This window comes from Canis lupus, chromosome 16 (genome assembly GCF_011100685.1).
Source record: "Canis lupus familiaris isolate Mischka breed German Shepherd chromosome 16, alternate assembly UU_Cfam_GSD_1.0, whole genome shotgun sequence".
Taxonomy (NCBI): Eukaryota; Metazoa; Chordata; class Mammalia; order Carnivora; family Canidae; genus Canis; species Canis lupus.
In genome coordinates, this window is record NC_049237.1 from 5982916 (window position 1) to 6052048 (window position 69133).

General features: G+C 50.8%; 3 protein-coding genes and 1 long non-coding RNA gene across 7 annotated transcripts; 1 reads left to right on the top strand and 3 right to left on the bottom strand.

Annotated features, from left to right (window-relative positions):
• Positions 1-686: 686 nt before the first annotated feature.
• On the bottom strand, positions 687-3160 carry TAS2R60 (taste 2 receptor member 60). The gene is given in 9 exon segments (XM_038560563.1): positions 687-750; positions 752-815; positions 818-854; positions 856-929; positions 932-1076; positions 1325-1405; positions 1407-1613; positions 1615-1679; positions 3085-3160. Coding segments are annotated over 9 exon segments (813 nt in total).
• A 24078-nt stretch (positions 3161-27238) lies between these two features.
• Positions 27239-32406, bottom strand: LOC102155484. Its single transcript, XR_005371043.1, has 4 exons — positions 31335-32406; positions 27929-28059; positions 27383-27571; positions 27239-27296 (listed from the first exon to the last, which is right to left on the bottom strand). It is a non-coding gene; the product is annotated as an uncharacterized LOC102155484 (long non-coding RNA).
• Positions 32407-32862: 456 nt separating this feature from the next.
• EPHA1 (EPH receptor A1) lies at positions 32863-49100 on the top strand. The gene is given in 19 exon segments (XM_038559291.1): positions 32863-32996; positions 33970-34037; positions 38935-39216; positions 40658-41060; positions 41305-41460; positions 41921-42265; positions 42407-42534; positions 42773-42923; positions 43351-43447; positions 43670-43728; positions 44542-44667; positions 45513-45698; positions 45861-45922; positions 46042-46248; positions 46452-46601; positions 46890-47083; positions 48477-48552; positions 48554-48633; positions 48736-49100. Coding segments are annotated over 19 exon segments (2931 nt in total). The 5' UTR covers positions 32863-32914; the 3' UTR covers positions 48815-49100.
• A 79-nt stretch (positions 49101-49179) lies between these two features.
• On the bottom strand, positions 49180-58293 carry ZYX (zyxin). 4 transcript variants are annotated; one of them, XM_038559292.1, is made up of 10 exons: positions 58205-58293; positions 57720-57939; positions 57032-57237; positions 56782-56874; positions 56179-56688; positions 51916-52036; positions 51632-51801; positions 51352-51530; positions 50347-50467; positions 49180-49763 (listed from the first exon to the last, which is right to left on the bottom strand). In XM_038559292.1, the coding sequence occupies exons 2-10, from the start codon at positions 57925-57927 to the stop codon at positions 49659-49661; spliced, it is 1713 nt and encodes a 570-aa protein (XP_038415220.1). In that variant the 5' UTR covers positions 57928-57939; positions 58205-58293; the 3' UTR covers positions 49180-49658. The 4 variants fall into 4 exon arrangements, with proteins under 4 accessions (XP_038415220.1, XP_038415221.1, XP_038415222.1 ...); XM_038559293.1 differs by having other exon boundaries at positions 58210-58257; XM_038559294.1 differs by lacking the exon at positions 56782-56874.
• Between the last annotated feature and the right edge of the window lie 10840 nt (positions 58294-69133).

Genomic DNA, 69133 nt, shown 5'->3' on the forward strand with positions numbered 1-69133 from the left:
GCTACTGCAGAGACATAAGCAATATATAAATCATAAACCGTAGGTTTCACAAGGATCTCCAAAGGTCATCTGCAAATACACAAACCCCAGATAACACACACTGCCATGCACATGTACAAATGGACCATGCTCTGTGAAGAGAGTTCAGACACCAGGAACTCTTGCACAGAAGACAGAAAGCTTCCCTGCAACAGATGGCTGGAAAACAGTGAAGTGATTAAAAAAAGAAAGAAAGGAAAGGAAAAATAAAAGTGGTTTACAGCATGAAACCAGAGGAGAATTGAGGTTCCAAATATCTTCTCCAGTCTGACTCAACAGATAAAAATTGAATGATGTGTCAGGATCCTTGCATCCAGTTTCCAGAAGGATAATTTTAAACTCCAAGAGATTGATCACAGGGAAAATAAAAGTTTCCGGATTCTTTGGCCACATGAAGTCCCACAGGGAACAAGCTGCATTAGCTACACGCTTGCTGAGTGTAAATCAGTGATGCTAGCCCATTATCTCCGGGTCTTCTATCTCCCCTTGAAATGCTATTTCATTGAAGTTATTCTCCTCATCATTAAATGTAGTGGAGAGGAAAAGAGCATTAAAAGTGGAGAAGAGATTTAAAGAAGCCATGTCCCATTGCACCATGTCCTCTGCAGTAGTCTCTGCAGTTTTTCATTAATTGCAACTCAAGATACTCAGCACCCTGCATAGCGGCCCCCCTCCAGCACACCTCGCAGCCTGGGGTTGCTCAAGAGCAGTGATGGGGTGGGCCGCTGTGCACAGATAAATCACTGCCTGCCACACCCAGCGCCTACATTCCAAGATGGAAAAACACCTGCAGTGCTAAGCACCAATGACAGAAGAATAGGAGGTGAGAAGGATACCAAAGGAGATGAGAGCCAGGAGAACCTGGGTGTGTGCCCAGGCACTGGGGTCACAAAGGCCACAATGGAGAGCAGGGCCTTCTTAGTGTGTCTTTCCAGAGACATGAGCAAAGCCATACCAACAAGAAAGACAACAGCAAAGACTATCCAGGTAACAAGTTTTAAAGAGAAGAAATAGGCTTCCAAGATTGCAACCCTCTCCTTAAAAAGTAGGGATATGGGGCATCCTGGGTGGCTCGGTGATTGAGCATCTGCCTTTGGCTCGGGTCATGATCCTGGAATCCTGGGATCGAGTCCCACATCCAGCTCCCCATCGGGAGCTTGCTCCTTCTGCCTGTGTCTCTGCCTCTCTCTCTGTCTCTCATGAATAAATAAATAAAATCTTTTTAAAAAATAGGGCTGTAAGCTCCGATTGCCTATGAAAATAGGTGCTCAAGCTGGAGCCCCACAGAACTGAGCAGCACCCATGGAACCAACCCAGACACCTTCTGTTTTAGCCAGAAAAGATGGGGAGGATGAATGATGGTTGCGGGTTTTCACGCAACAGAAGGCACCCAGCTAGGTGAAGAACCATAAGGTGGCAGTGTTCAACAAGTCCCACTGGGAGGCCAGGAACTGCAGTACAGGATTGTATGGGAAGGCCCCTGGATACAGGAAAATATAAATGCTCTTCCCTCTCACCACCCACTGCAGACAGAGGCAAGAGGCCCCCAGGCTGACTAATAATTTATCACAAGGCTAACAGTGTTCTCCGTAGCAGCCACACCATGCCCAGGGCTATAGTGATGAAGCTATTGGTCACTGCTGCCACCAGGAACAAAAAATAAGACAAAATGATAGCCAGGGTGATGGGTCTCTAAACAGTCACTGGAGATTCTGGAATCGTGTCATCTCCATTCATCAATCCCATGGATGAAGATGGGTCTCAAGACTTCAAGGTCTATTCCTGTTGGGTGGCTCTGGAAGGTCCTGCATAACGTTTGCCCCTCCAGTTGCCTCCAAGTGTAGAGGACAAAGTAGAGGACATGGGCTGTCTCCTGAGGGTACGAAGCTTCTCCTTCTTAGAACAGATGCAAATATTGGTAAAGCTCGGTTTCAAAAGGCTCCCTGCCTGCCCCTGAATTTGCCTGCCCTTCCTCTGCCTACTTTCTGCCCATGTCAACATCGGTGTAAATAATTTATCAGGCAGGCACTGGCACGTGGCGATCCCCTACACTGGAGGGTCTAATTCTCTAAGCTACATGGCTGCACACCTGCTGGCAGCTCTGTGACGCAACCTTCACCAACAGTCAGAGCTCACATCCATTGGTTGGCTGTCATTCCAGACATTGTTCTAAGTGTTTTCCATTGTGTTGTTCCCACCATGACCCTATGAAGTAGATGCTTTTGGAATACTCCCCTGATAGAAAAATGAGCTAAACCTCTCCTACAAGAGGTTAGTTCAAGTCCTATAACTTGCTGTGACAATCAGCACCAAAAAGAACACAGGAAACAATTATATATTATCAGGCAGGTGACTTTTTTATAATCAATCAATCTTTATTTATTTTTTATTTATTCAGAGAGAGAGAGAGAGAGAGAGGCAGAGGGAGAAGCAGTCTCCATGCGGGGAGCCCGACATGGGACTCGATCCTGGATCTCCAGGATCACACCCCGGGATACAGGCAGCACTAAACCCCTGTGCCACCGGGGCTGCCCGGCAGGTGCCTTTTTTGTTACAACATTTGATAATTTGTGACCTTAAAAGTAGGATTTCCTGGAGGAATCGCTACCAGGGGCAAGAAGCCCCCAGGCTGGCTAATAATTTATCAATGGGATGTGGCAAAAAAGAACCCCGGACAAGAAGTCATTGTGAGTTACTGGGTGCATTGTTTAGCCCCTCTGTGCCTCAATTTCTCCATCTGTAAGATGCAAAAAGTGTCATCTGTTCTTTTTTTTTTTTTTTTTTTTTTTAAGTTTTAAGCCTATGCCCAGCAGAGGGCTCGAACTCACAACCCCCAGATCGAGAATTGCATGCTCTTCCAACTGTGCCAGCCAGGTACCCCAAGTACTAACTGTTCTAATTCAAGATTGAACTAGAATCTGAGACTAGAATCTCAGTTTTTAGGGTGAAAGAAAGTGTTAAAATAATTTTATAGAATAAAGAAACGAGGCCTCAAATTATAGATTAAAAGTCCTAGCTAAGGTCATAGCTACAAGGAGGAAAAACCAAGACGCAAACTGATTCCAGGACCAGAGATCTCTGCCATAGTTCGCAACACATCCTTTACTCTGATCTCCTTCATCTCCAGCTGAAGTCAGAGGCCAGATTTTGAGTCTTTTCACAATCACTATCTACAGATCTTCAGGCTAGTCACTTAAACTTTCACCTATAAGACATATGAATCACAAATACATGTGGGTATATATCTATACTATTCGTACAGCATAAGAAAGAATTATGGTGACGATGACAACCGTTATTATAATAACTACCTGTCATTCCATCCATCCTGTGGAGGGACAAGTAGTCCTAGGAGAATTTAGGAGAGCATCAGAGATGCAGTAGAGGTCAGAACACCAAATCTTGAACCATCCACTTTAACCAGAGGATGGCAGAGTAAGCAAAGGTTTTGTTTTTTCATAGGCATGATGTTCAAGGAGTCCAAAAAAATCAGCAATTAGGTGAATACTTACTTACCTAGGTGAGTGATAAGCAGATTAATGTGTCTACAGGCAGACAGGCAAACAGAAATGTTGGGGGGTCATATATGGCAATATTGAAGGCTCAAGATCAAGTTAACATGAGAATGAGGGAGCATTTTATAGTACATTCCTGTTCTGGCCAGCACCATATCCTACCAGTTTCATGCATACAACCCCATGAAGAGAGAACAGAGTCCATAAAACATAGCATCTCTTTCCAGTTCCCAGTCCACCTGGGACAAAAATCCAGGTGGAATTATTCTTCTAACACAGAGCCCTTGCTATGGTGACTACCGTGTTCCTGGAGAAAGGAGAGATGGCGAACTAAGGTATTTTTTCATCTTGCCTTTCTGTGAGGATGCAAATCTTCAGGATATAGAGTTCCCAACTGCTCTCTTCCTTGGCATTGTTCCTCTGGCTGACATTTGGCCATTTCCTACTGGACCTTGGAACAATGGGGCAAACTTTGAGCTCCTAGCTCTGGAGTTTGGCCAGCCATAAACCTCTCGGTATGGAAGCTCATCCTTCCCAACCACCTTCTACATCTTTGATGGCTTGTACATTGGCAAGATGTGTGCTAGCCTTCAATTCATTCAACAGCAATTTATGAGGCATCCCCTATGTCATAAGAGCCCTGTGAAAAGCACCAGGGCTGTAACAGGGAACTAGGCAACTACCCTCAAAGTGTTTTCACACACCAATCATAAAGCAGAACATCAACTGGCCACAAACTATGTGCAGCTTAAGCTACTCCAAAAAGGTAATTAACCATTTGTATTTAAATATGCAATGTGTTTTATAGTGATTCTTTTGTTTGTGCTTTTTATGTGTTTGCTCCATTTTACTTCCTCTTTTTCAGATTTATCTCCTCAGGCAGAAGACAAATCTGAGAATTTTGAGTTTTCACAGCTGGTCTTGATATGTGTAACAGTGGGGATGGTACAGGTAGGAATCTAGAGTAGATTCTCTATGCGGGAAACATGTACCTCAAGAACTCTCTCTGAGAGGGATAAAGTGGGAGGACTTCCTACCTGCAGTTGGAAAGGTTATGTGGCATCCTATTCACACCTCCAAGAATTCTGAGAAGAGCTCAGTTGGAGTAGCAGTAGAAGAGCCCTCATTGTGGGATGAACAAAGATGCTGTCTTGTATGTGGCAAGGAAGGAGCCATGGGTCAGTAAAGGAGCTGCAACTGCCATTATGTCTAGGGAACAATCAGACAAGTTGGGCTACAGCAGAGGGAATGGTGACATATCCGGCTGAATAGGCAGGCTGGGAAGAGTTCACAGAAAGCCTTGAAAGTCAAGATGAGATACTGGGTTATGTTTCTGGTCGAGATGGAGCCACCAAGTGTTTGGGGCTAAAACCTAGGAAAAGGTTAAGAACATCAACCAATCAAGAAGTCCTAAGATAAGTCCATTAGACCTGGCATAACTCAAAGGGCTGTGAACATGTTGCAGGATATGAGCCACATCAGGGGCAGCCCGGGTGGCTCAACGGTTTAGTGCCACCTTCGGCCCAGGGCCTAATCCTGGAGACCCGAGATCAAGTCCCACGTCAGGGACCTTGCATGGAGCTTGCTTCTCCCTCTGCCTCTCTCTCTCTCTCTCTGTGTCTCTCATGAATAAATAAAATCTTTTTAAAAAATTTAAAAAAGAGTTACATCACCATCCTCTCCCCACCCAAGGCATTCAGTATAATTCTGAAACTCTATTGTACCAAGAAAGAGTAGGCAAGGAAATGCAATCTTCCAGGTGCTTCTAGATGAGTTGTCCATGGAGAGAGATACCCCTTATGCTCTTGCCTTCACTGCTCCCACCCAACTCTTTTCTAGTCTTTTGGTCTACATATGTTTTTAAAATGAATTCCATCATAAAAAAAAAAAAAGTATGAGCATGCATCCAACCATATGCATATTTATTTAACTACATATATGTATACTTCACAGGCTTTGTAAAGTATGTAATGTAATACACTCTGTAGATCATAAAATAGATACACAAAAAAGGAACTAAAAGGAAGAGATCAAAATAAATGGAAATTGGAGTTTCCACACTTTTCTTTCCACACTCAGTGGATCATTGTGCATACAACTCTGGGATGCAAACACCCCAAACTACTATCCTAGGCACTGACATTCAGGATCCACCTCCTGGGTGAGCATACAGGTATGATAGGATCATCCAAATTAAGAACAACAGCAAATTTGTTTTGTTTTTTCTTCTCTATCTTCTGTTGACCAAAACCTAAAAGCATTTCCACATCAGACAATTCCTTTTAAGTCAACATATAGGAAACATACAAAATCTTAGGCAGGGCCTAGACTGGCAGGAAACTCATATATACACCCTCGGCCTCCCATGGGATAAAACTGAGAAGACTCCATGGGTGGAATCAGTCAAAAGCTGGGTACAAGAAAAGGGAATGGACGAGAATGGCAGACAAAGGAAAGAAGGAATTTCCAGATGGGCCAAATGACCACAGGCTACAGTGAAGAAGATGTGAGGATGTGGGGAGATGGAAAGAACCTACTGGGTTGGAGTGGAGAGCCTAAGCTGACAGCAGAGCAGTAAAGAGGAGGGCATTGTGTGTGGGATGATGTGGGACAATTTGTACCACCATTAAAAAAATACTTCAAGTTGACCACAGAGACAACTGACAACCATTACAGGTCTCCATAAAGCAGTCAGGACCAAAGGATGCTTGGAGAACTTTATAATAGTTGCTCATATACAGGGTGTGAAAGGTCTGTGAGGCAATGAAGCCATCATCATGGCCCAGGATTGTTTGGAACCCACCCTGAGGACTAGAAACAGTAGAGGGGATGTCAGGAACAGAGAGGGCTGCAAAAAGAATTAATAGGGCATAGAAGGAGTAGGAAAGAAAGAGGGAAATGTAAAGAGAGAAGTGATTATAGATACTGATAACTTGAGACAAATCAGCCTTTGTCCAGAGCTTTCCAAAGCCTGGTCATCAGGACCTTTCTCAGTTTGGGGCTGCTTAGCACCAGCATGCTGAAGTGCAGACAGATGCTCGCATAGGTTACCACTTCCCAGGCCCAGTACCAGTGACTCTGGAAGTTTGTTATTTCTATAGCAACAACAACCAGAGACAGGAAATATGGTGTGTAGAAGACAAGGAAGAAGACAAGTGACTTCAGGGCCATCGTGTGAACCCGGGTGCTAGGATCACATGGGTCCTGTCTATAGTTCCTCATCAACCCCAAATGCCGGCACAGTGAGAACACAAGCAAGAGCATGGACACCAAGAACAGGAGGAATGGAACTGACCACATAAGCATTACATCAAATAGATGAAAAGACCTATAGAAGGCCTGTACTCTCTCAGCCCAGGTGCTGTTTCCTTGGGAACTCTTGGAGGCAATCATCTGTTTCAGAATTCCAGTCACAATGGCTGATGAGATGACTGTCAGGCCAACTAAGACCAGGGAGCCCAGCAGCAGCCTGGGCACTAACCGAGAAATCCTCCATTTCAGCCAGAAGAAGACCGGGTGAGAGAAGACGGCGACCTTCACACAGTAGAAGACAGCAAGCCAGGCAGTGAGCCAGAGAGTGAGAGTGTTGACAAAGTGCCAGAGGGTGTTGTAATAATCCCTTACGAAGTGAAAACCAAAGAAGATCAAGAGGTTGTTCAGGATGGCCACCCCATGCAGGCAGAACCAGGAGGCAGCCAGGGAGGCCACAATCATGTCACCTGCAGGCAGCGTCCGGCGTCGCACCCACTCCCTGCCCAACACAGTAACCATGAAGCCATTCTGCAGCATTGCAGCCAACGACTCCAGGAAGAAGATGACCATGAAGATCAATGTAGGTGAGGAGGACATCCTCTCCAGGAGGCTCTGCTCACATGGGGACACATCCGCAAGGTAAACTGGACTCTCTGGCCAAGCCACTGTGTTGAGACCAGAGACCTAAAATCTCTCCCCTTGGATTCACACAAAAGCCAGCAAACACCTCCAGTCCCCCAGGATTTGAGAAGAGGATCCCTGTGATCTCTCTTGGCATGCAAATCACTCCCAGCTCAATGACTTGATGTCTGTATTTGCCTAACCTGTATTTGCCTGTTCCTTACCAGAGCCAGAAGCAGGGAAATATTAACAGAAGAGAGGCTCCAGGGGTGATTGAAAATGCTCATGTTTTATACTTTATTATTTTTTCCCTAACTTTTCCTTGAAAGATGTCCTTATCCTTGTTGGCTCCCCTAACCACAAACCTTTTCTGACCCTTCATGTCCCAATTTAATATTTGTTTTTAAAGATCTTATTTATTTATTTATTCATGAGAGATACACAGAGAGAGGCAGAGGGAGAAGCAGGCTCCACCCAGGCATCCCCCAGTTTATTCAGTGGTCTGTTAACATCATATTAAGGCCTATCTCTTGTATGAGTGGAATAAGAAGTCATCCATATGCACAGGCACCAGGAAAAGGCTCATTTCTCCTCCACTGACTGCTCATGCTGCCTGAAATTTCACTGGCAGCCTCCATATTGAAGTTTGAGGAGTCTCCAGTTAAAATGTGTAATTTCTTGATGTGTCAACATCAAATCTGTTAGCCATTAATGCCTTAGCTTCAATGTGCTTAGCAAACCAAAATTACTCATTTCCTAAGAACGCTCTGAGGAAATGAGAGATAAGTAAGTCATGAGAAGAAGGGAAACTGAGGAGGCCAGATCCAGAACGGACACACCACAGGAGCCAAGGAAGCAAGAGTTGGGACAACAAGAGGAGTTCAGAACAAGCCCATGGGGTGAGGGGGGTGGGGGTGAGGGTGAGAGTGGGGGGGACAGTAAGAGAGTAACAACCAACCTGTTGGAACACTTTGCCATTCATAAGGTGATTACACACGTTACATGTTGCCTCTGCTGCCAATCACACAGGGACACTGGTCCAGATCAGGGGGCAATGAAGAAGAATCCAACTCAGGTGAGCTTTAAAGGGGCAAGAATGCTTATGAACATGAAAAAGAAAAAAAGGAAAGGGGAAAGAGGAAAGAAATAGGAGGGTAGAAGGAAGTAGAGGTGCAGGAGAAGCAGAGAAGGGAGTCTGCTCTTCCAATATCAAAGATCCTGGAGTCATGGTCCTCTCCAAGGCCACTCACAAATAAAGGCCTTCTCTCCTACTTGATATGGTCTCACTCAAGACTCCACAGTGAGAGGTCTACTGTGAAAGATGAAAGAGAATAAAAACAAGAATAGGGATCCCTGGGTGGCGCAGCGGTTTGGCGCCTGCCTTTGGCCCAGGGCGTGATCCTGGAGACCCGGGATCGAATCCCATGTCTGGCTCCCGGTGCATGGAGCCTGCTTCTCCCTGTGCCTATGTCTCTGCCTCTCTCTCTCTCTCCTCTCTCTGTGACTATAATAAATTAAAAAAAAAAAAACAAGAATAAACATTTATAGAGACTCAAGAAAAAGTGCACTTGCTTGAAGAGCTGCTTCACTTTTCTCAAAAGATTGCCAAAGATCAGACAATCCACTCTCCTCAATGGTTTTGTAACTCACCTGCAGTGACTTGATTTAGTTTTTTGTGTTTCCCCTGAGTTCTTCTTGAAGACAACAGCAATGAGTGGCTCCTGCGAGTTTCACAATATTTTGGCTCTTGGAATCCTTTGGGGAAAGGCCAGCTTCATGATGTCAAGAAGCAAGTCGAGGCCATGGCACACACACCCTGTTGCGATCACATGTAACCAAGTATCCCCTGTGTGCTCACAGGCAACTTAGTGACTTGCACAGTCATCAAAATATATACTTTTCCAGAAATGGTTTTTCCAGGACTCTTCTGTTTCTACAGTTGACAGCTCTACAAGTGATGTTTTTCTCCTTTCCATATTCCTCTGTAAGCAGCTTGAAAGAGTACCCTTTGTCAGGCACCTGGTCATCCATCTCACAGTGCTCCACTAGATGTGTCATAGAGAGGTCATATCCCATGCATAGTCTGCCTCCAAAAGAGGCCACAAGCAGGACAACTCTTTTAATTGCTCTTGAGAGTCCCTCCGATATTCAACACCAATCAAAATACTCGGTGTTTCTCACCACAGTTTGGGGCATGTTCCTGTTTTCTAAAGGTATCTCATGCCTGAAGATAAAACTCATGAATCCTTTTGTAGTACAATTGTCAAAAAAAATTTTAACATGATACCTGAGTCCCCTGTGAAACTTTGCTGGTGTCAACACATAATAGCAGAAGGTCATGATTCTGAAGAGACCTACCTGCACTTCCTTCATTTTGACTCTCGACATTGGTAAAGGATTTTTTATGGCTTCTGTTTATTAGGGAGGTATTTTTTGTCTTATTTTCTTATTACATTAAAAAATGCACTGGGTCACCTTAGTGACATGTGAAAATACATATTTCATTTAACAGCATTTGTAAATCCTGGTGTCCATTCCCCACTGGACCTTTGAATGACCTGTAGTGTGTAAACACTTCCACATTCTTCCATGATTTCATCAGGTAATTGATGGTCTGTGCCAGGGAAAGGTGGAGGAGGAAGGAAATAACAATGTTTTTATTAAGGCTAGACTATGCATAAACACGAAGCTAAATTATGCATTAATTTAATAATGATTTCCCTGCAGAATAAGCTCAAAATATTCTTCTGGCCCTGTAGACCTCCTCTCACATGTATATTCAGGTAAATAATTTTGAACATTGAATCTAATAGCAATCCAGCATAAAATAGAATTGTAACTTTCCAAAAATAAATCAGAATATACAACATCCTCAATTATCAAATGTATAAACATTGTTAAATATTGCTTAATATTCAGGAAAATTTATGCACTTTCAACTAAAATAAATATATATAATATATATACATATATATAATTTTAAAGCTATTTTTTGCAACATAAAGTTTGGCTGCAAGGACGTCCAGAGTCCAATTTTATTCTAATTCAAAAAATTTGAGAAAAAAAAAATTTTAAACTTTCTGACTTGCACCATTTGAGCAACGGAGAGCGATAAAATTAATCTCTAATGGAATAAGTTAATGCTCCTTCCATAATGCCATGTTTCACCCAAATGTCTAATACCTGGCAGAAGGATAAATCATATTCAACTCCTAAATCAGCAGTTTACAAACCATGCCTTGAAGGGAGTTCTCATGGTAGAGAAGGGACAAGATAAGAACTGAGGAAGTGCAACCACAGGTTCTCACCTCCTCTTCAAACAGAGTAGCTTTGAGGCATGTGTGGGGCTTAGTCAGTTAAGCCTCTAACTCTTGATTTCGGCTTGGGTCATGATCTCAGGTTGGTGGATGGAGTCTGCTTGTCCCTCCCCCAGCTCGTGCATGTGCGTTTGCTCTCACTCTCAAATAAATACATAAATCTTACAAAACAAAACAGAGTAGCTTTGCTTATATCTAGTGTATGTATGTATAGGGTATGTGTGTGTGTGTGTGTGTGTATGTGTGTATGTGTGTATGTGTGTATATATATACACATTCTGCGGGAGACCTCAGTTAAAGACAGAACTCCACCACAAAACAAATTTGGAGCTGATGTCCTAGATTGAAAGTCATAAAGAGGGAAAGAGATTGAATCCCTGCATCTTCCTTCACTTTCTCCCTAAAACTCTTCTAAATTGACTATACAGAGATTTTTAGAAATTCTTTTTCAAGCCTTCAATCTACAATAACAGAATGAGAGAAGGAGAAGTCCTGGGTGGCTCAGTCGGCTAGGCAACTGCCTTTGGCTCAGGTCATGATCCCAGGATCCTGGGATTGAGCCCCACATCAGGCTCCCTGCTCAGTGGGGAGCCTATTTCTCCCTCTCCTCCCCACTTGTGCTCTCTGTCACTATCTCTGTCTTTCTCTCAAATAAGTAAATAAAATCTTAATAAAAGAGAGAGAGAATGAGGGAAGGAAAAAAAAAAAAAAAACACTTGGGAAGCTAGAAAGTAGATGGACAAGTAGCCAAAAACAGCAGATCTGAGAAAACGAAATCCTATGCAAGCAGAAGGAAATGTCAAGAGTTAACTGACTTTTACTTAGGATTTTCTTTTTTTTTTTTTTTTTTTTTTAAAGATTTTATTTATTTATTTATTCATGAAAGACTGAGAGACAGAGAGAGCCAGAAACAAAGGCAGAGGGAGAAGCAGGCTCCATGCACCGGGAGCCCGATGTGGGATTCGATCCCGGGTCTCCAGGATCGCGCCCTGGGCCAAAGGCAGGCGCTAAACCGCTGCGCCACCCAGGGATCCCTACTTAGGATTTTCAATACCAGGTACCTCTGGAGAAAAACTGTTAAAAATTGGTTGTAAGTCAGTTTAAGATTCAGATGCCCAGATCACATCCTCCCTTTTGCATAACTAGGCAACCACTCCTCCTTAGCCCTAGGGAAAGACTAGAGGATATTCTCTGGAGACGATAAAACAGGATCTCTGAGCTGGGTGAACACTGAACACATCTGAGGTAAGGATACATTGAAAACAGAGGAATTAGGTAAACAAACAACTTCCCCTCACTAGGGTTCCAGAACACTGGCACTCAGGTCTTCAGCTTCCAGGCATGAATCCAAGCATTCCAACAGGAAGATCTAAAGACACTATCAGAGATTCCTCAAATAATTAGCCCTGCTAACACTCTACAGTGAAGCCTGAGGTCAACAAGTCCCATTCACAAGTTCACAGTTTCCAGTTAGCCCTCCATTCCCTACTCAACACCAGCAGAAAACAAGGAGTCTGGAGTATGTGAGAAAAAATGGCGGATAAAATGAAAACAAAGCAACAAAAGAGCTACTTTTAGGAAATTCATCAATGCAAGGAGAAGAAAAAAAAAATTTCCTCCCCAAAATCAATATTCTCAGGGATCAGAGTCTCCAACAAGATACTGTTGGATAACAGTACAGTTGGATAACAAATAAGATGTTGTTAAGAGGAGACATTCAAAAATTTTTTTTTAATTTCACTCAAAAACATGATTCTCTGAAATTAAATATTCAATATAAGGGAAAAAAGACTAATATATGAAATTCACAGAAAACAGGATCAGAAAGAATACAAAACTGTAGGTAGAAAACAACAGAATGCCAATCCAGGATATCAAATATCCAACTAACAGAGATTCAAAGGAGAGAAATAATAAATGGAGGGGGGAAAATCCAACTAACAAAATAACTGAAGAAAAATTCCCAGAACTAAAGGACGGAAGTTTTCCTATTAAAACGATCCTCCAGGGGCACCTGGGTGGCTCAGTGTTGAGCTTCCGCCTTTGGCTCAGGTCATGATCCCAGTGTCCTGGGATCAAGTCCCGCATCAGGCCCCCTAAAGGGAGCCTGCTTCTCCCTCTGCCTGTGACTCTGCCTCTCTCTCTCTGCGTCTCTCATGAATAAATAAATAAAAACTTTTTTTTTTTAAGGGCACCTGGGTGGCTCAATCTGTTAAGTGACTGCCTTCGGCTCAGGTCATGATCCTAGGATCTTGGGATGGAGCCCTGCATCAAGCTCCTTGTTCAGCAGGGAGCCTACTTCTCCCTTTCCCTCTGTCTCTCTCCCTTGCTCCTATGCTCTCTCTATCTCTCAAATAAATAAGTAAAACCTTAAAAAAGGCAGGGGAAGGGGGGTTCCAAGTATCTGGGCCATAATAAAGTTTCAGAATATTGAGCATAACGTGTAAACCCTATGAGCTTCTCAAGAGGGCAAGACATGAAGAGGATACTACATTCAAAATATTAGCAATTTGAGTATTTTTTAGACTTTTCAAAGGTAATTTTGGAAGATACTGCAACAATCATCTCTGACCTAGAATTTCTTATCTGGATGCTCAAGTACATGGGCAAAATAAAGACTTTTCAGACAACCCAAATCTCAAAAACAGTTTACTTTCTGTGTATTCTTTTTCTGGGAACCACTCCACCAAAGCTAGGGCATAGGTGATAAAGGAAGACATGAAGTGCAGACAATACGAGGTCCAGGATGAGAGAAAGGCAAAGAGGATGACCAGGATGATTGTAAAGGCAGATCTCAGGACCAAAGGGAACAGTTCCAGACTGGAACAAAACAAGAGGCCTGAGGAGAGACTTTCTCAGGTAAATAAAATCTTAGACTACTAAATGTTTCTGAAGTTATTGAGGATTTCACTGATGCAGAGTTTGAAAGCAAATAAAAACAAGGCGATTTTTCACAGAAAACAAAAGTGTGTACAGGAAAGAAAAATCCTGTAATACATAGTTCCATCATGAATAACATTTTTTTTCTTTAATAGCACTTACATTGTCATTAAAAGAAAACGTGTTTCTCTACTCACACCACCAGACATCAAATTGGGGAAGCGGGGTTTCTCACACCAACCAATTCTCCAACTCTCCAGACATCAACTAGGTGCCCTACAATTCAATTCAATCCCGAAACTAATTACTCGAAGTGAGTACAGACCTGTAGGTTAAGGGCTCGGTTCCACAAGGCTGCATCCCACTTCAGATGCCAGTCTCAGGCCTCAGGTTGTCACTTGTACTTCCAACCAACCATCTATAAATTGGAGGTTCCCACACTTCCTCCTCAGGTTCAGTAATTTGCCGTAGCATCTCACAAAACTCAGGGAGACACTTTGCTCACATTTACTGGTTTATTACAAACAATTTAGATGAAAAGCCAGATGAAGAGGTATATAGGGTGAGACTCAGAAGAGTTCCAAATGCCAGAACTTCTGTCTCCATGGAATTGGGGTTCCCCACCCTCCTGGTATTTGAATGTATTCACCAACCAACCAGGAAGCTCTCTGAACTTCCTCATTTCGGGTTTTTATGGTGGTTTCATTATGTAGGTATAATTGATTAAGTCATTATCCGCCAGTGATTGACTCAATGTCCAGAGGCTAGAGGTGCGGCTCAAAGTTCCCATCTTCTAGCTGTGGCTGGGTCTTTCTAGCACCAACCCCATTCTGATGCTAGAGGCCACCCAACACCAGTCAGGTTATTAGCATCAAAAAGATCTTCCTATCACTCCAGAGATTTGAAGGGTCTTAGAAGCTCTGGCTCAGGAACTGGGGTCAAAGACTATATATATTGGAACAAAGCTGCTCCTAGGGCAGCCTGGGTGGCTCAGCAGTTTAGCGCCGCCTTTGGCGATCCTGGAGACCCGGGATTGAGTCCTGTGTCAGGCTCCCTGCATGAAGCCTGCTTTCTCCCTCTGCCTGTGTCTCTGCCTCTTTCTCTCTCTGTGTCTCTCATGAATAAATAAAATATTAAAAAAAAAAAAAAAAAAAAAGAAAAAAGAAAGAAAGATGCTCCTAGCACTCCCATCACTCAGGAAATTACAAGGGTTCTACTAGGTCTGCATCAGGAACCAGAAGCAGGGACCAAATATATATTTCTTATTATGTGAGTCCTAACATTTCAAATGCTGAATATTGGTTTAGCCAACATTACAATGAAATGACATTGAAAAGTGAGACGGAAAGGGTCTGCCATGGAAATGGGCTGAGGAAGAACTAAGTTTTCATATTCCATAGTGGAAAGTATGCCAGAGACCAAGAAGTCAAAGGTGGCAGTACAAACATATAATTTAGAGACAAAAGACATACACACACACGCACAGCTAACAGCAGTGAAAGCAGTTGCTTTGGGAAAGAAGGTTTTGGAAGAGAATGGGAGCAAGAACCACTGTTTTTTCAAAACAAACTGGTAGAAATATCTACCTTGATGTATATATTACTTTGATGAACTAGATGTTTAAACTAGACGTATATATTACTTTGATAAAATCTTAAGAAAAAAAAATGAGAAAAAACAGCAAGGAGAGGGCTAGAAGCAAACATAGCCAAATTATTCCTCCTTGTTTTTTGTAAAATAGCAGTGCTTCCTAGAAGCACAGATTCATTTTCCTCTTGCAATTAAGTATTGGACTGCTGTCCTCCATAAACAGGAATTACAATGATCTAATATTACTCATAATCTTATTAAAATCCTCCAAGTATGTGTTTTTCATAATCATTTGGAGGAAGAAAGGGCAGAAGTCAACATATGAGTCATGTTTCTAAAATGGCTTAATCATTCTGCTAAAAAAAAAATCATAATCTAAGATTTTCCATTGTTCAAATGTTGATTATACTCCTTTTTTTCTCTTCACACCCCTTCCATCTGGCCCTTCATGGGATCCTCAAACAGCCCACACCCACCATTCATCACACACCTTCCTGGAGGCGTAGGGGGTAAGGGAGGCATTGGGGTTGAGGAGAGTATTGGTGGTGGCCTATGTTGAAACTCTTCCTACAATGAGGCCAAATGAGCTGACCTTATACCACAATTAGTGGTGTGACAGTCCTGGGAATTGGGGGATAAAATAAAGAGGCAAAGGGAGAACATAGCATCCACTGTGTTCCCACCATGATGCGGGAGCTCGTGCGTTTCCTCTTAAACTCAACAAAGGAGTCTAAAAACACATTCCCAACCATCCAGGGACTCTGACAATCCCTTCAGAGAGCTCCCATCATTTTGTCTGCATGTGCAGAAGCCAAGGAAAGAGAAGGATTTCAGTCGGCTGCAATGGTCCAGTTTCTGACTGGGTAACCCTAGGGAGAGATTGCAGGATGGCTGCAGGAACACTGGGTGAGGGACAGCAGACCTAGTAGGGACTGGGGAGGGGCTCCCAGGTAAGTAGGTTGGTAACCTGGTTCATTTTTCTCCATTAGATCATGGCAATAGAAGTCAGAGGAGAAAAAGGAAAAAGTCAGAGGAGAGTTTTGTTTTGTTTTGTTTTTTAAATCACAAGGTATTAAATAGAGAGCTCTAGGAAACAAATACAATCTCAAATTGAACCAACATTCATTGCAAACCTAATTGTGGCTGGCATTATGCTGAACACATTTGCATACATCATTTTCTCATTTAATCTTATTCAAGGATGCCATATGTGCTCCAGATTTTGCTTTTTATTATTAGATACACTGTCTATACCTCTGTGTTTTTCCTTCAGGAAAATACAGTGAAGCTGTTGCCACTCTGCCTTTGCCCTGAATGGGAGACCAGGAGGCCACATCATTGCACATTGTGTCCCATCGCCTGGTGGGACCAAAAGGAACCAGCTTTATCTCCCTGTTGTTGTGGGTTTTTTCTTTGATTTTTTTTTTTTTCCCCAGTGGCTGAGTCTCAAATTTCTGAGCCAACATTGCTGTTCAGAGTAATGAACAAGCATCTTCTCATCTTCCTGTTTCTCCTCTTCCCCATAATATTTCTTATTTACCACCAGGGTACAATGAGTAAATACAGCCAGGTAGGCAAACATTAGAGAATCTGAGAAAATACCATAACATTCCAAAGAAAGCTATAAAAACACAATGTTCATTGTAACATTCTACGAGTTCAAATTCATTTAGAGCTGGTTTGTCGTAAAGGGCATATGATGAAGATTTGCAAGCCCTGGGCATGGGTTTTATTCCTGTCACTTTCTCAACCTGTAACCTACAGTTGTCTCCTCCTCTTCTTCCACCTGGATATGTACGCCTATAGTCATATATACTTGCGACCCTGTGAACATTAGATGAGGCAATATATATAAAAACATTTCTGTTCATTGCTGAGCCCTAGATATTAGCGACTGAGTAAAGGAGACGCAACCCAGGAAAGATAATCAAGACAATGCAAAAAAGAAAAAAAAAACCACACACACACACAATTCAAACTCCTTGTCATCAGTCTACTGGTTTCCTTTCCTTTGAAGGGAAAGTTATTCCCATGACATTCCTGCTCCAAAGTCTTTCCTCATTTACAAAAAAATTACCTTTTCTGGTCCTTACTTATGAATAAATCTCGACTCCTTTCATGGCTTCTTTGTAACATTCTGGAATCTTCCTTCTTTCTCTTAGAACATGCAACAGTACTTGCTGCATCTGAGGCTTTTGAAAGGGGTCTCACTCATGGAAAGGGCATCAAAAATTGGACTAAATGTCCTCCAAGTTCCCCGCCAGCCCGAAAGTCCACATCTCTGACCCTTGTCTCCCATTCTCAGTCACTGTCTGGGAACTTCTTCCTCTTTCATCATCAATGTCTCTGGGAACAAGTCCAAGTTCACCAGCTCTCCAAGAAACACCTTCAAGCTACTCATAATTTTCAATATGCACAATTAAGATACCTCATTAAAAAAAATCAACCTAATTATGGTTCCTGGTATTTCACTCCTATTCTGTACTTTTGGCAAGTAGTGGGAGCAGGTTGTCCCACCAGAGATCACCTGTCACAGCAGAAACTGTGGGTCACATTATGGCTGAGGAGTCGCAACTCAGAAGACAGCCTCTTTGGAAAAGGCAGCGGGGCTCTGAAATCATGAATGTGCCACCTACCTTAGATGGACAGGTAAGAACAACCTGCACCAGAGGAGCGCTGTATTCCCAGAGGTGGAAAGGAGGCCATGGCTCTGGGTTTTCCATGAACTGGAACCCACTCTAACCCAGGTCTGGGGACCATCTGGAAAAGAGAAAAGAAGTGGAACAGAAATGGGCATCCTGTAGAGAGGTCCTGCTTCGTGTCCCTGCTTACGTGTGAGGGCACCTTGGTCGAAATGACTTGGGATTGATCTTTTCCTGAAGAATTGTTCTGACATGCACATAAAAAGGCATAAATAAGGATATTCTTCACTGTTTTGTTTATAGCAGCAAAAATCTGGAGGGGAAAAAAGCATAAATGTCTTCATCAGATCAGCAGTTCTTAATGAGGACAGTGTAACACTCTCCAAAAGGTACTTAGGAAATTTATAGGGGTGTTTAGCACCATCTTTGGGGTACTACTACATTTAGTGATTGGAGGCCACAATGTATTGCACACGCTGGAGAATTTTCCCAGCCAGCAAGAAGTTTGGGTAACCTGCCAGAAACTCCTGTGGGGGGGAAAAAAAAAATCTGAGCCAAGAATTTAACTCAGTTGTATATAAACACAAAGTAGTTTTTGCACAATTTTAATGTACGAGGAGTTTTCTAAGAACGGGACCATCAGAGAAACTGACACATTGGAACTTTGTTCAGTTTGAATCTTGACCACAAGTTGTTCATCTCAGAAAAATCCTGAAATCAATAGCAATATCACCCCAAGTATTTAAATCAGCAACAAACACACCTAAATCTGTTTTCAGTTGGGGCTGTAGCCCTCATTTCAGTCCAACACTTGGTGCAAGCACCTATCGACTTTACAATGTCCTCTGTGGCAGTGTGCATGAGCCATGTATACCTCAAAATAACATATTAGTTTATTATAAACTGCTCTTCTTTATATCATTATGGTACAGTTAGAACACTGTATAGATTTTAAGTCAAATTTTAAGTAAGTCATATTTAGAAATTTCATTTCAAGATAATACAGAAGGTATTTCCCAATATTTCATAAAAAGGGAGCATTGATCCAGACAAAATACATTTAATTAAATAAAGTGATACATTGTACTGTGGAATACTCTGCAGTAGTTTAAAAGTATTAGCTAAATCCATATAAACTGGGGCAGCCCGGGTGGCTCAGTGGTTTAGCACCGCCTTCAGCCCAGGGTGTGATCCTAGAGACCCGGGATCGAGTCCCATGTCAGGCTCCCTGCATGGAGCCTGCTTCTCCCTCTGCCTGTGTCTCTGCCTCTGTGTGTGTGTGTGTGTGTGTGTGTGTGTGTGTGTGATGAGTGAATAAATAAAATCTTTTTTTAAAAATTAAAAAAAATAAAAAATAAATCAATATAAACTGATGAGGAAAAATCTCTAAGACAGATAGTTGAGTGAATAAAGCTATTTCAGGGAAATGTACACGGCATAAACAGCTAGTACCAATTTATATAAAGATATAGACACAAAAATCACAGAACTATGTATGATGATATACACATAAAGAGAGACAAATGCATGGAGGAAGTGTCTGAAAGTTTACTAAATGAGCCCATAACAAGGGTATAGAATCAGGAAAGAAAGTCAAGGAGGGGGTTTCTGTTTTATTCACGATGCTTGAATGTGTCCACAGAGAATGAATGAAGAGATCTGTTACATAATTAAAAATTGCTCAGATACGATTTTGAAAAGAATTGCCAGGGGGTCAAAAAGCTATGGCCAAGGTCTCACAGTTGTCACTCCTGTGTCCCTGGCCTGAGCTTCAGGCCAGCCTTATGCAGGAGCAGCCTCGCTGCTGGAGGGACTTCACAGGGCTCTGTGAGCCCATCCTGCAGCGCCCTGAGCCCCTCAGCACTGCTTGGCCACACCTGGGTCACTGCATCCTTCTGCACAAGAGGTAGGAATACGGAGCTTTGACTCAGGTCCAGCCTTCCAATCAAAGGTTTGCCGCTCCAGGGGACAGCACTGCAGTATCAACATTAGCCATAAAAGGGTCCGAAACCTTCACCCAGTATAGAAAGGCCAGTTTTATGCAGCTATTGAGGTAGGACTGAGCCAAACTGGGCTCCTTCCTTCTGCTCCAGATCAAGACTAGATTAAGCATTAGGACACCCCAGACACACAAGAAGGGACGGAAGCATCAGAGGAGGGTTGGGAAGAGCTCCTGGGTAGGGTAGGGTAGGGTAGGGTAGGGTAGGGTAGGGTAGGGTAGTGTAGGATAGGGTAGGGTAGAGGGCTTGATGCACTCAGAAGCAGCAGGCACCTGTCCCATTATCCCATGTGACTCGATCAGAGGAATCTCGGGGTTGAGGGAGTTACGGTCAGCAGAAACTGCCCCCCTCCAAGGTTCACTGGGCCTATTGTCAATAGGTACAACAAAAAATTTGGAACTCACCCTTTGATAAGGCACCTACAGCAATGGAATAGGACATTGACATAGCCCAGTTTGGAAAATGTTAGCAGAAAAAAACCACATCTGTCTGTCCTACTAACAGCTATTTCCCCGGGTCACAAGTGCCTGGGGGGCAAATGACGCATCGCCATGGCACTAGGCTCTGTGTGCCCTGCCAGTCTGGGCTGTGCATCTCCGCCCCCCACCCCCATGGGCCTCCTCGCCCCCACACAGCTGTGCAGGGTTCAGCTCCCGCAGCTGTCAGGCTCCCTGCTGCTGCTGTCATTCCAGGCACTGCTCCGCTCGCCCGTGGCCTCACATCACCACCACCTGTGCCCTGTGGCCCCCAGACTTGGAGAAGCGGTCCCACCTCTGGGGATCATGTTCTTTCCCTCACCCTTAAAAAGTCAAGCCTTTACATTATCTCACAGAACGTCTTTCCCCTCGGGAGACGTGTTCTTGACAGGTAGCTCGGGGCCAGGATGGCTGCAGAAGCTTCCTTGATGACAAGACCAGGGTGCCATGATAGCTTGCTCAAGACCTGGACAGGCGTGCAGAAGGAGCCTTTACTACAACCTTCCTACGTTAAAGACCTGCATTCTGACTTATATATCATTTCTGTAGTATCCCCTTATCTCCAAACTCTTCCATGAAGAGTGGGAATTCTGAAATTACGCTGGATTGATTCTGACCTTGTTTCTGGGACCTAATTAAAAGTATCCACAGAACTGAAGATCTTTTTTTTTTTAATAGATTTTATTTATTCATGAGAGAAACAGAGAGAGAGAGAGGCAGAGACACAGGCAGAGGGAGAAGCAGACCCCATGCAGGGAGCCTGACATGGGACTCGATCCCGGGTCTCCAGGATCACACCCTGGGCCAAAGGCGATGCTAAACCGCTGAGCCCCCCGGGCTGCCCCAGGACTGAAGATCTTGATACAGGAGGGGACTTTAGGAGATCAGGTGATCCTGCCCATTCAGGGAAGATCTCATTACCCCTCCTCGAAGCCGAGGGAGCTCAAAAGACTTGCGGAGGGTCTACTAGCTGGTAGAGGATGGAGGATCGAAGGCAGAAGGAAGTTAGGATTACCCAATTAAGTCAGGACATTTTTCACATCCATGATATGTGAAAAAAATGGTTCTTGGTGTCAAACTCCCAACTCCCTAAGGACCAAGAGTTTCTGGACAATAATTATGCTTGCTCACTGCCGTTCCCACACACCAGTCACAATTGGATGCTTCCTCGAGACTTACTGATAAACGTGACAATAATCCCAGCAACGACATGATTAATGCCATTTTTCCATTAATCTGTTGGTTTTCGCTCTGGTTCTGAGAATTGCAAAATGACGGCAAGAGACGTTATTTCAAGCTGGAAAAGTGATAAAGGAAGAGGCAACCACAACAAATCCTCACCAGGAAACAAAAGACAAGTGAAGAACTGAGTACCCTGGGCACCTCTTCCGGACAAGCAGGGCCTCCAGGCAGGAGGCCAGACCCACAGGGAGGACTTTGAAGTTCCGGGCTCGCAGGGAGATAGAGAGAGCAAAGGAGCAATAGACAGTGACCTTTATTTTCAATCCAGCTAGACTGTGGGGAGACATAAAGCAAAACCTACGTCACAGAGCAGGCGCACGGAGCAAAACAGGGGGCTAAGAAGAGCAGAGAGCAGGAATAGAACACATTAAATAGAGAAAAAGAAAAATACCAGCATCGTTGAAATTTTCAACCGTTTCATTCTCTTACTAAGCAGCAGAGCAAGCAAAAAGATTGACCTGATCCTGGGGAACTGTCCTTGGCAACCTACACTTCCAAGAAAACGAAGAATCAGAATCCCCAAACCCCATACAATGACTTGGTTTCTATGGGGAACAGAGCAGAAGGCTACATCCCATGTCATACTTCACCCCTAATCTTCACAAATGTCCCCTTTGAGTATCTGGGCCATTTTTCATCAATGTTCTACTCTGGAAGGCACCCACCGCATCTCAACTTCCCTTGTCCTCTCAAACTCGCCTCTGCCTGGCCTCCCTGGACCCTGCCTCTCACCTGCCACCGACAACTACCCCCCCCAATCTTCCCGGCCACACACCCCACTCCCCCATAATAAATCTTTAACTATTCCAATTCAAACTACAATTCTGCACCCGACTCTGAAGCATGGGCTCTTTCCCCCCACACCGCCGAGCAAGCGTGCAACACCAGTTGGGTATCTTTCCATTCAATTCTGATACTGTCTACCCAGAAATAGTGTCAGATCCCACAGGTAATTGACCCAGACTGCCTTTCGCATCAGATGCCAAAGCAAGTCTTGGCTGTCACCTGTGCCCCTAACAGTCTGGCTGTAAAGGAGAAGCTCCTCCTCAGGGGGCACCTCACAGTGTACCTCCTAGATCGTCAGTTCATTATAAAAGGACAGAACTCAGGGACAGCCAGGTGGAAGAGATGCCTAAGGCAAGGTGCGTGCGAAGGGACCCAGAGCTTCTACGCTGACTCGGACTCTGGACGGTCCACATTCTTCCGGCATCTCCACGCACTCACTAACCTGGAAGCTCTCAAAGGCCTTCATTTTAGGTTTTTATGGGGGCTTTACTCTATAGTCATGTATAGTCATGATGGATTAGCTCATGGGCCATTGGTGACTGATTCAGCCTCCAGCCTCACTTTCCTTCCTTGAGGTGAGGGTGAAAGTTCAAACCCTCTGATCCTCCCATTGGTTCCCCTGGCAACAAGCCCTTCCTTTGGGAAACCGAGAGCTTTCCAAAAGTCACTCATTAACATGACAAAAGACACCTGCACCACTCCCAGCACAGGAAATTGCAATGTTTTTAGGAGTTCTGTGCCAGAGAAGGGACTAAGACCAAGTATGTATTTATCCTAGACCACAATATCGTACTCATTCATCATCATCTCTAACGCGTTTTCCAGAAGGCAGAAATTCCTCCCAGCACACCTACTTCCATAGAGATACGGTTTTCTAAAATTAAAAAAAAAAAACTCTTACCCATAGGAGTCAATACGAACTGGTGAGCTTACTTCACCTCCCTGTCTGAAGGGCGACACACCCTGTTATTCCAGGAGTAAAATGTCACCCCTATATCCTCTCCACTCCCTGTCCAAGCTCAAGCTCTTACTATGTCTTCCCCACAGAGGCCACTTTTAGGCCACAGATGTGAGCCCTGGAAACTTGATCAAGGCCAAAGGGCCCTCAGGGCCCCCCAGCTGAGAGCAAATAGGCTCATTAAGTGACCCACCTGGAAATAGCCACCCTCACTGACCAATTACAACCGGGCACAGTTCCTAGGATTACCAAACAGGGAAAGTGGTGTGCATTCCCACGTCCCTATAGCCACGGCCCCTCACCACCGCCTGCAGACAGCCTCTCCATCCCCACCACTTGCATGAGGTGCGTTTAGTGCTGGCCCCTTGTTCTGCCTTGGGTGAATTCTTTCACCACCTGCACCACTGGCTTCCCCGCAGTCGGTCACCCCACATTTGGGGGGCTCCTCCTCCGGTAGATACACCACCTTACCTGGATTATCTGATGTTCTCCTCCCCTGACTTGTAACCTTTCCTCCGGTGTCCACCAGAGCTCAAACCCTCATCTGATCACATGGCTCCCATGCTCAAAACTTCCCCCCTCTCCCCTGCACCGTCCAGGAGCACTCTGCTTCATGCCCTCCCATCTCTCCCCTGGGCCAAAACTGAGACTCCTAACTTGTCCCTGCTCTGCCCCCACCCCATCCCCATCTGTTCTCAGCACACTAACCAGAGTAGCCCCTTAAAAAGCTCAGTCAAAGCGTGTGTCTGCTTTTTTTTTTCTTTTTAAGATTTTATCCATTTATTCATGAGAGACACACAGAGAAGCAGAGACAAAGGCAGAGGAGAAACAGGCTCCCTGTGGGGAACCCCATGTGGGTCTCAGTTCCTGGATCAGGACCTGAGCCAAAGGCAGACCCTCAACCACTGAGCCAGCCAGGCGACCAGCATGCATCTTCTTTGACTGGCCCCTCCCTCAAGGGTCCCCAGCTCTCTCAAAGGAAAAGCCCAAAAGTCTTTCAAATGGCTTGGATGCCCCCTGAGTGCTGACCCCTCCCAGTGCCTCTCTAATCCCACTCCCCTCTCTGCTTGCTGTGATCTGAAACACTGGTCTCCTGGTCCTTCACCGAACCTCCGCACACCCCTGCCCTGGGCTCCAGAGCTGCGTTTTCTGCCCCGGGTTGTTCTTCCCTCCGATCCGAATCTGCCTGGCATGTTTCCTCCTCTCCTTAAATTCTCTGCCCCAAACTCACCTTATCTATATAAAATAGAGGCCGCCTCGCATAAATGCTCCCCTGTTTTTTCTCCCGACATTTCTCACCCTCTGAAAAAACATATTTATGTGTACTGTCTGGCTCCTCTCCCTAAAATGGAAACTCAATGAGGACGGGTCTTTTTTTTGTTTTCCTTGTCTACAGGTGTATCTCATCACCTGAACGGTGCCTAGCTCATAGTAGAGGCTGAATAAATTCTTGTTAGATAAATGAATAAATTGCCCGATTCAAGTCATTCTACTTCATGCTACTTGTGACCCAACACAAAGGCCACCTTTTCCTTTGGTGGGGTATTGTTTGCTCCTGTCCAAACCAGCCTCTTGTATTCACATGGCTGTCTGTCTCTGCCTCTGCCCCCACTGGAGGGCTTATGGGGAGCTGAATTCCGCTTGGGTTCAGCACACACACACACACACACACACACACACACACACACACACACACACGGAGGTGCTCCAGAAGGTAAATGAACCTCATGCATGTGAGGGAGCCTCTCTCTGAGAGGGAAGAAAAATGCGCATAGTCTTGCACCTCGAAGGCAGAAACCCAGAATTCTACTCCAAGTCTATTTGACTCCAAAGGTTCCCAAATCTCCTTTCCACTAACCCTCACTGCCTTTCAAATACAAATAGGAATGTTCTCACTGCCCAACCAGAAGAATTTTTGGGGCAGATAATTAACCGGGATCAAATTGAGGCTTTAGTAATAGAGAAACCGACACCACCTCCATATCATCTTCAATTAAGTCTGGGCATCCTTAGGCTTTTGGACTTTTTTTTTTTTTTTTTGAGACTCTTGAGCATTTCAAAGTAAAAATAAATTCCAGCTTCACATACACACACACACACACACACACACACACACACACTTTCTACTTTCTAAATAATGAAACACCCAATACAATGAGTACAGTTTTTAATTTTGGTATAATAATGCTTCTGGAGAATTATTTTAAAAGACAAGAAGAAAGAAGAGAGGGACAGAGGGGAGGGAGGGGCAGAGAGGGAAAGAGAGAAGAAAAAAGAGAAATTGTTGTCACTCTTCCTTCATAAGTGCTCCCCCCAAATGGCGGCAGGTTCAGGGTGAGATACAAGGTAAGAGGGCTGAATGGGAGTAGAGAAGCATCTCTCTCCACCTAGCATCTGACAGGACCGACGCATTGCAAATAATGATCCACCTCCCTCCCACCAGCACTTCCTAGGCCACTGGGTTTCTGCTTTTATTCGCGTGTCCAGAACTGAAGTAAAAAAGTAGGCCAACCCCTCCTTACCTCCCTTCCCACCTGGACCTTCCCTTCCTCCTATCAGAGGCTGTCACTGCCCGGATGACCGGGCAAGCTAGGAAAGCTACTTCCTAGTCTAAAGCCTACCCATTTTCATAATAATGAAGATCACTGTCCCTTTCATACCATGTGCATAATTATTCCCATGGTAGTCTAATAAGAGTTTATAAGGGGTTAATTAGCTGTTGGTAGCGTACTTGAAGATACAGAGGCAGATACCTACATCTCCTCAGCAGGTGGCGCTCAGATTTTATGACCCATAGCCTGGGTACCTTCCACACTAGGGGAAATAGAGAAGTGTACATTAATTTCTTAACAACAACAACAAAATAATAATAATAATAATAATAATAATAATAATAATAATAATTTCTTAACAGAGGTGGTTGTACCTGTATGTTCAAACATGCATGTTTGCATTCATAATAGTACTACCTAGAATTTCGAGAGAAGTATGGATTAGAATCCTTTTTATTAAAAACCCCTTCAAAGCCAAATTTAAAAGGAATCACATTTATGCCCAATTAATAAGATCCGTACTTATCAAATACTTCTTTTATAAGACAACAAGGTAATATTACCTCTGGACCCCAGGGCTAGTAGCTCAAAACTGTAAGTGTGGTTGTGCCAATCTACATCCCCGCCCTCTCTAGAACTTAATTTCCCAGAACTCCCAGGCTCGACCAGCAATAAAATTGTTAAGTTTTGCAAAAAAATTATGTTAGCCCAATCCGGAAGACAAAGCTGATGGTTTATTTAGCCCTTTCCTCTCTCATGCTGGCTAAACAAAAAGTTGACTTGACAACATAGTCAGTCTACCACTCCCTCTTCTCTTCCTGTGGTCTAACCAGTAAACATTTTGACAAGGACCAAGCTCTCACTCTTCTCCCGGGGGATTCTGGTATTTAACACTTGTCTCCACTTGTCCTTATTAAATTTCTGACGTGTCCCAGTTCACTGAGACACATTTGTTCTCTCCCTCCCTTCTACCTGCCTAAGCATTAATAGAGCGTATTAACTTCTCAGGTTAGCAATATTATCTTCCGAGGCAGTCAAGCAAACAGGTTAAGGTAGAAGCACGGCGATTTCTCATGAGACACACACACATATTAGTGTAAGGGATTCTGAGTCACAGCCCCTTCACGACTGACCACGCTGCGATTTCATGTCACCACTCTGGAAACCAATGAAAGGACAGGACGATTGCAAATTGGTTTTATTTTTACTCTGGAGTGAGATCAGTTAAGAATGAGGGGTGATGAGGGGTGATGGGGGGCACCTGGGTGGCTCAGTCGGTTAAGCATCTGCCTATGGCTCAGATCATGATCCCAGGGTCCCGGGATCGAGCCTCACATCCGGCTTCCTGCTCAGCAGAAGAGTCTGCTTCTCCTTCTCCCTCTGCTGCTCCCCTTGCTTGTGCTCTCACTCTGTCTCTCTTAAAAATCTTAAAATATTAAAATAAAATTAAATAAATTAAAATTAAAAAAAATTTAATGGGGGGGGGGGTAAGTATTGAGGTAAATCTTGTACCTAAATATGGACTTGGATGGAATGCAAGTGAATTCCCACTCTCCTGGCCTTGTCTCTCCCGTCAGTGCCAGAAACAGCTCTATCTCCTCGTGGCCGCTAACACTCATTTTCCATCTTGCATTTCCTCTTCTCTGGGGCCCATGCTAGAAGGCAACGCAAGCTCACTGCTTTTTCACCATCTTCTTGCCTCTAAAACAAATGAAACGCTTGGGAGGTTTTTAATACTGCAAAAGGAAACTGAATCTTAAGAAAAACAAGAGCAGGCAGGGGGCTACAATATGTCCTGAAAGTGTTAGGGTCATATTTAGTCCCATAATGCCTCGTAATCTAAATAGATCAGGAGTGATTTCTCTTAGCTCTTGCTTTATTCTTCTCTTGTCTCTTCTTGGGATCTGAGCTGCAACCAAACATCCCTTTTAATTCAGGGGCTGATACTACTTGGTCTCTCCTCCTTCCGTCAGCAGATTTACTCCTTGATTCTCTAAATCTATCTTGCAAATAACCCTGTACAGGAGAGACACAAAAAGGAAAAAGATATAGCCTTACATTGCATAGTGGAAGCAGGAGCATCGGCTTGCATCCTTCATCATTTTTGTACCCGCCTCGTACACTATGATGTTGTAGGTGCTGAGGACCAACATCCTATCACCATTTCCCCCATTCTGCTGTTGAGGAAGCTGAGATTCAAGAGAATCAGATGATTCGCCCAAGGTCACATGGCTATTCAGTGATAAGTGTAGGACTTTCTTTCTTTTGTTTTTTTTTTTTTTTTTTAAGATTTTATTTATTTGTTAATGAGAGGCACAGAGAGAGAGAGGCAGAGACACAGGCAGAGGGAGAAGTAGGCTCCATGCAGGGAGCCTGACTGGGACTCCATCTCGGGTCTCTAGGATCACGCCCTGGGCCGAAGGCAGCGCTAAACTGCTGAGCCACCCAAGCTGCCCAGAGTAGGACTTTCTAATAGAAAGTTCCCGACATCTCAGAGAAAACTTACGACTGCCTCGGTCCCAGAACAGTCCTACTTCTGCTATGAAGAATTGCAACTACTTAAACAAATCAAGTGCTTTCTTCTTGACAAAGTGACATGGAAGGAGGGAGGGACAAAGGACAAGGGGAGGTGGAGTGGGATAGTGGGACTGAGGCATTGCTCACAGGCTGCCTCTGTGTAGATTTAATCCCTTTAGGAGCCACGGGGCTAGCAAGAAGTCTCCTTTAAAAACAGAATTACCTTCGGGGAAGATCAAGCCTCTTTCAGAGATACCCGGACAAGCCAGATAAACTATGGGAGTCACCCGGTGTGGCAATTCAAGTGTAGAATGTTTAACCACAAGTCAAGAAGTCTTTAAAAATAAGGTGTTCATGGGGTACCTGGGTGGCTCAGTTGGTTAAGCGCCTGCCTCTGGCTCAGGTCATGATCCCAGGGTCCTGGGATCCAGCTCCACCTCGGAGCCCTGCTCAGCAGGGAGTCTACTTCTCCTTCTACTCCCCCGCCTCACCCCGCTCATGGTCTCCCTCACGTACATGCTTGCTCTCTCTCAAATAAATAAAATAAATCTTTTTTTTTTTAAAAAAAAGGTGTTTTTTATACAAGTGCATATCGTACATCAGTGGAAATGAATTAGCACACAACTACATAAATAAATTGCGCAAACAAAAGAGCAAATGAAAGAACTCAGGAAGGAATGCATATCACATGATTCCATTTTCTAAAGCTCAAAAACAGGCACATCTAATCCGTGCTGTTTTAAGCCAGTGGAGACAGAGGTAAGGAGGTAGGAAAGCAAAATTAGGTGTCGCCTACTTCTTTTGCTTCCGGAACCTCAAGTAGGGGCCCTAGGCCCCAGAGTCCGACAGACCTGGGTTCAAATCCTGATTCTGCAACTGAGTGACTTTGAACAAGTAACTTAAATTCCCTGTGCCTCAGGTTTTTCCATCTATAAAATAGAACTAATAATACCTTCTTCAAAGGGTTGGTGTGAGAAGTAAATGAAATGATGTATGTGAAGTGCCCTGGCAGCATGCGTAGGTGCAGTAATAAATGGTAACTATGATCATCCCCACCCCTGTTGCCTGATGGTAAACCAGGATCAGAGAACAGATAGGTAAGAGCCCAGCGGAGAAGGAAAGGGAAGGACCAAATTAGCCTTGTGATCAAAGATGTACGGAATCCACCCGAATGCATTCAGAGAGAGCTGTTCTTTCGCTTCCCACTGCCCACGCAGTCTCCTGGCTTGTGCTGCCTACAAGTGCAGGCCAGCCCAAAGCAGCCAAAACAAAGCTGTTCGGTCCCATCCACACAGGCCCTTGCTAAGGACCTGATACTCATCTGATAAACCAATTTGCACTGACGCTCTCACAGGGTTGCTGGCAGCTTACTGGGTTACCCTGCTGATTGGGCTGTGTTTCAATCAGAACCTTATGGACATTACAAGGCCTTGATCTAGGCTGGGTGAAATTTTACCCAGTCCCAGATCAGCAAATAGCCAGGTGGGGCTCTTTGGGGGAGGGGGAATCGGGACAGGCAGGGGATGGGACAACACAAGCAGAATGGTGTTAAGGTCCAGACTGCAGGATCCAGCCAGAACCCAGGAAGTCTGAAGTTGTAGGGATGCACAGGCTTTCCTTGCTTCTTGACTACAGAATGAGAACTGGTCCAGACAACTTGGGTTCATTCTCTCCACCTAAGAGGGAAAACAGGTATCCCCCTGGGAAGCCTCGTCAGCTAAGGGGCCTCTAGTGCTGGGGAAACAGAGTAGAGGAAGACTTTCAGGTTTGATTTTTGTGTTGTTAAATGAGGCCTTAGGGCATCCACACAGGGAATACCGGTCAACAAACACAAGGAGCAAACTGCTGACGCCCAGAACATGCGTGGACCTCAGGGGCGTCATACTGAAAGGATAAAGTGAGATTCAAGACTACAGGAAGTTCTGGCCCCAGGAGGAACACTTATCGATGCTGAAGGAAGCCTGGGGCCGAGGTGGGCTTGACTGCAAAGGGCATGAGGGACCGTTTCTGGATGATGAAAGCCTTCTGGATCTTGACTGAGGCAGCGGCTCTGAGGGTGTACGCCTTTTTCAGAATCCATTGAACTGTACACTTAGAAGGAGTGCAATTCACTTTATGCAAATTATCCCTCAATAAAGTTGCTTTTAAAAGAAAAAAAAAAAAAAGTTGATGCCTTAGTCACTGAGATTGTTCCACTCCAGATGTGCCCTGAGAGGCCTGCAGGAGAACCTCGGCAAGCCACACCTCCAACAATCTCCTAGCACAAGAGCGGAACACTTTCTCCTCTTTTGAGCATCACATCTACCTCCTGAGGTGGGTTGGAGGAATCCCCGGGTTATAGCTAAGGAAGCAGAGATACAGAATTAGAGCTGGCCTGTGTCTTCTGACTCCAAATCCTGCCATCTTTCCTGGAACCAGCCTCCCGAGATCACCCGAATCTAAGGAAGCTAAGGTCCAGAGAGTGTAAGTAGCTTGGCAAAAGCAGCACTGCTAGGCAAGGGCAGAGGCCAAAATCAAAGTCGTGCCTTATCCCCCACAAATGGAATGAGGAATTGTCAAACGGGGACCATCCTGAATGGAGGTAGAAGGTGGGCTTTCGTTCCCCTTCTGCATCACTTCCAGACCCTGGACAGAGAAGCAAGCAATCTTAAAACAAAAGCCAGGCTCCTTTCCAGCCGTCTCCACACCACCTCTCACTGCATGGAGCAGCCCCCACCCCACCCCCTTCAGTCCCAAGGGTCTTGTAACTTTAACAAACTACAGCAAGGAACACATGCATTACCTCACCACAGTCTGGCTTATTTCCTAGCAGCAATTGTCCAAAGCTTGCTCCATTTCCCCCCTTCTGTTGGCTGTGCACCCTTCGCCCATTCCTCCCTGCTGAAATCACAAAGCTCTGACCCCAGTGGGCCTGCAGGAGCCTCCGCCTCCTTCCCAAAGTACTTACCATTAGAAAGAAGGCCCCTGGTGCAGAACACAGCGCATCCGATGGCCCCTCTGTATACATTCTCACATCAGGCTCCTGTGTGTGCTTAGGGAAAAAAACTCTGGGAGAACCTCAAGACACAATTGGTGGCAGTTAACTCTGGGGAGAGGACCTGGAGGGTGGAAGGAGGGAGGAGTCTACTTTCCATTTGGTTTCTTTTCTGTTCAATGTGAATTTTCCCACCAACGGACATGGATTACATTTAGTGATGCCAACGAGGGTAGTCTGGGCCGGGAAATGATAAGCCATTTCCTCCTTTCACATATCTGTATAGAAAAGCAGAAAGCCTGAGAAGTATTAATTTTCGAAAATATAGTAAGCACCTGTAATGCGCCACCTGCCTTTCTCCGCGGTCACTGAACCACAGTTTCAATGATACAAAGACTATGAATCATTCACCCCAATGAGAGGGAGCCAGGAAGGGGTATAGGAAGGAGAGGCCCCGGGAGGGCAGCCTCCACCTTCCTCACCGGATGCATCACTCCCCTTTGAGCCACTGTCACCCCCACACACACACACCTGACACCTCAGCTGGGGTCTCCACCTGTCCTCATTCTTAGCCACGTGCATTTGCTTTCCGCCCTAGTCCTCGGCACTGCTGCGACCCACAGCTTGTATAGGGCAGGGACTGTCTTACTCTTGGTCCATGCTCTCAGAGCTTGATGCGTGCAGAGTAGAAAGTGAATGAACAGTTGTTAAAATATCACGTAAGGCAGAGCATGGGAGGGGCGTGGGTTGTCTCCAACTGGACAGAGCTGGAGCAGGCTGGACCTGCGCCCTCCTCACACTTGCGCTCAGAACCCTGGCGGGGTCCTCTCTCTTGCTCTGTCAAGTGCACGGTAATGTGTTTACCAAGACCTTGTCCGCTCTGGCCACGCCCGCCTGTCTGCCCTGCTCCTAAGGCAAATCCTGGGCCCCAGCAGTCAAACTGGTCCATTCACCTGTCCCAGAGCGCACCTGGAGGCTCCCCGCCTCAGGCCCTCGCCTTTCCCAATCTCGGCCACCACCGATAACCCAGCCACAGGGTCGCCCCCTGATGTGCCCCGCGGGCTGGGCTGGCTCCCCCCCCCCCCGCCCCCGCCCGTCCGTCCGTCCGTCCGCCCGGGAGCCCCCCTCCGAGCCTCCCCTTCTGCAGCTCGCAGCCCTGCCTTCCCGGGGGTCTGTCCCCCCTCGCGAAGACCTTTAAGGGGCGGGGAGATGCAGTTCAGGTCGGAGGTCGAATTAGGTTAAAGGCTGCATCAAGACTGGGTTGGGTTCGGGATTAGAATTCGAAGCGGTGAGTCAGTTCCTCATCCCACTCACTAGGCGGCGCCCGCAGTCCCGTTCCGGTCCCCAGGCCTCCGGCGTTTGAAGTTTACTATTACCTGTCTGGCGAGTTTCCTTCCTGCCCCACTGTCCCTTTAAGAAGGTGAGCCAGGTGAGGCGGGCCCCGCCCCCGGCGCTGGCCCCGCCCCCGGCGCTGGCCCCGCCCCCGCCCCGCTCGCGCAGCCCTCGCGACCTGACCCAGCCGGGGGCCGAGGTCCCAGGTCCCGGCCGGCGCCATGGAGCGGCGCTGGCCCCTGGGGCTCGGGCTGCTGCTGCTGCTCCGCGCCCCGCTGCCCCCGGGGGCGCGCGCCGAGGAAGGTACCGACCCCCGCCCCCGCCCCCGCCCCCGGCCCCGGCCCCGGCCCCGGGCCTCCCCGCGCCCTCGCCAGCGCCCCGGTGCGCCCCGCCGCCCGGCGACCGCCTGGCCCGGCCAGCCTCTGGTCTTCGACCCCCAGACCCTGCTCTCCCGGCTCAGGCGCCCCGTAACAGTTTGCACCTGGGGGGGGGGAGGGAGCCCCTGACCGCTGCGAGGAGGCAGCGCCCAGACCCCCACCCCAGCATCGTGGGGATCCCTCATTCCCAGCCAGGCTCGGCCTCCCGGGCCCAACCCAGAGGGCAGCGGTGCGAAGAGGCCTTAAGCCATCCTGGGCCCGAGGACAGAGGGACCTGCCGCTGGGGGATGGATCAGAACTCGGGTGCAGGAGCTCCCAGATGTACAGGTCAAGCCTTGCCTGTGAAGGCTTGCACACCCTTCCGGGGCCCTACTTCCCAAGACCCAGAGCTGTGCCTTGTACCCTCACTGCACACCCCCAGCCACAGGCTGAGCAGGCCCTTTGGCAGTAGAAGGGAACCTCCGCACCCACCCGTCTAGGGTCCCCTGCCCACACCCTACCCGCTTATGACCCCCAGGGGCTGAGGTCCTCTCTTGCCCATTCACCCTTCGCATTTGGCCGGTGCCTGGATGCCCCAGGCTGACCAGCCCCTGCCGAGTGAGAGGGTGCGAGTCCTGTGTGGGGCTGCTCTGCCCAACACTTCCTGCCTTGACTTTGGTCAAAGATCCAGCCCTCCAACCCTTGCCCGGCGCTGCCGTCCTCCTTTCACACTCTGGAGGAAGACAGACTAATCCCCAGAGCTCTTCACTCCTCCTTCCTGGGCTAAAGCTCGGGAAGTCACAGCTGTTAGGAACAGGATGTGGGAGGCTTGGGGCTGGGGGCCCACGGGGAGGAATGTGGGTCACACGTGTGGGGCCTCTTCCCCCAGAGGTGACAGGCCCCTCTTCTCCCTCGTGCAGTCACTCTGATGGACACGAGCACAGCACAGGGCGAGCTGGGCTGGCTGCTGGATCCCCCGGAGGATGGGGTAAGTGTCAGGGGAGGGAAGGCTCAAAGCTGCAGGCCAGTGGGAAATGGGCGGAGAGGTGGGTGGAGGAACCGAGAAAAGAGCTGGAAAAACTGGAAGTGTCTCCTCCTCGGGGAGGGGGAGGGGAGGTGAGTCAGAGCCTCCAGAATGGGACAATGTGGGGGGGTCAGGCTTCACCCCATGAAGAACGCCTCAATGCCTGGCTCCTTCCCTCCCTGCCCCTGTGAAAGAGGGCTGAATACTTAGGAGGACTTGGGGGGAGATGAACCCACATCCTCCAGGGAGAGGATGAACCATCCTTGGGGTGGTTGAGGGCTGAGAACCAAAACACCAGATGTGTCCTCACACTGAGGTCCCTCTGTCCCAATAGAGTTGCACAGATAGGCTTCAGAGGGTCAGGGAGCCCCATAAAAGTGTAATGTAAGTTGTGTATACGCACATGGAGACGAGAGCCAACGTTTTCATCAAACCCTTCGAAGGGTGTTTGCCTCCCCAACTAGAGGTCCCTGAGCCCCTGGCACCTTCTCCATCCTCCCCAGCCCAGGCACACGGTACGGTCCAGCTGTCTGAACCTGCTCCGAGTCCCTTCCCACCCTGGGTGTTCTTAAGACCTAGTGAGCAGAGGTAGGCGCCTGTGAGTCCCGGAGAGCACCTTTCCGCCACTCAGCAGAGCCGGCCACAGAACCGTGAGAGGCTGGCCTCAGGCCCTCCTTTCCCCCCTGGTCCTGGACCCCTTTCCCCTTCCTAGTCCAGTGGGAATTGCAATCTCTATTTCTGGGATCGGGGTCACTTGCTTTCTTTCCCTCTGGGTCCTAGGGTCCTGGCTCTAAGTTCTCCCACAGAGTGGCCTATAATTAGAATTAATAGACTAAACCATACTGTATCCTACAGGAGGGGCTGCTTGGAAAATCCTGGGTTAGGCCAGCCGTAATAGGCACCCCGTCTCGTAAAGCAGCTAATCACTCCACAGCGAGGGCCGCAGGTCCATTCGCTGGCTCCCACAGGCCTCCACCCCCGGTGTGCCCCAGCCACCCCGACCCAAATAACTTCCCTAATTGGGCCCGAGTGGAAGCAAGGCCCCTTTCGCAGCTTTGCAGCTGGAGGCAAGAAGACAGCAGCAGTTACATGCTCCCCATGTCTATCTTGTCCCCTCCTTATCTTTTCAACACACACAAACACACTCAGATTCAGACTCCCCAGAATGCACCCATGTAGCAGCCAGCAGCCGGAGTGGTAAGTGAAAGGATTCTTGCTGCTGATCCTGGGCAGCTGGTTCTCCCATCTGTCACTGCGGGAACTGGGAGAGGCAAGTTACAGCTGGGAACATCTGCTCCTGGCTCCAGCTGCAGCCACAGCAATCTAGCTAATGAGCTGCACATTATCCACCTACTACCTTTCCACCTGACCTCCACCCCATGCCTTCCACTTGGCTTCCCCATCATAGCTTCCTCTTAAGAACAGGCCCTGGGTGCCTTCATGGCCTGGACAACCCTTGCCCAATCTTTGAACTCCCTAACATAAAGCGAAAATATGTACCTCAGGTGTTATTGCCCCATGCCACCCAATCCTTAGTTTTTGTTTTTTTAGATTTTATTTATTTATTCATGAGACACAGAGAGAGAGAGAGAGAGGCAGAGGGAGAAGCAGGCTCCATTCAGGGAGCCTGATGTGGGACTCAATCCGGGGACTCCAGGATTATGCCCTGGGCTGACTGCTGAGCCACCCAGGGATCCCCACCCCAATTCTTAGTTAATCGTTCTTTCTCTTGCCTTTTCCCAGATCTGAGAGTAGCAATGAAAGCCCTTGGAAAAGGAAACATTCTAAAGACCTCAGACTTCTCTATAAGCTAAGGGAGTTGCAACCAAAATATCAAGGGGGTATTTTATAGAATTTGAGAGCTCCTTTCTTATATTTATCTGGCAGAAAGAATATGTAAGAATGTCTGAGAAGTTTTTTTTTTTTTTTTTTTTTTTTTTTTTGAGAAAGAATGAAATGGAACACTTGCCCTACCAGATTATCAGAACGGACAATATCTGTACTCAACTGTAATTAAAACCTGGCATTGCACAAGAATACCCAGGTCAATGGAACAGAATAGAAAACCCACATGAATGAGGTTTTGGTATGAGATTAACACTGGAATGGCAAATCAATGTGCAAAATATAGACTGGACAGTAGATTGACAGCTGGATGTCCATAATTTGAGAAAGAAGAAGACAACGAGTAAGAAGGATGTAAAGTTACATCTCCACTTCATGCTATAGACAAAAAATAAATAAATAAATTCTAGGGAGATTAAAATCTGAACCTAAAAGCCAAACCTACAAAAATGTTAGGAGAGAATATAGATCTTTATGAGTTTGGGATGGGAGAGCTTCCCAAGTGAAATACACAACCCAGAATTCATAGAGGGAGAGAAGATAGATGTTATGATGTGAGATTTTTAAAGGTACCAACATCAAAGACATCATTAGAAAATTAAGTGGCGTGATGGGAAGAAAACATTTGAAACATATTTCAAATAAATGATGAACACCTATAATGTAAAAAAAAAAAAAAAATCTCATCGAAATGAATATTCCAAAGATAAGAACAGAATATCAGGCAAAGTTTACAAACGTAATTACATAAAAATAGAAATAGCCAGTGAACAAAATAGAAACACACAACCTCCTTCTCAAAATAAAAAATGTTAATTAAAATGGCAAGAAGCTGTATTTTGTCCATAAGATAGGCCAAAAGTAAAGAGATCGTTAATATCCAGGTTTTCAAAAAATGAGGCCTCATGCATTGTTGGTGAAACCGTAAATTGATAAATCCTTTTTGGAGGCCAATCTGACACTATCTTCTTATAAAATTTATAGTATTTACCCTTTGATATAGCAGTTCTACAGAAATCTTTTAGAAATCTGTACATGTAGGGCAGCCCGGGTAGCTCAGCGGTTTAGCGCCGCCTTCAGCCCAGGGCCTGATCCTGGAGACCCGGAATCAAGTCCCACGTCAGGCTCCCTGCATGGAGCCTACTTCTCCCTCTGCCTATGTCCCTGCCTCTCTCTCTCTCTCTGTGTCTCTCATGAATAAATAAATAAAATATTTAAAAAAAAAAAAAAGAAATCTGTGCGTGTAGACTTTAAACAACAGTAGAAAAAAATAAAAAATAAATAAACAACAGTAGAACTGGAAACTACCTAAATGCCCAACAATAGGGGAATGAATAAATAATTCACAGTACATCCATACAGTGGAATACTGTGTTATAGATTGCTAAAAAGAATTAGGTAGATCTATTTATATTCTCGTGAACATCTTTCAAAGACTTTTTAAGGTGTTTTGTTTTGTTTTTTTAGATTTAGATTTTTAAAGATTTTTTCATTTATGCATTTGAGAGAGACAGAAAGAGCAAATGAGAGCATGAGCAGAGGGAGAGGGAGAAGCAGACACTGGTGAGTAGGGAGCCCCGATCTAGGACTCCATCCCACAACCCTGGGTTCGTGACCTGAGCTGAAGACAGACACTTAACGGGCTGAGCCACCCAGGCGCCCCTCAAAGGCTTTTTTTGTTTGTTAAAAACAAAAAGTAGATTACGAAATAGCCTTGTGTCCAAAAAAAAAAATATGTTAAAAACACATACGCAGAAAAATATTCAAACATTTCTCTAGGGGCGCTGAAAATGGTCTGGTGAGCTTTATTCCAAATTGTTCAGAGTGGCTCCCTGTGAAGGGGCAGTTGGGTGAAAGGACTTTCACTTCACGTTATATATGTTTATTCTTTGACTTTTAATAATAAGCGCAGAGAGACATAATGATCCAGAGCTTAAACTCTAGGGGCGCCTGGGTGGCTCAGTGGTTGAGCGTCTGCCTTTGGCTGAGGTTATGATCCCTGAGTCCTGGGATTGAGTGCTACGTTGGACTCCCAATAGGGAGCCTGCTTCTCCCTCTGCCTAGGTCTCTGACTTTTTCTGTGACTCTGATGAATAAATAAAATCTTAAAAAAAAAAAAAGCTTAAACTCTAGAGCCTAGGGTGCCTGGGTGTGTGTCCCAGCTTTGCCTCCTAATAACTGAGTGCATAAGGCAAGTCATTGAACCTTGCGCTGTGACTCAGTTTCCTCATGGGAAGTGCTTGCAACAGTGACTGCCGCATTAGGCTAGCCATTATTATGAATAAGTCTAAAAATTATTTTATTTTATTATTATTTTTTTAAAAGATTTATTTATTTATGATAGACACAGAGAGAGAGAGGCAGGCAGAGACACAGGCAGAGGGAGAAGCAGGCTCCATGCAGGGAGCCCGATGCGGGACTCGATCCCGGGACTCCAGGATCGCGCCCTGGGCCAAAGGCAGGCGCCAAACCGTGGAGCCACCCAGGGATCCCCTAACAATAATTTTATTGTAAAAACAGGTAAGGGGCATGGACTGCATGGTGTCTGGGAGTCCACCCAACCCTGTCCACTGTTGATTTTGATAGTGACCATAACTAGAGGGTTATTAGAAGGAATGAGTTCCCTCCATACAGAAGGGTTCTATGCTTGTTCTTGCCCCCCGAGCTTAGGGGCCTTGATATAAATGTACTATCCTTTTCTCTGAACAAGGAGCCAGACAGGTTTCGTGAGTGAGCGTTTTGCCATCAAAGTCTGTCTTTGCCATGACTCTGCTGACGAGACGGGGAAAAATTGGTGCTCGTGCTTCCAAAGTTGGAGTGGGCTCATTGAAGGCGTCGCTGTTGTCATGCCCATCCTGTATCCAAATAACTCCTGACCCTAAGCACTTAACTTACTGTCCTCAGGCCCATGGTGGGAAGACAGCAGGACAAGTAGCGCGAACCCGGGGAGGTCTAGCGAACCAGAGTCTGGGGGGCAGGTGGTGACTGGGAGCCTGACTCGATTCTCCTCTCACAGTGGAGTGAGGTGCAGCAGATCCTGAACGGGACGCCCCTTTACATGTACCAGGACTGCCCAGTGCAAGCAGGCGGGGACACTGACCACTGGCTGCGCTCCAACTGGATCTACCGCGGGGAGGAAGCTTCTCGGGTCCACGTGGAGCTGCAGTTCACCGTGAGGGACTGTAAGAGTTTCCCCGGCGGAGCCGGGCCTCTGGGCTGCAAGGAGACCTTCAACCTCCTGTACATGGAGAGTGACCAGGACGTGGGCATCCAGCTCCGACGGCCCTTGTTCCAAAAGGTGCTTCTACCCCCACCCGCACCCCCACCCCCACTCCTCCAGTGCCATTTTGGTCCTAACACTGGTTCCCGCCTCACTCTTTCCCAGGACCCCGCTCAGCTAAGGAGAAAGACAAAGTGGCATAAACAGAAAGAGGTCTAGGTGTCAACTAAGGATGAGAATGTGGGCCTAGACATCAGAAGAGGTGGAGTTGAGTAGAGCAGCATCCCCCGCGGCTGCGGCCCACCTCCCAGGACCCCCCGGATGCCTGGGCAGTACTGAACCCCAGATGTGCCACGTTCTTTCCTGCACATCCATCCCCATGCTGAGCGCTCTTGTGTAAACCAGGCGCCGTACGAGGGGAGTAACTAGTAATGAACTAGAACAGTCATGACAGGATGCTGCAATAAGTCATCAGAGTAGCCTCTCTCCCTCTCGAACTATGTCATTGCTCTGTAGTCACCCTCCTGGGGGTACCGTGAGACGATGTGATGCCTTGGGAGGAGATGAGCGGAGGCCCATGGCCAGGCGTTGAATCCCGACGTTGCCCCGTCAGGCTGCTATTGACCTGCTGATGCAAGGTCAGACGGAGGATCACCTGCTTGCACCTGTGGCTGATGGCACCGGGTAACACCTGCCACCCTGAAAGCCCAGCCACGGATAAGCAGGAACCACCATGTCTTTCCTACTGTGTCCCGCCTTCAGGCTCCACTGAACCCCTCCGAGGCTGCTTACCTGGTCTTACAGTAGCGTTGATAATGGTGCCAGCCTTCACCTGGGTCGGAGGCTTTGCCTCCACTAACATAACAGCCTCCCCTGGGGGAGGCTGAGAAGAGGTATTTGGACTTTCCCTATCAGCCTGCAGGGTGCTGGTGTGCGACACACCCCAGGGGTCCACCCGGAGGTGCGCAGGGAGACCGTTCTCTGCAGGCTACGGGCTCTCTCTCTAATGCCATCCGTTTCTTTCCGACTCAAGGAACCGTACCGGAATGCAGAGGTGTAAGGAGCATGTTATTTATAGGATGTGCTCTCATCTTTTTTTTTTTTTTTTTCCGAAGGGAAGACGTTGTAAAGTTTGTTATTAGTAATAAATTAACCATGACGCACTTTATAACTGATCACCTCACTGGCACAGAGGTTGGGAACACCTTCGAATAGTGGAAATTATATGGGCTGTAACGTCTCACTGCCCGGATTCCAGCCGCACCACGTCATACAAGGTCTTGAACCTGTCCTACTCCTAGCCTTAGTTTCTCTATCTGTAAAGTGGGGCTGGCCATCCGTCCCACCTCACTGGACCCAAACAGCGTAACACGCACAGGACGCTTAGCTCAGTAGCTCACACGTAATAAGCCCTTGGTTTATGGTTGCAGGAACTCTAAGGTATCAAGCAAACAATCATTTTTTTCTGTTCCGTGGGCATGAAGCATGACTTGCCATTCCACCCCCCGCCCCTTCCCAGGTAACTACTGTGGCTGCAGACCAGAGCTTCACCATCCGGGACCTCGCGTCTGGCGCTGTGAAACTGAACGTGGAGCGCTGCTCCTTGGGGCACCTGACCCGCCGAGGCCTCTACCTCGCTTTCCACAACCCGGGTGCCTGTGTGGCCCTGGTGTCCGTAAGGGTCTTTTACCAGCGCTGTCCTGAGGTCGTGCAGGGCTTGGCCCGATTCCCCAACACTCTGCCCGGACCTGGCGGGCTGGTGGAGGTGGCAGGGACCTGCTTGCCCCACGCCCAGGTCAGCCCCGGCCCCTCAGGTGCGCCCCGCATGCACTGCAGCCCCGACGGGGAGTGGCTGGTGCCTGTGGGACGATGCCACTGTGAGCCCGGCTACGAGGAAGGCGGCAGTGGTGAAGGATGCCTGGGTAAGGAGACTGGAGGAGGCGGTGGGGACATGCGGGGTGGGGGGGGTCCTCCAGGTGCTGGGGGACGGAAGGATGCCTCTGCGCCATCTCAGTGATGTTTAGACTGAGCGGCTGAGCCCCCCTTCCCCCCGCCCAGGGAGGCACCTGTGTTTCTGGTACAAAGGACTGGGGGAGGGAGGGGGAGTGGGGATGAGCCTGCCTGTAAAGGCTGGACATCCATGGCTCCGCTGCATTCTCTCTCCAGCCTGTCCCAGCGGCTCCTACCGGGCGGACGCAGATGCGCCCCATTGTGTCAAGTGCCCAGGACACAGCGCAGCTGAGTCCGAGGGGGCCACCCTCTGCATCTGCCACAGCGGCCATTTCCGAGCCCCTGGGGAGGGCCCCCAGGTGTCCTGCACACGTGAGTCCCGGGTGGCGGGGCAGGACTTTGTCCAGCCCGTGTTAAGGTTGGAATTCTCCAGAGCTTTTCTGATAGTGGGCATCCTTTAAAGTGTCGGATGCTTAGAGGACATCTGGATGGCTCAGTGGCTGAGCATCTGCCTTTGGCTCAGGTCATGATCCCGGGGTCCTGGGATCGAGTCCCGCATCGGGCTCCCTGCAGGGAGCCTGCTTCTCCCTCTGCCTGGGTCTCTGCCTCTCTCTCTCTCTGTGTCTCATGAATAAATAAAATCTTAAAAAAAGGGGGGGGGCAGAGACTTTAGGCTCCCCTGCCCCAGAAGAAAGCAGAAATGAGGTGAAGGTCCTTTTCCCTCAGTGGGAATCTCTCAGCAAGGCCTTCGGAGGTGGGAGGAGGCAGGGGCCAGCAGCTTGGACAGAGCGAGAGCGCAGCTGGCTCCTCCCGACGGCTCTTCTCCTTACAGGACCCCCCTCAGTTCCCCGAAACCTGAGCTTCTCTGTGTTGGGGACTCAGCTCTCGCTGCGTTGGGAACCCCCGGCGGATATGGGGGGGCGCCAGGATGTGAGGTACAGCGTGGGGTGTTCACAGTGCCGGGGAGCAGCGGTGGACGGGGGGCCCTGCCAGCCCTGCGGGGGAAGTGTGCGCTTTTCCCCAGGAGCCAGCGGGCTCACGGCGCCAGCCGTGCGCGTCAACGGCCTTGAACCCTACGCCAACTACACCTTTAATGTGGAGGCCCAGAACGGAGTGTCGGGGCTGGGCACCTCCACCCCCGCCAGCGCCTCCCTGAGCGTCAGCATGGGCCACGCAGGTGAGCAGCCGGGATGGGCCTGGAAGAAACCAGAAGGGCTGAGGACTCCAGGGCCAAGCGGATGGGCGGGAAGCAATCGAAACGCTGTTGAAGCTCTTTCCTCTTTCTTTCCAAACCCGCTGGACCCCTCCCGGCTCCCAGAGTCCCTGTCAGGCCTGTCCCTGAGGCTGGTGAAGAAGGAGCCGCGGCAGCTGGAACTGACCTGGGCAGGATCCAGGCCGCGCAGCCCCGAGGCGAACCTGAGCTATGAGCTGCACGTGCTGAATCAGGTGCGGCGGGGCTGCGGGACCGTGTCTGGGGTCCCCGCCGGGCACACCCCGGCATCCCCAGGTACGGGGTGAACGGAAAACTGACCAAAGTGAGCTGTGCGGCTTTCTCAGGTCAAAACCCTACAGGGAGCCCTGCCCTGACCGCTCCCCGCCCGTCTCCATGGGATCCCAAGACTGGCCATCGCCTCCGCCCGGTTGGGCTCGGCACAGGCCAGCTGACGTTAGCTCTCATCCACAGGACGAAGAACGGCATCAGATGGTTCTGGAACCCAGGGTCTTGCTGACTGAGCTGCAGCCAGACACCACGTACATTGTCAGGGTTCGAATGTTAACCCCTCTAGGTCCTGGCCCGTTCTCCCCTGACCATGAGTTTCGGACAAGCCCACCAGGTGAGGGGTTATTCCGTGTTCTACCCCACACCCATGCACCTGTCACCCCACTGAGGCTTCTCAGACCCTGGCTTCTTCCCATATGCACACGCACAGACGCACACTTAGAGGCTGCCTGGGGTGCGGAGAGCCCCCCACAGACCCACACGAAGCCCCTGCCGCATCGTAATCTCCTCAGATACCCCGACCCTGGATGCGGCCTTCCAGTGTCCTGTGCACTCTCCCAAGCCCTCGGGGTCGTGCTCGTCAGTGGGCAGCCCCAAGCTAGTGGTCCCAGTGTGAGGCTCTGTCTCACACACCCCCATCTCCTTGGGTAGGGGACCCCCCTGTGGCCCACTGAGGGCTCTGCCCCCGGGCATGCCCCGTTAGCCACCATCATTGCTGTGGCCTCTGAGCCCTCCAGCCTTCCTCACGCCACGTGCCACAGTTTCCAGGGGCCTGACCGGAGGAGAGATTGTGGCCATCATCTTCGGGCTGCTGCTGGGTGTCGCTCTGCTGATGGGGATGCTCTTCTTCCGATCAAGGTGCTGCTGCTGCCCCTCCGCGGCCACCACCCGGGGTCCCTTTGCCTGGCCAGAAATCCCAGAACGCAGCCCCAGCAACCCTCCCAGCCCTTAGGACGAAAGCTCCAGCGTACCCCCCACGCCATCCTACACCCCCACCCTGTCGTTTGTGGGAATAGCCCAGCCGGAGGGCCCTGGGCCAGTCCTAGGACTCTGAAGAAGCTGTCCCCCCCCCCCCCACAGGAAAGCGCAGCGGAGACACCCGCAGAGGCAACGTGACCGTGTCGCCGAAGTGAACCGAGGTGAGCCCAGGGCACCTGTGCGTATATGTGGTGGTGGAGCGGGGTGGGGGCAGCGGTATTGGGACGTGCCACGGAGATGGAACCAGAGAAGCCACATTTGCCAGGCCAACTCTGGGAGCACGGGTTGGGGCTGTTGTCTCTAGGGCTTTACTGTTTTGCCACCTAATTAACTTTGGTTAATTAACTTTGTAACGATAGCCCCCAGAGGCTCTGTGCAATTACCTGTTAGCTCTTGCTGCCTCTGTTCCGACACCTGGGCCCGGGGCGGCCTCCCCCGTCCTGGCTGGCCAGGTCTGTGGGCTGAGTCTCAGCGAGGAAGCGATTGCTGGCAGGCCCCTAGAAGTCCTCCAGGGCATGTGGGCTTCCTGCGGGTCACCTCATTAGGTGTCCCACGAAAGGGGTAGTCAGTGGTTCATCCAAGTGAAAGGGTGGGAGTGAGGCTTGTCTGGGAATGTGCATGAGGTGTGAGTGATCGGAGGAGTATGGCTAGCAGGGGTGAGGAGGAAGGGCGAGGAATCTGAAGTGTGGTCAGTGAGCCGTGGGACGATTGGGTAACCGGAGGCCGTGAACAGCTTTCAGGCCCGGGTTCTGGCCCGCAGCTCTGGGCCTCCGGGGGCAGGGACGCGGAGCTTTGCACATAGACAGAGGAAGGTTTTTCTCCCACTTTAGCCAAAATGGGACTCCTAAGAGAGCAGAACAATGAAAAGTCTGGGGAGTGCTGTTGGCCCCAGCTCCCCTCACCACCACCAAAAAATCCTCCCGAGCCCTCACGCTGGGGCTCCTGTGGCCGAGCCCTCCCTGTTCTCCCCACAGAGGACAAGCTGTGGCTGAAGCCTTATGTGGACCTCCAAGCGTATGAGGACCCTGCCCAGGGAGCCCTGGACTTCACCCAGGAGCTTGATCCAGGCTGGCTGATTGTGGACACTGTCATAGGGGAAGGTGAGCCCTGCGGGTCCCCTCTGCGTGGCAGCACGGAGCTGCTCGCCAGCTGGTCTCTCGGCTGCCCCAAGGGCTCCTAGACGAGTTCCCTCTCTGCTCTACCCTGTATCCTGCTTGAATCGCTGTGGTCAAGTTGTAACCCCCTTATCGGGTGTCCTAGAGCAGCCCCCTGCTTCCTACACAATCTGCTTCTGTGGTTATGGAGTTTCTGATTAACAGCCCAAACATGTCATGTTTGTCAACAGAAGGGTCGCTGTGCCCAGGCTCAGGCTATTCTCAGACGGCTGCGAAATGTGGGAGAGATTCAAAGCCTCCCTTACCCCGCATTCCCCCCCAACCCGGGCCCAGTGTCCTTGGGCCGCCCTGATCCCTTGGGTCACCGGAGGAAATGGATCTGAGCAGAGAACAAAGCTTGGCAGTGTCATTGGCAGTTGTGCAGCCGAGCCAGCTGAGCTGTGACCGGAGGAGCTCGCGGAAGAGACGAGGCAGTGGTTAGCCTCCCCCGTCACTGGAGCACTGGCCCTGGACCAGCCTGTCCTTGCTGAACACAGCCCAGGGCCACCGCACAGCCACGCTCACCGGGCGTTTACTGAGCCCCTCCCCTTAGCCAGGAGCTGTACCCACCTGGGGGGACAGTATTGAATAGGTTGCAGAGCTGCACTCCTCTTCCAGACTCCCGTCTCCTTCCCCAGGAAGTGCAGCACGAGAGCCCCTTTCCCGGAAAGGTCAAGCCACTTTTCTGATCCAGAGAAGAAAAGAACCAGGAGACTGGAGGATACTGCTGCCCGTCCCCCTAGGGGAGCCTGCCGGGGCATCCGGCCATGGCCTGTTTTCTTTCCACCCAGGAGAGTTTGGAGAAGTCTATCGAGGGACCCTGAAAATCCCTAGCCAGGACTGTAAGACTGTGGCCATTAAGACCTTGAAAGACACGTCTCCAGACGGCCAGTGGTGGAACTTCCTTCGAGAGGCAACTATCATGGGCCAGTTCAACCACCCGCACATTTTGCACCTGGAAGGCGTTGTCACAAAGCGTACGAGCAGCGGTCCCCGAGAGCATGGGGAGAGAAAGAGGAGGAGAGGAGGGTGTCAGACCCCCGGGAGAGAAGGGGAAATATGCTGCCGGGGGCAGGAAGTCTGGTTCTGGGTGGCGATGGGATACAGGCTGCCGTGCTGACATGTGCTTTGTGTCTCAGGAAAGCCCATCATGATCATCACGGAGTTTATGGAGAATGGAGCCCTGGATGCCTTCCTGAGGGTGAGGAGGGCGGAGAGCCAGCTGGGAAGGGGAATGCACCCATGGACCCCGGGGTTTGGCTCCTGGTTTGGGAAGGAGACCCCGCCCATTCCCTGACTTGCCCTCTCACCCTGCTGCAGGAGCGGGAGGACCAGCTGGTCCCTGGGCAGCTGGTGGCCATGCTGCAGGGCATTGCATCTGGCATGAACTACCTCAGTGACCACAATTACGTCCACCGGGACCTCGCGGCCAGGAACATCTTAGTGAGTCAGAACCTGTGCTGCAAGGTGTCTGACTTCGGCCTGACCCGCCTCCTGGACAACTTCGATGGCACCTATGAAACCCAGGTTAGAGCCGTGTCGTCATTACGTGCACGCGCACATACACACGATTATGTGTCGTACATGTAGTCACACATGCACAAGTACAGGACACATGCTCTTGTGGACACGATAGTCATGCCTTTGCACAGGTGTTTTGTTGTGTGCGCCGCCCCCCTCCCCCCAATGCCCTGAAACACATCACCTTTCTGTTCTACATGCCCTGTTAGGGGGGAAAGATCCCCATCCGTTGGACAGCCCCTGAAGCCATTGCCCACCGCACCTTCACCACAGCCAGCGATGTGTGGAGCTTTGGGATTGTGATGTGGGAGGTGCTGAGTTTTGGAGACAAGCCCTATGGGGAGATGAGCAATCAGGAGGTAAGCCTGGGGTCCTCTTCCCATGTCACCCCTCACTCCTCGGCTCCTCCCAAAAGCCTCCCATGGCTCTTGCCTGCAAATATCCTATTCCTTCTTCCTGACCCAGTTTTTCTGCACTCTTGTTCCTGTCCCCTTTGCCTCATTCCCTGTTCTCGTCATTACTCTCAGGGGTGAGTAGAGGCTCTATTGCAGTGATCTTGTGTGAACGGAGATTTCTCAGGGGCTCCCAGGGAAGGTGACCCTCCAACCTCAAGGCCGCTCCACCACCCCCCACCCCGCCCACGGCAGGTAATGAAGAGCATTGAGGATGGGTACCGGCTGCCGCCTCCCGTGGACTGCCCTGCCCCTCTCTATGAACTCATGAAGAACTGCTGGGCCTATGACCGGGCCCGTCGGCCCTCCTTCCACCAGCTGAAGGCACATCTGGACCAGTTGCTTGCCAACCCCCACTCACTGCGGACCATTGCTAACTTTGATCCCAGGTAACCACACTGGAGAGGGCACAGGGTTTCGGAGGGCAGGTGTGGGAGAGGAGCGTTCAGCTGCATTAATGAGCTCTGGACAGAGCACAGAGTACTGCTGAGGCAGGAGGAGTCTGAGCCCTTGCGGGACAGTCTACCCTGAGGGAGGACACACCATCCCGTCCTTGTCCGGTGGAGGACAGGAAGCGAGCACACAGAGGATGGAAAGCGATAGGTAGTGCTTATGACCTGGTATCTCCTCCGGGGAGCTCGGTCACTAGGGTGGGGAAGACAGAGCAACCAGCAGGTGCCAGTGGGAGGCATGTCATTACTGGGAGGGGCAGCCTTGTGGGGTCTCCCAGAGCACACGGCAGGCATGGGTTAGGGCGCTGAGGGCGGGCTTAGTGCGGGATGGCAGCAGTGTTGTTTAGGGACAGTGGCCAGAGGTGAAGCTGGACAGGTGGAGGACCAGCTCTGCTGAGAAGTTTGGACTTTATCCTGAGCATGGAGCACTATCGACCGATTTTGAAATTGGAGGGACTCACTCAGAATCGTGTTTTGCCAAAAACATCGCCAGAGTGTGGAGAATGAACTGGTGGCAGGGCTGAGGAGGGGGAGCGGGGTGGGCATGGCTGGACTTTGAATGCTCAATCCAGTAAACCAGCCCTGGCATGCTGGCCTCTGTATCAAACCACCATATATAACCTTGTTTCTGGGAGAAAATGTGCTCCAAGTTCCAACTTTTGCAACTATCTTTTGGAGCAGGACTCCCTCGTATACTGGAGACTGCATGTGCTAATCTTTCTGGAATGTTGAAAATTTTTCCCCCAGCAGATTTACTTTGCTAATGGTTTTGGCTCTGGCTGGCTTGAGCACAGGAACACTCATTGTCTCGTGGGTGTCGGAGGGCAATAATAACAGCCGGGCTTGGAGGGGGCAAGCGGTGGCGGCTCCCAGAATTCACAGGGGCCACCCAGACAAGGGCAGGGCCATGCCCGGCTTCCGAGGCCTCAGCTCCCCTGCCTCCTGCATCTTTCCTTTGGGCTGGGAGAGTTGACACTTGGGAGTCAGTCCCCAGTCAGTCAGCCGGAACTGGCCACTCCAGTGGGAGGTGGGCCGGTCACACGCTTGTGTGTGGCAGGGCTGCCACCCCCCTGGGTCTTTCAAAGCAGCAGGACTCTCAGCCCGCCCATTGCTGTGAACATGCCAGGAATCAGGCCAGGAAATGAGTTCACAGACAATGGCCAGGCTAATCCACAAAGTCCAGATAATCTCTGTGCTCAGACACCCAACTTGAATGCCGGCCGCAGATGCTCAGAGGCTGAGCCCCAATGTCAGGGAAGCTGGAGCTGGAAGGCAGAGGACAGCCCCCGCATCTCCCTCCCATGTGACTGGGGTACCCGGTGTCCCGCAGGGTGACGCTTCGCCTGCCCAGCCTCAGTGGCTCCGACGGGATCCCCTATCGAAGCGTCCCCGAGTGGCTGGAGTCCTATACGCATGAAACGCTACATTCTGCACTTCCGCTCAGCGGGGCTGGACACCATGGAGTGTGTGCTCGAGCTGACGGCCGAGTGAGGACCTGGGGGGGGGGGAGGGGAAGGGGAGGGTGCTGGGCACGGAGAACTGCGGGGGGGTTAGGCCCACACTCAACAATCCCCTTTCGTTGCCCACAGGGACCTGGCCCAGATGGGGATCACGCTGCCAGGACACCAGAAGCGCATTCTTTGCAGTATTCAGGGATTCAAGGACTGAGCCCCTCCCCCACCCACCCTGTCGTGGGGGCAAAGGGGCAAAGACGGGGGCCATGGTCACTCCCCATGGCCCTCCCCTCAGCCTACTTATGTAGGCCTTTGGTGCTGCTCCTGCCCACCCTTCCCTGAGGAACTCACCTCTGGGCCCGGGAGCCTTTGTTTTAAAAAGGGAGGTAGGGGTGGAAGTGAAAATGTAATCGTGGGGGGGACCTGGGGAAGGGTTTAATATATATACATATACATACATATATTTTTGTAAATAAACAGGAACTGAGTTTTCCCCTTTACCCCTGGCTCTTGTATTCCCTGTACTTCCTCTACCCCACCCATGAGGGCCATATGCACAAAAGAGTTGACTCCTAAGGATTTTGGAAAACAGGTCTTTTTTTATTGATTTGTAGCTGTAGCCACAACCTGGCAGCATGGGGGGTGGGGGTGGGAGGACGTCCAGGCCGGTCGGCCCGGCCTGGCCCAGCCTCCCAGAGTCTGGGCGTCTCCTGGCCCTCAGCAAGCAGAGTACGTGGCTGCTCCGGGGCCAGCTGAGGGCATCGGTGCAGCAGTGAAAGCAGCAGCGCTCAACCTGGTGCCCCCTCAGGTGGGGTACACCTGGAGGACGGTGGGTGGTCCCTGCAGGATGGAGGTGGGCTGGAAACCCAGAGCTGGGACTCTGCAGTCCTAGGCCACGTTGGGGCCCGGGACAAGGTGTCTGGGATACCTGGGTGGGGGCTGGCGTGGAAGGAGAGGCTGGACATCAGAAAATAACTGAAGGGGGGGCAGGGCAGGTGGGGGGCAGGGCGGTCTCTGTGGGTGGTCCGCGGGTGGGGAGTGGACTCTCCCGTCCCCACTCAGGTCTGGGCTCTGGCGGTGTGGCACTTCCGGCAGAGCACGTGGCCGTCCAGGGGGAAGCAGCCATTGTCATCTGCCTCGATGGACAGTGGCTTCCCGCAGTCCTGGGAGAAAGGAGGAAAAGCCCGCTGGTGGAAGGCCCCTGTGTGCCCCCCACACCTCCACCTTTAAGTGAGGAAGACCAGATGCTCCATGCCTCGGCCAACGTCCAGCATCACTGCCTGTGTCCCCACCACTCCCACCCTCCTCTCCTAGCCTCACCTCTCCTGCCCATGTTCCTTGTCCCTAGGCCTCTCCCACCCGAGGCGGACAGTGGGTTGAGCTGTTACCAAGGCACCCACCCAAAAAAAAGACATGGGACCTCTCCCGCCTGCCTCTACTCCCTTCTCTTCCTCTTTGACCTCACCAAGCACATCTCCATCTCCCTCCAGTACAGCGAAGGAGAGCACCCTTCCCTCCCACTGGTCACTCTTTTTCTTGGTTTATCCACAACCCAAGGACCCCACAGAAAGCCCTCCCCCCCAACTTGCACAGTGACGGGGGCATCTGGGTGGAGCAGGCACAGGTATCACCCCCTCCACCCTCAAAACTGCAGCTCCAAACTCCTCCCGGCTGGTACCGGCCACCACCTGGTAGTGAGCGGTGTCCCACCACCTCCCAGCGCTGGGAGCCAGAGGGATGGCCAACCTCGCACTTGTAGCACTTCATGTGGAAGTTCTTGTCCAGAGCGACCACTCGCACGGTCTCCTCGCGGCCGGGCTCAGGCATGATGGGCCCTTCGCAGACGGAGCACCTGGGGGCATACTGCCTGGAGGGGCAAAAGCGAGGCAGGGGTCAGGGTGGGGGCAAGGGGTTCCCAGAGTGCAGGGGGATGTGCATGGCAACAGGGCAGGTGTCTTGGCCCATTTGCCTCACATCCCTGGGTAGAGGACACTCAATGGAGAAATCCTAAGACCAGCCCCCTCATCCGTCCTTTATCAAGGGGAATTTCCTGCCTTTCCCCAGCACCCTCCCCAAAATCCCATGTACCCCCAGGAGCCTCTGCCACCAGGTCTTCACCCTCTGACTGCAGCTCCTGCAGAAAGCACAGCCAGAGGCACCCTTCTCCAGCCCCACCCCACCCCCGCCCAGGACCCCCTGCTGCATGGCGTCTGCCCCACTGCTGGGGTGTACAGAGGGAGGGATGTGAAGTTCTGGATGCCTAGGCTGGAATTCTGAAAACCTATACCTCCAACACACTGGCAGAGGTGGGAGTCAGACTCTGCAGTTTCTGTACACCCTTTAGCTACATTACGGGATTCTACAGCTGGCCTGAGAAAGCAGCCACTGCTTGTAGGGGAAATCCAGAGTTCCAAAAAGCCAATCTCCAAAAGGACTTTCGGGACCCAGCCTGTGCGTGAAATGAAGTCATTCCAACACTCGTGGCTGAACACAAGACCACAAGCCTCCGAGAGCCAAAGGCCCAGGGAGGGGGCACCTGCCAGTAGCAAGACTTGCCACCAAGGCCTGAGGCCACTGGACAGCTGAATCCAGGCGAACTGGTCTCCTGCCGTCAGACAAGCATGTGGGGCCAGGAAGGAAGGCCAGGGGGTTGGCGCTGCCGTGGAATCAGGAGGGCAGCCTGGCCCAGCCCCCAGACGACGACGGCTGGCACCCAGAGAAGAGCCCAGAAGACAGGAGGTGGGTCCTCACTTGTGGTAGTCAGGTACACAGTGGGGCCGGTTGGCCTGGTCCACGATGAAGGAGGTGCCCTCCAGTGGGCAGGCGCAGACCACGCACGTGAAGCACTGCGGGTGGTAGGCTTTGCCCGTGGCCCTCAGCATGCGATCAGTGATGGGCTGCCCACACGTGTTGCACTTCTCCAGAGTGTCCTAAGGAGGTGGCGGGAGGACGTCGGCCGGGAACCGGCACCCCAGGCCCGCCTGCCCCACATCCACGGCCAGCCCCGGGCTGAGCCCCCACCCGGACTCACAGTGTAGCAGCCCTCACAGTAGGGCGCCCCCTCCAGGCTGTAGAACTGCTGTCCTTGCAGTTGCTGCCCACACTGGTGGCAGGTGAAGCAGGTGATGTGGAACAGCTGTCCCAGGGCTCGAACCGCGGGCTGTGTGCGTGCCAGGGGCTGATGACACCGGCCACAGGACTCTGGGAGGCCAGAGAAGACAGAAGTCAATGGGAGGAAGGAGCGCGCAGGCAGGCGGTCGGCTGGCTCGGACGGGGAGTGAGGTGGAGGTCCCGACAGGTGGCCGGTGAGCTCACCATTGACAGCCACATTCTGCCTCTGAGGGTGCTCCATGTCGTGCATTAGCTGCTGGGTCAGCTGCTCCAGCTCCTGCACCTCCTTCAGACTCAGAGGTCCCGGGGCCCCAGGGGAGCGTACCTGAAACGCCAATACTTTCTCCAGACCCTCTCAAGAGTCACCCTCTCTGAGAACTTTCCCCAGCCCGCTGATCCGCTCTCTTCCAGGAAGGACGAACTCCCCTCCCATCTCCCAGACACGCGGGTTTGACTCCAAAAGCTCCTCCTTCTCCCTCCCTGACCCCCAGCACCACACAGATAAAGGGGAAGGGGATGACCCTTCCACCCACTTTGCCCAACGCGCCCCCCACCCCCCCAGGGACAGTCACGGACAGGCCAGAACAATGGAGCGGACAGAGGCCACACACACAGCAGCTGAGGTCACTGAAGCACCCCGCACCGCACGCCAGGCCGCGCATCACCTCCACAGAGCATGCTCAGGCATGGCCCCCCACAGAAGAGGTTGGCACGTGATGGCGTGTGCACCCAGGTGCACACACACCTACCCGTCCCGCCTGCTGCTGAGCAGCCCCTGTCAGCGTGAGGACACAACATAGGCGGGATTGACAGGTTAAACCTTTGGAGCCCAGCTCCCGGCTCCCCCAATAGGGGTCCGGGGCTCCCTGACCCCCCTCCCTCCCCAGGAGGCCTCAGAGAAGGCCCATTCCCATAGGCCTGCCTGCGCCGTCTGTTAAGAGCATCCTGAGAGAGCTAGAGGCAGGTGGGCGGGGTGCAGGTGAGGTTAGGGGGGTCCTGCCAGGAACCCTGAGCAGTGTCGGGGGGTGGGGGTGGTGGAGGCACTGCAGGGTCCGTGTGGCCTGCACCAGCGTTTCCATGACACTGCAGCAGAGACGCTGGGTTGGTTTTCTCTCTACTGGATAAGCCCACCCAGGACTGTGGCCCGTCACTGAATGTTCTCCCGTCAATACCTTCGTCCCCGTAACACCTGGAACCTCAGAGCCACCCAGCTGCCTCTGCCCATAGCCACCGTCCCCTCGGGCCTGGCTCCACCATCCTCACACCCGCGTGCATCCAGGGCGGCCACGGGGAGCACAGCTCCACGGATGCTCCAGCTCCCAGCCATTCCCCCGCAGACTCCTCCCGGGCCTGCCCTTCCTGTGAGCCCCTCCACAGGGTAAGCTTCACCCTTTCTTCTCCCGATCTCCCCTTCCCGGCATCTTGGGGACAGAGGGAGAGCACTCAGCCAAAAAACCAATCTCCAAAAGAACTTGGAGCCACCTCAGGTGCCTGTTCCATTCCTTGGAAGTTAAGAACGACCTGTACACATCAGCCCCCCATGGGTGTGCACAAGCCTTTAAGACACACTCCGTGCAGCCGCCGTGTGCCCTCTCTGCCTGCCAGCAGCAACGTCACAGCTTCAGTAGCCGTGGCACTCAGGCCTCAAGCTCTTCGACTAGAGCTCCAAGTGTCCTCTGTCCCAGGCATCTAACACCAAGGGACACTTCAGACCCTCGGACCCGAGACTTACTGGCCTCAAGTAAATCTTCCCCCGAGGCCCCAGGCTTGACCTCCCAACAATCGCCTTCGTCCCTCCTACCCCATTCATAGCTCCTGAGTGAACGAGCTCAGAAAGGCTGCTCTGCCTCCCAACTGTCCCCACGAGTCTTGTGCATCAAGGCCTCTGGCTTGCCTGCCCCCAAGTCTGCTGGCGGAGCCATCTACTTCGACAAGGCCCCGCAGACTCTCGCCGCCCTCCGCCACCATGGCTGGCTTATCTGGCCCAGTCTCAGCCCTGGGTCATGCCACCGCCCGCTTCCTGCTTCTGCCTCCCAGCTGCAGGAGGAAGGTGGAGGGCTCGCTGCTCGCTGCTTGCTGCACACTGCTCGCTGCACACTGCACACTGCAATGCACTGCGGTGCCCTCTGCGCCCTCGGGCCTCGCCCCCGCTGGTGCTTGGCTCCTGCTGACTCCCAGTCGCCTTGCCCACAGCAGCTGTTCCAAACCTTCCCATCTCCCCGAGCCCCGATGGCGTCGCCCCCTCGCTCACCCCCTCGCTCACCGATGACCTCACCTCCTACACGACTGAGAAGGTGGAAGCCAGCCAGCTCCAGCTCCCCGCTCAGAAAACACTGTGGCCACACGCCCTCGGCCTCTGGGAATGCCTGGGGCGCACGCCCATGCTCCCCCCAGGGCGCCACCCCAGCCACAGCCCCTGCTCCCCGGCATCATGAACCCCTCTTCCAGCGGCTTCTTCCTCCTGCTTCTCTCTCTGACACGCACACTCCCTCCCCTGCTCCTTCACCTCCCTGCCAACCTGGGGACAAGGCTACTCCATTTCTCACCACCTACTGACTCACCTCCTTTAACTCTGTCCCCCCCACAGGGCACCAACGGGGCACCCCGCGGCCACCTACAACTTCCAAATGGCCACATCCCTGGCCTTATTCTCGGCCACCCCAAACGCCTCGGCCATCGCATTCTCTTGAGACCCTACACCGACTTGTGACCCTCTTCCTCCTGCGGCCGGTCTGCCCCCTCCCACCTGGTCAACCTGAGCATCACCCAAGTTTTCCTCCCAGGCCCTCAGCTCCTTCGCATCCCCTGGGCCCGCTGCCACTCCAGGGGCAGCTCCGGTGTCACCACACCCCGCTATCCTGCGCACACTGAGGCCCGCTCCTGAAACCCAGCCCTCCATTTCCAACCAGATGACAGGTCCCGCTGAGACCAAGTCCTCCTGGAAGCCGTTGCTCAACACGCTGACAGCTGGACCCCTCCTCTTCCCGTGCAAACCATTTCCCTTTCTGGACTTCTCTATTTTATCAGAGACACCGTCATTCCCCAACACACCCCTCCTCTTCCAACTGCTTATCGGTGGCCAAGCCTGGAGGCTCTTCCTTTTTAACAGCTCTCCTATCTGGGCCTTAGTTTTCATTGCAACGAACACCAATCTATGGTCAACCAGGAGTGAACTCCCCACATCACTGACTTCCTACCTCAAGCCCATGCCTCTGCTAGAAAAAACTCCCCCAGAGCCTCAAAAGCACAGATGTCACCAGCCCTCCAACCTGGCCACACGACTCCTCAAAGACTTCCAGTAACGACTCTCCAAGACTCAGAGGCTCCCTTGGTGTGTTCTTATTTCCTCTTCCCTGTCGCCCACCCACCTACCACCCACCTCCATAAGCACAGCTCTGCGATCCTCCCAGAGGAACGGGCTACTTTCTCTTCTCCAAACACCCAGGGTACCTGTGCCCTGGAGTCCTGCTCATGTTGTTCCCACCCAGATGCCCCTCCTGGTCCTCTCAGGAACCTCAAGTCACACCACCCGTTCCAAACCCGCAGGCCCCCATGCTGATGCCTGTCTGGAGTTCCTGTAACACCAGATCCTGCAAAACTCGCTGGCATTGTGCATCCCTTCCCCTGCGCCTGCACACTAGTACACACACACTCATGCCGTCGGGTAACTTGACGGTTGGCAGTTGGCAGGACTACATGACCGCCGGGGTCCCTTGGACTGAGATCTCATGCCCTCAAACGGAAGGCAAAAATGGTCAGACAGGAATGATCACCTTTCTGTTTGGAGCATTCAGGAGCTAGATACAGACCCCAGCACTTTCTAAGAGTTAGCTCATTGAATCTTCACAACCACTGTGTGGGGTAACAGTGGGGAAACTGAGGCCCAAGGTTCACCTAACTTAACTTGCCTAGGCTCTCGTGAGCCGGGAATTCTATCCCAGGCCCATCTGACTCGCTCAGACTTAACTTCTTTGAGAGATCTCTTCCCTCCAGAGCACAGTGCCTGGCACTCGGCGGATGCTGGCTCAGCCAGTGTTTACTGACGCTGTGACTCTTATCATCAGATGGGCCCTGAGGCAGTGAGAGTGGCTCAGAGGAGCAGAGAGATTAACTCAAGAATCTAAGAAGGGGAAAGCAGCAAGGTTGGACTGGTGATGATCTCATCCCTCCCTTTAACATACTAGGGGGCAGGGAAAGTCCACCAAATCCTCCTGATGCAGAGCCTGGGCTGCTCCGCCAACTACCGGCAAGGCCCCACTCAGACCCAGACCCTGCCAGGCCCGCCTCAGAAGAGCTTTCTCTCACCACTGTCCCCCCAGGCCAACTTCGGAGGCTCTAAACTCCTATCCTACCGCCCCCACTCTACCTCCCTCTCTGGGGCCACCTTTGTCCTCATTCTGCCGCTCCTGACTTCTCCCCCCAGCCCCAAACCCCTGGTCTCAGCCTGGTCCTCCCACCCTCACTCACCTGATTTTGGTTTTGAGCCGGTGGCGGTGGCACTGGATGCTGCTTCTCCTGCACCCGGGGCTTCTCCTTCTGCTGAGCATAGGTGAAGCTGGGGGGCTGAGGGGAGCCAGTGCTACTGGAAGAGGGAACTTCAGGGGACCCCAACTTCTGATTGGGCTGTGAGCCGGGTCCACCTGGGGCTCCAGGGCTGAACTTGGAAGCCACAGGAGTAAACTTGGGAGTCACTGGAGAAAACTTAGGGGCTGGGGATGGGGCTGGGGGTCCTCGAGGCTGAGTGTTAGCCAAAGGCACAGGCTGGGGTTGGGCCTGGGCCTGGGCCTGGGGCCGGGGCTGCACAGGGAGCTGGCCCTGGCTGGGAGGCTGAGCCTGAGCCTGAGCCTGGGGCAGAGGCTGGGAGCTGGAAGGGGACTTCCAAGGGGGCAGGGGTGCTGTGCTCCCCGTTGCAGGCTTAGTATTGGACTTGTGACTGAACGGAGTGGTGACTGGTGGGGGCACATATCCAGATGACACCTGCAAGGGGAGGGAGAAGGGAAGAGAAGCTCAGTTAGAGCCGAGGGGCGCCTTTCCTCCCTGCCCTGCCTCTCCCACTCCCCTGTCCCTTACTCGGGATTTGAAGGGATCATTCCTGGTCATGTCATCCAGCAGTGAGGACAAAGAGTCGATCTCCAAATCAATACTGCTCACCTTCTCCCTGGGCTAGAGGGTCAAGGGTCAGAGCACCCATCCCAGGTCTATTCCCACCTCACCCCCATCAGGCCAGAGGTGCACGGGAGGTGGAGGTAAGGCCTCTCCTCTCCTCCTTGGGGGGGGGGGGGGTCGTCCGAGTGTTGCAGCCCCTCCCAAGCCCCCTTACCTGTGGTGGGGGGGGAGGTAGGGCGGCCTCAGGCCCTCCCTCTTCGTCCAGGGGAGGCGGTGGCGGGGAAGGGAAGATCTCCTCCTCCAGAGACTCAGAGGGGAACGGTTCCTCCAGAGGGGGAGGGGGAGGTGGGAAGGCAGCTCCTAGAGCACCCTCGGACTCGTCGCCATCCCCAAGGACAGGAGGGGGAGGCAGGGGAAAGTCTGAGGTGGAAGAGGAGAGAGGGCAGTCAGGGGACAGAGAGGACAGCAGGGGCCCCTGCACCCCTTCCCCCAGTTACTGTCCCTCTACAGCTCTCACCCCTGACCCAAGCACTCTCCCACCCCACCCCACCCCCACCCCCACCCGATTGTGTGGGAAGGCGACGGAGGCGCAGGACCCCTGGGAGCATCGGGTCAGGAAAGGCGGGGTCCGCCCCTGGAGGGATGCAGCTCCCGTTACACTCGGGAAAACGGACCCAGAGGGGACGACCGTGCCCCACATTCCCGCCTCCCACCCCCAGGCGGGGGACTTGGAACAGTCCCAGGAGCCCTGGCTCCCGGCCACGAGCTCCACGATGAGGTAAGAACATCTGCTCGGGACAGGCTCGCGGCGCCCAGCCCCCTCCGCTGCGACCGCCCCGGCCCGGCCCCGGCCCCGGCCCCGGCCCCGGCCCCGGCCCCAGCCCCGGCCCGGCCCCGCGTACCTTCCGGGGGCGGCGGGGGCACCTCGCCCACCCGGCCCATCTGCGCGCGCTGGGCCCCGGCGGCCGGCGGGGGCTCCCCGTCCCCGGGCCGGAAAGGATTCACTTTGGGCTTCGGGGCCACCACCGGGCCGAACTTCTTCTGCGGGGCGTAAAAGGCCGGAGCCGACACCGACACGGAGATCGCGGGAGGCGGGCGGGGGGCCGCCATGGCCAGGCCGGGCTGCAGGGGGTGGGCGGCCAGGTGACGCGGCGCCCGGCCCGGAGCCCCCCTCCGCGCTGCACCCCAGCCCGCGCCGCACCCCCTCCGCGCTGCACCCCAGCCCGCGCCGCACCCCCTCCGCGCCGCACCCCCTCCGCGCTGCACCCCTGCCCGCGCCGCACCCCCTCCGCGCCGCACCCCCTCCGCGCTGCACCCCAGCCCGCGCTGCACCCCTCCGCGCCCCCTCCGCGCCCCCTCCGCGCGCCCCTGCGCCGCTGCCGCCGACCTCACCGCGGGCCGGAGCGTGCGCGCCGCGTCGGGGTGGCCGCCGCGCAGCCGGGTCCGCGGACTCTGCGTCCGGGCCGCGAGCAGCCTCCAGCCTGGCGGGGAGGGGACGCGGGGAAGAGGAGGGAGGGAGGGGGCGGGGAGAGAGCGGCGCTCAGACCATACAAGGAGCGGCCCGGAGAGGGGGGCGGGGAGACGGGAGGGCGGACCCGGCAGGAAACTCCCCCAGGAAGGGGCCCCGCTCCGGCTCCCGGCTCCCGGCTCCCGGCTCCCTGCTCTCGGCTCCCGGGCCCGAGGCTCCGCCGCGGCGCCCCCGCCCCCGCCCCCGCCCCCGCCCCCGCCGGGCTCGGACCGCCCTCCCCTCCCCCCTGCTCCCCTCCCCGGGCCCAGGCCTCTGATGTCATTTCCTGACCCCCCGCCCCGTGTCCCCCGCTCCCCGCCCGACCCGCGGGGGCCGAGATCTGACTCACCGTCCGCTCTCCCGGGGGTGGCGGCGCGGCCCGACTGCGCCCCCGGCCCCTCCCCGGCCCCTCCCCTGCCCCCTCCGGCTCCGCGCTCGCCTGCCCGACGGGGCTGCACCGGGACGGGGCGGGGGCGGGGGAGGAGGGGCGGGGGGTGTCCTCCCCGCCCCGCCGGGCCCCTCTGTGACCCGGGGGCGGGGTGCGGGCAGGACCTCCAGGCTCCCGGGAGGATCCTAACTTCCAACCTTGGGAGCCGCCTCGGGCTTCTAGGAATTCGCCTCGGCCGCGCCCCGCCGCAGACCGGCTGAGCTCCGCGGGAGGGAGAGACGGGGGCGGGGGGCGGGGGGCGGGCGCCGCGGCTCGGACCGGACTTCAGCGCCCCCCGTGACCCCCCGTGACCCCCCGTGACCCCCCAGCCCTTGGGCGGCGGGGCGGCCCCGGAGCCTGCGTTCGGTGGAGCCCCCACCGGTCCGACGGGATTCCTCGGCCTGGGACTCTGCGCCCCTGGCTACGCAGAACGGACAGACCCAGGCTCTTTTTTTCTTTTCTTTGTTTTTAAGTGAACGTGGAAATTTACCCAATTGCTGCCTGAATTCCAACACACTGGCTACCTGCAAAGTATGGAGACATATGGCACCTCGGCCAGCGGGGCGGTGTGTCCCCGGCGGGAGCCTCCTTTCCTCTCTCCGCTGCCATCTAAGGCGCTCAGCGCCCTGCGGCGCACCATACTCAGTATGTTACTTCCAGGCCTGGGCCCTGCAAAGGGGCCGTACCCTGCTGTCAGCCAGCCTCTGGGCTATGCTCTAGAGACCTTCCAGACTCAGCCCTCACATTCCCGAAAGAAAACAGCCTGGGAGCTTAGGACATGGGGCCAGGTCGTTCCCAGTAAGCTGCAGGGGCTAGCCTAGAACGGGGTTTCTTGAGGGCTGAAATGCGAGAACCCTCTCCCGGTAGCCCTGGTGTCAGGTAAAGCAGCCCTAGATACAAGAGAGCAGAGTGAGGTCAGGGTTCAGAGACCCAGCCTGAGTGCCCAAAATAAGTGACAAGTGTCTTCATTCTCTCTGTAAAACAGTGGTGCTCTTTAATCCACCGACCTTATTGCATTGTATAAAAATAAATAAAACTTCCCATCTGAAAGTGACATATAATGCTCAGTATTATTATTCAAGTCCCAGTTCTGCCCAGAAGGGAGATTCCAGTGGGTTAACCTAGGGCCCTGTTCCCCTTGGGGGTTGGCAGGCAGACCTCTCAGGGGCCCTGGTACCTGCAAAGCTCTGCTCTTTCCTTCCACCTTCTCTGAGCCTACATTTTCATCTCCTACCATCCCACTGATCTTTTCTGTAGAGCTCTACTGTCTTTGCCATTGGGATTTCTCACAGCTACAAGCATGTGGGGCCATGTAGGATACTAAGCATGCCATGCAGACCTCCTCTAACACGTAGGAGCTGGTCCTGGGCCTGTCCCTATGAAGATCTGCTAGAAATTCGATACTGAACTTTCCATGCATATTGGAGATTGTGTCTTGGGCTTTACAGACCCAAAGTCTCATTGCCAACCCTTCAAAATGCAGTGGGCCCTAGAACAACATTGGTTTGAACTGTGCAGGTCTATTTATACACACAGTTTTTTGTTTTTTGTTTTTGTTTTTTTGTTTTTTTGTTTTTTTCAGAGAAATACAGTACTGTGAATGTGTTTTCTCTTCCTTAAGATCTAATTAGCATGTTCTTTTTTCTAACTTACTTTATTGTGAGAATACAGTATATAATACATCTAGCATACAAGCCATGTGATCATGGTCTATTTATGTTACTGGTAAGACTTTTAGACAACAACAGTATATTAGTAAAGTTTGGGGGAGTCAGATTTTTGGCAGCACAGGGGTCAGGGCCCCTAACCCCCACACGTTGTTTGAGGTCAACTATATACCCAGTTGGGGAAAAAAGTTAGGAAGATGGTTTCCAGATGGCATCGCTAGAGTAAAAGCCATCTACTCTCTAAATGTCTCAAGGAATGTGCGTGTGCAAAATATAGTACGTTTAATTGTTAGGCAGCTGAACCTATTTATAAATCAAGAATAGAAGAGTGTGTAGGCAGGCTTAGTTTTACTGACAACTGAGAGCATTTGGGCTGCAGAATATTAAACCTAAGAGTTTTAAGCCAGCTTTTCTCAATACAAGTAGAAACGCTTCAGAGCATCCCAGAAGGACACATTTGCGTGACCAAGATGTCGCAAGTGTAGCTTGGGGTCAATGCTATCAGAATGCACACAATGAACAGGATCAGCCCTAAGGATTCTTAGGTATTTTCTTAAGTAAGTGATTCTAATTGGCTTTTGGGGCTAATATGTGTAAAGTGTAGCATGTTCCCTCCCAATCGTTTCCAACATGGGGCCAGGCAAGAGAGAGGATGTGAAAAAACAGGCGGTGACCTTTGCCATGTAAAACATCTCTACATACCTCCGAAGATTTTGAAAGAAAGTTTCTTTCAAGCACACACAATATAAACTAAGAAGTTAGACCAGGCAAGAAAAAAAAAAAAAAAGAAAAGAAAGAAAAAGAAAGAAAGAAAAAGGAAGGAAGGAAGGAAGAAAGAAAAGAAAGAAAGAAAGAGAAAGAAAGAAAGAAAGAAAGAAAGAAAGAAAGAAAGAAAGAAAGAAAGAAGGAACAAGGGCAATGAATTCCAAAATGAAAGGAGGGATGCTATCACCAAGTTCTTGCTGTATGCGGCTGCTGATGGACATAGGTTCAACAGTGTGCCCCGCGTGGTGCTGGGCACTGGGACAACAGCAAGAATCAAAAATGACAACCACCATAACCCCACCACCACCACCACCACCAGTAATACCCTGAGATAAAGCTTCATGTGTGGAGTAAGGCACAAAACTAAGCACTTTAAACATATCACCCCCATTTTATCCCCACAATAAGCCTGTGAGGAATGCACATTATTATCCCATTTTTCAGGGTGCCTGGGTGGCTCAGTCGATTAAGCATCTACCTTTGGCTCAGGTCATGGTCCCAGCGGCTGGGGATCCAGTCCCATGTCAGGCTCCCTCCTCAGCGGGAAGTCTGCTTCTCCCTCTCCTTCTGCCCATGCCCCCCCAACTTGTGCTTGAGTGCTCTCTCTCTCTCTCTCTCTCTGTCTCAAATAAATAAATAAATAAAATCTTTAAAAAATATATATTACCCCATTTTTCATTTAAGGAAACTGAAGCCAACTAGATGTTGGATTTTTTTTCACCTCCATAGCTGCAAAAAAAAGAATTTGCAACACACGCAAAAAAAAAAATTGCAATGCAAATATTTTATTATTTGAAGACACCTTGCCCCCCAATTACACCCTTGCAGTCCTTCATTTATTCCCTTCCAGAGCCCCAGCCTGGAGCATGGATAGCCTCTTCAGGCCAGCCTCCAACTCCATCCCTCACCTTAAGTACTGGTGGGTCCATCTGCATGTGTGTATACACACTCATGTTTTGTATATTTGAGAGATACATATTCTAATCTACATTCTAGGCACTCTGGGTATTATATATAGACATAAATATATAATGTGTGTGTGTGTGTGTATATATATCTAAGACAAGCCTTTGTACCCAAGTGTAAGATGCTACCAGGGGCCATGCTTAGGCTACAAGCAACCTTTTGTAAACCATACTTTTGTATAATGTATCCTTTTGTATAATAGGGCATTTTCCAGGAGGCTTCTCAAAGAATTGTTAACAGTGGTTGTGTTACAGCGTGGAATTAGGGACACGTACAAGACTTTTATAACTGTTGTCTTTTTCTCCATGAACACATACTACTTTCATAATTTATAAGAAGGAAAAAGAAAGAAGAGCATGACAAGGCCGTAGTCTCTTCCCTGCTGTCAGAGTGCCCTCCTGCACCGAGTACCGGGACCGCACGGCCGGCAGCCCTCCCTGGAACTCCAATATTTACTCCTCTCCTCGTCCCACTTGCATTTCTTGTGGTACAAAATAGACTGAAAAAAAAAAACAAAACAAAAAAACAAAAAAAAAAAAACAAAATAGACTCTGGCAGCTGCAACAGCAAACCCGATGCAGGGGCTGGGTGGGAGCTTTATGGCAAAGCCAAGGAGGAGCAGCCTCCTGGGCCATCCCACTCCGACCCCTGCCATGGAAAGGATGTGCTGACAACCACAAATACACCTTTGTCCTCTTTTCTTCTAGGGTTGGCCCCATAGGCTGATGACAAAATAGCATCTTCAGCGTATTCTCTCCATCCCTCACTTCAGTTCAACCAATATTTACTAATAACTCAGAATATAAAGCTAAAGCCAAGGGCCCCTGGGTGGCTCAGTAGTTGAGCATCTGCCTTTGGCTCATCAGGTCATGATCCCGGGGTCCTGGGATTGAGTCCCACATCAGGCTCCCCGAAGGGAGCCTGCTTCTCCCTCTGCCTATGTCTCTGCCTCTCTGTGTGTGTCTCTTGTGAATAAATAAAAATAAAATCTTAAAAAAAAAAAAAAGAAAAAGCCAGTTCTTGCCTTCAAGCAACCCTCGATCCGGAGGAGAAAACACTCAAGTAGATATTTTAGTATCATAGGGTGAGTGTTAAGATTAAACAAAAAGCTTTCACCCACCCAACATTGCTGCTAGATGTGGCTACACTACTTACAGTTGCTGGGTGGCCTTCTGGCCACTTAAACCTCATGAGTATCATCTCACCACCAGGTGCAAGGTAGCAGTGAGCAGAGCCTGCATAGGGCATCTGGGGTGCAGAGGTCAGAGGAACAGTAGAAGGCAGGGCTCCATCCATCCCAAGGCCTGAGCCACATCGGCACCCAAAGGCACTGTGGGCACTGCAAGCGTCAGCAAGGTGGAAATGCGCGGTGGTTGTGGGGGGCAGAGTAAGGCAGATGGTCAGATGGCGAGGAGTCAGCAGCCCAGAGAGCTGGGAAGGGCAGACAGGAAAAGAGCCCCACGGCTCCCACAGCAGCACAGGCAGGTTGCTGGCATCAAGGCAGCCACTAGTGGAGCATCTGCTGCCTTCCTCCCCCCTGAACCCAAGGAAGCCAGAATCAGAGACAGTCTGGCCTAGAAGTGTTTGTCACTGTAAATTGCAGATTAAGTGGCCCTAGAGAATAAACATCTCAGGGAGCACGGGGGCTAACTACAGAGAGATAACCTAGCTGCTTGGGATGAGAAGTACTTATGTTTCTCTAGTGGCTCCCTGCCATCTCCACTCCCTTTAAGAAAATGAGCCTAATATGAAGAAACCCATCGGGCCAACCCGACAAAAGAAGTGGGTGCTCCCGAGCAAAGCCACAGTGCTGGTTCCAACCTGCTCCAACGCCTTCCTGCCACTGGGTTTTTTTCTTTACCTGCCATCCAGAGATACCACCAACATGGCAAATGGACAGCCGGTCTCAGCAAGAGGAGAGGGGATCCACCCAGAACACAGACATCTTCCTACACAGACTTGTCTTCTCTCGCTTCTCGAGCAAGCCAAGAGACAAGCGTTTGTACCCAAGTGTGAGATGCTACCAGAGGACACACTTAAGCTACAAGCAACCCACCCCATTCCGGCCAAGTTGTTGTAATCTCTGTAGTAGCAGGGTCTCAGAGGCCTAGCACAGTGCCTGCCACAAAGCCGGGGCCACGTGTGCATCTGCAGACTGAGCCCGAGTCCCTGAACCACTGAACTCCAATACTAGATCAGAAAGGCCCGGACTCATGGGCTTTTGAATCATCTTGAATGATTCGTTGATCCTTTTAACAGACATTTATTGAGTGCCTACTGTGTGCAGGACTTTGTTAGGGGCTGGAGATATAATATGGAGCAAGAACAGGCATGAGCTCAGCCTCCGTGAAGGGCCACGCTCTTGGACAGTCTACTAGGGGAGAGAAATATCAATCAAAGAAGCATAAAAGAAAACTGCAGCTGTTACTGTGACCTCAAGGGAAAGCTATACGAGGTCTCGTGGGGGATGCGATCTGGTGGGGGAGCTTAAGGAAGGGATGGCCAAGCTGAGATCTGAAAGCTAAGCAGGAGTTAAGGAGGAAAGGCATTGCAGGCAGAGGTGGTGGCCAGAGCAAAGCCCTCGCTGGCTATGGGCACGCACTGCCCCCGTGAGCGGAGGGAAGGCAGGCAGGGCAGGGCCCTCTGAGGGTGCGGCAGGTGGAAAAGAGCTCTGGGAGACCTGGGGGGTGCAGGGATGCAGACCGTACTTTGTCTCTGGAACAGTGGGCAGACACTGCAGAGTGTCGGGTTGAAAAGAATGGCATGGAAAGACGGGAATTTTGAAGATCTCATGGTAGGGGCAATGTGGAGAATAGCAGGAGGGTCCCCGACAGATGTGGACAAACTCGGGTGGGAGGAGGACATTTGTGGAGATGGACAGAAGTGGATAGATTGAGGGCTGTTCGGGCAAGAAACCATGGCTGCGGGGGGAGGGGGGTCGAGGAGAAAGAGACTTGTGTTCCCGGCCCAGCTCCTAGCTGGTACCTGCCCAGCATGCGGTCCCCAGGTCCCCAGGTCCCAGAGCTGCAGGTCTGGGAGGAAGGCTGGGGATTTTGCTTTGGACTTGCCCCAGAGGAGAGGGGGTGCCGTAGGCAGGGAGATATCCGGGTCCAGAGCAAAGCAGGGCGAACTCTGCTGAGTATCCACATTTAGGAGTCATCTGCCTCCAAGTAGTAAGTGAAGCTGCTGTTGGCTGAAAAAAATCACCTAGTGGGTAGTTGAGAGGACGATGCGCTTTGATGGATTACAGCATTTGTGGGACAGGTGGGGAGGGAGGCAGGACTCTCGGAATTCAGAAGGCCCTCCCCCAGGTCCCCTCCTCTCCTCCCTTCCCCTCCCCTCCAGCAGGAGTGAAGAAAGGACCCTCCTCCCCGGCTCCTCCGCTGGCCACCTGGCGTCCATTTGCGCTGATTGCACGAAGTCCCCTAACCCCATATGTCCGTCATGGTAAGAAACCCCAGATGTAGGGGATCCCTGGGTGGCTCAGCAGTTTAGTGCCTGCCTTTGGCCCAGGGTGTGATCCTGGAGTCCCAGGATCGAGTCCCACATCGGGCTCCCCGCATGGAGCCTGCTTCTCCCTCTGCCTGTGTCTCTGCTTCTCTCTCTCTCTCTCTTTGTGTGTCTCTCATGAATAAATAAATAAAATCTCAAAAAAAGAAACCTCAGGGATCCCTGGGTGGCCCAGCGGTTTAGCGCCTGCCTTTGGCCCAGGGCGCGATCCTGGAGACCCGGGATCGAATCCCACGTCGGGCTCCCGGTGCATGGAGCCTGCTTCTCCCTCTGCCTGTGTCTCTGCCTCTCTCTCTCTCTCTCTCTCTGTGACTATCATAAATAAATAAAAATTTAAAAAATAAAAATTAAAAGAAAAAGAAAAAGTATTAAAACTATTTAAAAAAAAAAAAAAAGAAACCTCAGATGTCCAGCTCACCCTCCATTTTGCTCCTCTGCCCAACTCTGGAAGCCAGTGGCAGGTGCCCTCCCGAGATGTGCCTGTTCTTCCAGCATTCTCTCCCCCACTTGCTCTCACCTGGATCACCTCTGAGGACACACCTCTCTGCAGCCCTCTCAGGTGGCAGTAAAACTTCCCCCCCACCCCGGACTTCTTACCAGTAGCCCTGGATGTAGACAGATACCCCTTTTGATCCTGGTTACTACTTCCAACTCTTCTCCTTCCCTCCTCCCTAAAATCCCCAGCTTCAAACTAGACCACCTGCTGCCCTTCGGTGGCACAGCCATCTATTGCCCTGGGCCATCTACCCTCATTTCTCAAACACTGTTATGTGCTAGCTCACTGGCACTTTCTCCAAAACTCCTTTGCTATTAAGTCCTGGCGAATTCCACATCACCGAGATGATCCTTCCTTCCCCCTGCATCTCTGTTCCTTGAACTTCTCTCTTCCCACATCTTTGTTCTGCCTCAATCACTATTCCCATGGTAATACCCTAAACCAATACGGACCAACAGAAATGTGACATAAGCTATATGTTCAATTTAAAAAGAAACTAAAGGGGGGGCTGCCTGGGTGGCTCAGTCGGTTAAGGGTCTGTCTTGGGCTCAGGTCATGATCTCGGGGGTCTTGGGATCAAGGGCCCAGTGGGGAGAATGCTCTCTCTCTCTCAAATAAATGAATGAAATCTTTAAAAATAATAATAAAATAAAAAATATGACAAGAAACTAAAGGGGCACCTGGGCGTGTGGCTCAGTCAGTTAAACATTCAACTCTTAATTTCCACTCAGCCCAAGATCTCAGGGTCTGGGACTGAGGACACCACCCCTCCCCCCCACTGTCCCAAGCTGACCTTCTCCAAGGACTCTGCACTCAGTGCAGTGGGGAGTCTGCTGAAGGATTTCTCTCCTCCCTCTGCCCCTCACTTCATGCACAGACGCTCACATGCTTTGTAAAATAAATAAATATATATATTTTAAAGATTTTATTTATTTATTCATGAGAGACAGACAGAGACAGAGAGAGAGAGGCCGAGACACAGGCAGAGGGAGAAGCAGGCTCCATGCAAGGAGCCCGATGTGGAACTCGATTCCAGGACTCCAGGATGACGTCCTGGGCCAAAGGCGGATGCTCAACCGTTGAGCCACCCGGGCGTCCCTAAAATAAATAAATCTTTAAAAATAAAAAGAAACTAAAGAGGAAACAGGTCACAGTAACTTCAAAAAAAGGATTTGATGTAGTATATTCAGAATATTATCATTTCAATATGTAATCAATATTTTAAAGTTATTAACAAAACATTTTACTTTTTTTTTTTTATTATTAAGTCTTGGGGATTTGGATGCATTTTACCCTTATGACACATCTCGATTTGGACGAGGCCCATTTCAGTGCTCAGTGGTCACATGTCACTAGTGACTACTGTGTCTAAAGGACCTTGTGGCACCTCTTCGCAATCACAGTTTCAAGCAACCCTTTCTCCAACCAGCTCCTTCTAGCTTTCTGGTTTACTCCCTTCTTTTAGCTTAACCCTAACAGCCCTTGGACCCACCGGGACCTACAATTTATGTCAGCTTTTCCCTTACCCCCTCCTGCATCGGGCCTTCTCTACCCAGCTCAAATGCCTCAGGCAGTCATGAGAACTACTCCCTGGCACCAGCCCTCAACTCCCTTGTGTCTCACTTTGTGGTACTCACTGGACAAAACCCAAACCTGGGTTCAACCCAACTCTCCCAAACCCACGCCTGCAGTCAGACAGCTCGGCGGGGGCAGGAGGAAACACACAACCTTTCTGACCAATCTCATTTTAAGGTTCCTGACAACAAGGCTTCAAGTGCCACTCAGCAATTCTATTTCCCAGTAAGCATACCGATTTCTTTTGTCCGTTCACTTCCCGCCCTTCTAGAAGACTTCTAGATCTTTTCTCTCTTCAACTTCTTCCCCATCCATACCCACAGCTGATGCTCTTGCTTCCTGTTGCACTGAGAAAATTGAAGAAATTGCAAAAGGCTCGCGCAGGCTCCCCTGGTGTCCACCCCCAACCTGAGTCTGCTTTCCTTCCTCTTACTATCATGAACTATCAGTAGTCATTTTTCAAGTCACCACCACCACCACCACTCCTGCGCTGGATTCGATTCCTCCTCATCTGCTCCGGAAGGTTGCTTCAGCAATTAATGCACGCTCTTGAATTTCAGTTTTTCCTCCTCTACTAGATCCTTCTCAACAATACGCAGATATATGCTAGTGTTTGCCCCAACTTAAAAATTAAGCCCGTCCCCCACCCCAGCTACCACTCCATCTCTCCACTCATTTCTCGAGTTCTGTATACTTGCTGTGTCTAATTCCTCTTCTCCCACTTTCTTTTAACTTGCTCCAATCATCTTTTACCCCCAGCACTGTACCAACAGTACTTTTCTCAAAATCAGCAATGACCTCCACATTGCTAAAGTCAATGGACAACTCTCAGTTCCTACTTTTCTTGACATATCAGCTATACTCGATTCAGTTGTTTACTCTCTTCTTTATGAAGCATCTGTTGCTTCACTCTCTGTACACCACGTTCTCTTATTTTCCTCCAACCCACCCCCCCAGGTCCATACTTCTCGTTCTCCTTGTCCAGCTCCAGCTAATCAATTCAGCCTCTAAGTGTTGGGATTGAGTCCTTGCATCTCTTCTCCTCCATCTGTGTGCTTTTCTTGCTAATCATACTGAGTCTCAAGCCTGGAAAGGCCACCTCTATGCTAATGATCGCCAAATTTATACCCCTATCATGGATCTTTCCTATGACCCAACAACACATACATCCAACCTCTTATTCTTCATTCCCACACGATTATCCAATAGACATTTCAAACTAAGTATGTCCAAAACTTAATTCTACTCTTTGCCCCCAAACTCATTCCACCCACAATCTTCCCTCATTCAGCTGATAGAAAGTCCATTCTCTGGTTAAGGTAAAAAATTTTAGAGACATGTCTGACATCTCTCTTTCTTTGGCACTCCAAATCCATCGAATTTTGCTGACTCTGTCTTCAAAA

Excerpts from the sequence above, each read along its gene's own strand:
- ZYX (XM_038559292.1), bottom strand. The coding sequence starts at position 57,927 with ATGGCGGCCCCCCGCCCGCCTCCCGCGATCTCCGTGTCGGTGTCGGCT. Across the intron at positions 57,238-57,719 it reads GCCCCCGCCGCCCCCGGAAG|ACTTTCCCCTGCCTCCCCCT; the intron begins GTACGCGGGGCC and ends CTTCCACCTCAG. Across the intron at positions 51,802-51,915 it reads GCAGAATGTGGCTGTCAATG|AGTCCTGTGGCCGGTGTCAT; the intron begins GTGAGCTCACCG and ends CTGGCCTCCCAG.